General features: G+C 33.0%; 2 protein-coding genes and 1 long non-coding RNA gene across 3 annotated transcripts; 2 read left to right on the forward strand and 1 right to left on the reverse strand.

The window, feature by feature from the left end:
• Positions 1-1844: 1844 nt before the first annotated feature.
• Positions 1845-19819, forward strand: LOC129227031 (26S proteasome non-ATPase regulatory subunit 7-like). Its single transcript, XM_054861666.1, has 8 exons — positions 1845-1915; positions 3025-3213; positions 5856-5948; positions 6885-6982; positions 8886-8966; positions 11575-11666; positions 17594-17705; positions 19447-19819. Exons 2-8 carry the CDS (start codon positions 3039-3041, stop codon positions 19756-19758), a joined length of 963 nt encoding a protein of 320 aa, XP_054717641.1. The 5' UTR covers positions 1845-1915; positions 3025-3038; the 3' UTR covers positions 19759-19819.
• A 17756-nt stretch (positions 19820-37575) lies between these two features.
• Positions 37576-55476, reverse strand: LOC129227032 (uncharacterized). The gene is made up of 4 exons (XR_008580816.1): positions 55422-55476; positions 50747-50847; positions 41790-41998; positions 37576-37711 (listed from the first exon to the last, which is right to left on the reverse strand). It is a non-coding gene; the product is annotated as an uncharacterized LOC129227032 (long non-coding RNA).
• A 686-nt stretch (positions 55477-56162) lies between these two features.
• On the forward strand, positions 56163-58314 carry LOC129226727 (zinc finger protein 732-like). The gene has a single exon (XM_054861355.1). It carries the CDS (start codon positions 56217-56219, stop codon positions 58137-58139), a length of 1923 nt encoding a protein of 640 aa, XP_054717330.1. The 5' UTR covers positions 56163-56216; the 3' UTR covers positions 58140-58314.
• The last annotated feature ends 13775 nt before the right edge of the window (positions 58315-72089 follow it).

Below are 72089 nucleotides of genomic sequence, written 5' to 3' on the forward strand. Positions count from 1 at the left end.
TCTTCCGGTAAACTGTTCCAAGGTTCCACTACCCTGCTAAAATAATAATTTTTCCTAACATTCATGTTAGCCTGAGATTTAAATAGCTAAAAACAATGACCCCTTGTCCTGTTTTCAGTGCTAAACTTTAGCCCCGTAACATCTTTCATTTTAATAAATTTGAACAACTGAATCATGTCCCCTCGGTCTCTTCTTTGCTCAAGACTGTACATTTTTAGCCTTCTAAGCTAATATATTATAACGCTCTTGGCTCTTAGAATCATAGTCTAAGTGAGAAAGTCCATTTATTAGCCTTGTAGCTCGCCTTTGAACCCTTTCCAATACATTCATGTCTTTCTTAAGATAAGGAGACCAAAACTGAACAGCATACTCCAAATGAGGTCTGACCAAACTTCTATATAAGGGCAGAAGAACTTCTTTAGATTTGTTTGAAATAGATCTATTGATAAACCCAAGTATCTTATTGGCCTTGTTACTAGCAGTGCTGCACTGTTGGCTAAACTTTAAATCCTGACTTTAAGACCCCCAGATCAGAAACTTTGTATGCCTGACAAATGACTGAACCTTGCAAATAATAACTTGTACACTTATTTCCATGCCCTAAATGTAGCACTTGACACTTCCCAACATTAACAGCCATACCCCATTTATCAGCCCACTCCGTAATATGATCTAGATCCTCTTGCAGCTGTTTTGCTTGTTCTTCATTTTCTACAGTCCCCATAATTTTGACATCATCAGCAAAACAATTCATGTTCCCAGAAATATTTTTTGTGAATATTGTTCATAAAAACAACGAACAAAACAGACCCTAACACTGATCCTTGAGGAACCCCACTTAAAACCTCACTCCAATTAGAATAATTTCCCCTTACAACTACCCTTTGTTTCCTTCCGGTCAGCCAGTTTTTTACCCAAATGAAAGTTTTCCCTCCTATTCCAATATCAGCTAATTTGCTAAGTAGAGCAACATGCGGTCCCTTATTGAAAGCTTTTTGAAAATCAATGTAAACAACATCTACACAGGCATCTTATTGTCCAAAGCCATGGTAACTTTGTCATAGAAGTGTAATAAGTTACTTGCACAAGATTTACCTTTCCTGAAACCGTACTGAAAACTAGTGAATAGATTATTAGTCTCTAGAAAATTTACTATTTTAATTTTTATCAATGTTTCAAAAATCTTGCAAACCACCGAAGTTAGACTCACAGGTCTATAATTTCCCGCACTCCCTTTAGACCCTTTCTTGAAGAGCGGTGTAATGTTAGCCAGCTTCCAGTCCTCTGGCACTGTCCCCGAGTTATAAGAAGCATTGAAAATATTTACGATTACATCTGCTAATTCCTCCGCACATTCAACTAAAATTTTTGGATAAATATTATCAGGTCCCGGAGTCTTAGTCTCTTTAATTTTTTTCAAACGAAGTAAAATGTCATCCCTGGAAAATACAAAGTCCTCAAGCTGTACTATAGCTTGTGTCTTGTTGGACATAGAGCAGCTGAGGCCAGAACTCCCAACCTCACACCGTCCGACAGTCTCGCCCTCCAAGCAGCTGGATTACAGGAGCACGCCACAGCTCCCGGACTTACAACACTACCAAGTTGCAAAATTTTAACAGACGTCTTTTCTTTAAAAAGAAAAAAAAATAGTATTTAAACAGAAAAAAAAGAAAAAAAAACATTTGCTAGGACTCTGGAAAATTGAAATTTCTTCTGCTACAAGACCTGAGGATGTCAAATACCACTAGTGACGTCATGTGAGTAGAGACCATTAAACTGACTATCACTCACAGATTGCATTCCAGTCAAATATTTAGCTCCGAGTAAAACTTTCAACATATTTGCTAATTTTCGGTGGCAACAGTTGTAAGCTTTGTGAATTACAGAGCGATTTTGAACGCCAAACTGTCTAAAAGTAAGTACATATGTAATTATTTATTTCATTGTGTTTCTATGAAATAAAATTTAATACTGCATATTTTGTTCAAAATAAGTCACAGGTGTTGTAAATTAACTTTATAAAATGTATTTCTTATGTTAACTTATTTTGTTCGAAGAATTAAAACACAGTTTCTGTGAGCTAAAAATTCTATCTTGTTTTATTATTATAACGTGCTATAACGATTCGCTGCATTGAAGAGATTCTTATATTTTCTGTTCCTAAAGAAAAATAAAATTGGATTGAATCTATGCAAGTTTTTTCGGAGCTTGTCGGCTAGTAGCCGCGTTATTGTTTACATGAGCTCTGTTCTATTGCATAGATATCAATAACTTTATGCTCATCTTGGCATATTATTCTTCCCTTTTTTGTTTTTCTAAACTCTAAACGTGAATGTCAGATATTTTTTCTTGGAGATTCTGAATTTGCAATCAAATTGATCAGATCTGACACAATGCTGACAGGCTGACACTTTCTCCAATCCTTCCCCAAGTTTTTGACTCGGTTCTTCTTGAAAACGTTTTAATACAAAACACTCATTTCAGAATTTTCCAAGGGGGAGGCGAAGGGTTTATTGAATTCATTTTATAGGGAATAATAATATTTTAAGGGTAAAAAAAATCTTTGCCTTTACACAAATCTGCTGCCATAGGCTATATAACGCAAAACAACACTGACTAAAATTGTAGCAGAAGTTTTTTGCGTATTGCAGTCCAATGTACCCCAAGCACCGGGACATGTTGGTCCACTTTGCAAAGATGCGTTAAAAAATTAATATAAAAAAAGTTAATCAATTCAACATTTTCAAACAAACCTGGAGTAGTGAGAAATGTTTAATGAAACTTGTTATAGAAATCCAAACAGTTCATTAATTTTTTTGATAGGGTGAAAAAAGGAACAGTAAATAAATGGACCAACATGCCCCTACTCATTGTGAAATATCATGGGATACCAGTTAGTAATAATGAGTTGATAAGTTTTTGTTTATTTCAGAAATATATATGATGCTAGCTTTTTAAAAATACATTAAATTAAATTAAATCTTAATCAAAATTTTTAATTATTGGATGTTTTTTGGATTTCAGACTAAATTACAGCCATGCCTTCCCAAGATCCACCCATTTCTAAAGTGATTGTTCATCCTTTAGTTTTGTTGAGTGTGGTTGATCATTTCAATCGAATGGGTAAAATTGGGAATCAGAAAAGAGTCGTTGGAATTTTGTTAGGTTCATGGAAAGGAAAAGGGATTCTAGATGTTTCAAATAGTTTTGCCGGTAAGTACAGTAACTTATATTAGGCTCTGTTTTGTTTTCTTTTTTCGTATATGTAATGTCATTTCATGTATTTATTTATTGAACTCTTTTGTAAACTAATTCAAAAGTTTCATTCAAGCAGTTTTACTATATCATATTTTAATTTTTTTATGATTAAGTGGAATGTTGAAAATTGATTGAAACTAAAGTGCAGTTTGGGAGAATTGATTGCAGAAGTAAACAAAGAGAGTTGTTCGTTGGTGAGAACATTTGCTATATGAACAATGCTATTTTTCTTTGCATTGGCAATTCTTCTCTGGAACATTTGGCTTATCTTACTACACTGTTTTCGCATCCCATCGCCAATCAGACCAAGTATTGTCAAGTATCATGTTGCTTTATTTACTTCCATTATCAGTTTGACACAAGCCTGAACTAAGGAGGATAAATTTTGTGTCTGAAGTTGCAATAGTCCTTAATATCCCTCACTCAACGCTATATCTCAGAATATTTCTTTATCATCTTTGGAAGAGCAAGAAAATCGGGGCTGTTAAATTTTAACTGGTCAAAAAAAAAAAAAAAAAAAAAAAAAAAAATCAACCAGCTTGTTTTTATTTAAATCGCTTGAGAAGAGCCAGCATTAGAAAAACCAGCTTTTATCGAAAGTTTTTTATTTTAATCAAAATGAAAATTATATTTGTATCATTAATGTAATTAGAGTATTGTATTTGTAAATTCCACGAACAAGACTAACTAGTATGTTGTGGCCATCACGAAACTTTCTTCTATATTTTTCTTTTTTTTTTCTGATCCCTCCCCATGCTTGACAAGGAAGCAATATTCCCAACAAAAACAAAATTACACATGCAAAAACTTGACGACCATCCCAATGTCTGAATTATTGCAAAAGCAAAGCAAAGAGCGAAAATTGAAAGTTATTTCAAAAGCCTTGCTTGAATTAATTACAAATATTTTATTTGTTAACAAACATAAGATGGCAACAGTTAAAAATTTTAAATCATTGAGATCATATTTCCTATCATTTCCATACAATTAAAATCACGAGAAATACGCAGACGACAATCTATTACGATTTATCTTTCTTATTGTTGCATTAATAAAAATATTTTTATTCGCAAAAAAAAAAATCAACACCTCTTGGAGCGATCGGCGTCAAAATAGAACCAAAGCCTGTTTACATATGGATTCACATATATTCCAAATTTCAACCAGAACGTAGCATTACTTCTTGAGATAGGACACTCAAAATGGAAAAAAAGAACGGGTGATTGCGCTACCCCCCTTTTAGCTGTTGACACAAAAATAAAATCAGTTCTTATACCCACTAAGGGCTACTTGCCGATAAATTTTTCTTTCATTCCGTTCATTATTTCTTGAGATACAGCAGTCACAATTGACGACAAAAAACGTTCTACAGCTCAACCCCCGTTTGAGTTATTGACACCAAAATTGAATCAGCACCTGTTCCTGTTAATACCAACATATGGACCAAATTTTGTTTGATTCCGCCAGTAACTTCCTGAGGAATAGCAAGCACGCGTAACTCGAAAAACGTCCCATTGCTCCACCCCCCTTGGAGGAATTCGCGCCAAAAACTAATGGGCACAAGTTCACATAGGGGCACATATGTGTACTAAATTTCGTTCGATTTCATGCGGTAGTTTTTGTTGTAGAGCGGCCACAAAAAACTGGTCACACACAGACGTGACACACATACATACACACACACACACACATACATACACACACACAGACAGACAGACATTTTCCAAAAATGGTCGAAATGGACTCAGCACACCTCAAAACGTTCGAATCCGTCAAAATTCGAAATTCGAAAATTTGCACGAATCCAATACTTTCTTCTATATATTAGATATAGAAGAAAGTAAAAATTAGGTAGTTGTTACATAACATTGTACAGTACAAAAATTTAAAAAAAAAATGTTTCCCTATATTAGAAAATTAGTCTTTTTAAATGAAATTTAAATGATTATAAATGAGTTTTGTTGAAGTATTCAAAAAATCACATGCCATTGCCGTTGATATTACCAGTCATTTTATTCAGTCAGTAAATTAACAATGCACTTTTTTTTAGCGTTTTTTTTTTTGCCAAAACTTTTTCACTGTATAACAAGAAAAGTAAAAATCATTTATTGAAAAAGTAAACTTGGCTTTTATAAGAAAACCAACAAGTGCATATTGGTGAATGAATTTAAACTCTGCTGGAATGTTATACGCAGGGTATCCGCACACCTGGAAAATTGGGAAAAATCATGACTTATGACCAGAATTAAAAATGAACGTCTTGTAAATATTTTATCATTTTTGACAATCATGTACTACCGAAGATAAGGTTATTTTATTTTTTGTTTTAATAATTAATAAAGTAATTTAGTTCCAGGTAGCGTCTTAGCAGAGACTGTTTACAAGTTTGAATTTTTTCATTTAAATTTTCAACTTTTTCATACCTGGTCTTAAAAATTAACAAAGATCTTTCTGAAAGCAGGAAGTGTATTTAATCATATTTCATTTTAATGTTTCTTATATTTTTTTCCCTTACCAGATCATGTGCACATATAGAGGTACCACTATGGTTCTGATTGGTATTAATTATAATATTTTCTTTCTTTTCCTTTTTACAGTTCCTTTTGACGAAGATGAAAAAGATAAGAGTGTGTGGTTTCTAGATCATGATTATTTGGAACATATGTACGGCATGTTTAAAAAAGTTAATGGTAGGTTTGAAATTTTCTTCATTTTTTTTATCAAGGCTGATTGTGTTCTGGTTATGCTCTGAAATTCCATTTGTTTTGTTATGCTTTATTTGCTCACCTCTAAAGTTTTGTTTTCTCTTGCTCAATATTTTTGGGGATCATGTCAGTAATTTATTTTATTTACTGTTTTTACATCTGTTTGCATCTAATATGAGGATTGTACTTTTCTAATTTTTGATGATTTACTACATTTTGAATAAATAAAAATATCAAACTGAAAATTTGCAAACAAAATTTTGTGCTCTTTATAAGATTCAAATTTTAAAAATTTATGCTAAATCTGACTTAATTTTATATTTGCTTTAATCATGTTAAGGAGTTATGAATTTGTTTAGCGTAGAACTTTGAAGTGCAATTCTAAAATAATTTTGCTTAAATAAATTGTTTAATTTACCGATTTTATGCTATTGATAGCTTCATATTGAAAATTGCAATCATTTCGCGCCTGATAAGATTATTGGATTTTTTTCTTTTTTGGTGTTAATTACGTTTTGTTGAAACAAAAAAATTTTTTTTTTCATTTTTATTAAAATCATAAAATTGAAAAGAATATAATTAAATTCTGTGCTTTTTTAAGAGTCAAAGAGCAAAAAATTAATTCTGAATTCTTGACTTAATTTAATTTTTTAAAGCATATATAATATCTCTAGTTAATATTTTATTTCAGTATTGATGAATATGTTAAAGGGATTCTGATTATTTATTGTCAAAATGTATTTGATTATGATAATGAGTTTCTTCTAAGTATATGCTTTTAATATAATAAGAATAACTTTTATTCTTTTTTTTTATTTTTTTAAAGGATTAATATTTTCTTCATTTTGTTAATGAAAAGAGCTTTGATTGCACTGTCCAAATAATTTGTAATTACATTGAACATTTCATTTTGTATTTTAGCTCGTGAGCGCATTGTTGGATGGTATCACACTGGCCCAAAGCTTAATCAGAATGATATCGCAGTAAATGAACTAATCAGGAGATATTGTCCAAACTCGGTAAATAGTTTTAAAATCTTGTTTTGTTTTAAATTGATTGACTGAGAGCAGTGACACATGAGACATTATTTGCTGGAAACTTTTCCACACCCAGAGTAGAGAAGACTGAAGCTTCTGGTACTGACGCAAGTGACAATGAAGCCTACTAGCAAGATTGCGTTAAAAAACTAAATCCACAGTTTCTGCTTTTCACAGGAGTGTGGGAGTGCAAAAAAGCGGAGTATTGTTGGGAACTGGAGCTCACACACGAGATGATTTCTGCAGCTATTCTGGCAAGGTTTACTTCCTTTTACAAAGTAAAGGAAGTATTGTATTTGCAAAAAAAGTTTTGTCTCATAAATAGGCATTAATTTCTATTTTGTTTGCCCCCTAATGAATGTTGAGTTTTTTTTTCAACCTGACCACACGTGGATTGAAAAAAAAACCCTAAGAATGCATAAACACCCGAAATATCCATTTTTACGACCCCCGAATTACGAGTTCTCTCGTGACGTGTGTATGTGCGTATGTATCTCGCATAACTCAAGAATGGTATGTACTAGAAACTTGAAATTTGGTATGTAGACTCCTAGTGAGATCTAGTTGTACACCTCCCCTTTTTGGTTGCCTTCGGATGTTCCTAAGGGGGTCTTTTACACCTTTTTGGAGAAAAATCAGTGTTAATATCAATTATGCAAACTCAAGTGGTGTTATAATTTGGCAAACATTTGCCAACATATCAGCAAGCTTTTAGTCACCAAGTTTTTTTGCCAACTTGGCAAAAAATATGGCTTTTTTTTTTTTAAATTTTAAATGTGGTTTCATTTTGGCCACTATTGGCGATATTTAGAGAGCTAACCATTGAATCACAGTAAAATGTCCAATATTGAGAAAATTAATCTGTATAAAACGTTTTTTGCTTCAGTTCGCAACAACAAACTTGGGGCAAAATATTTAAAGTGTTTCTTTGCTTACTCCAAGGCACTAATATTATCATTAAATAGGCGTAAAAGGAAGTCATGTGATGCACACATCAGCTCGTTTTTTTTTATATTATGACATTCATATTTTATTTCTTTAGCAGCTGCATATTGCACTTTTACTAACTGTTGGTCACTATATGTGTTCAGAAATGTTGCTTTTATAGTCGATAGATTTTAACTGCTTAGCAGTTAATAGATTTTTTATCACTAAAATAAATATATTTTTTATTACTAAAAGTAATCTGATTTTTTAAAAACATATTTTTTAAAAACTTGAGGAACTTTCCTTTGACATCAAATTAAAACTGTTCATCTCAAACCTGTCCAGCTCAAACACCAACTTATATAAAGTATTTTCACTTTCCATTCAATTATAGTACATTCAACCTTTTTCCTCATGTTTATTTTAAGGAAATTTCACAAACACCTCCATATTTTGAATTCCAGATTTGGATTTTGAATTTGGTCCTCAGTGACCTTTATCAACAATTGACCTTGTAGACGAAAACTATTGCTTCTAATATCAGCAGTCATATACAGTGCAATCTAAGTAACTCAACACCCCAAGGGAACATGAAAATATGTCAACTTAAGCGGATATAGACTTACTATGGTTTCATAATTTCAATAACTAACGAGTTTCTGTACCACTTACTTTCACATCATGAAAATTAATGCTAGGAAGTAAGTGTTTTTTTTTTTTAAATTGCAAAGAGAATACGATACTACTAGTAAAGAATTCAACTGTTTTGGCAGTATAAATATTTTATTTTATAGCTAAAATACTTTTGATGATTTCTTTTTTACTTTGTCTTACGTACTTAAGTGAATTATGGTTAGTTTAGCCGGAGTCTACTGTATAATTTATTGCATTCACTCTCTTTCAAGAATAGTTTTATTCTTGACTTATATATTTTTCTTTTTTCCTGATGAATCCTTAGGTTTTGGTAATTATTGGTGCAAAGCCAAAAGACCTGGGACTTCCTACTGAGGCATATATTGCTGAAGAGGAAGTACATGATGTAAGTATATTTCCTCATGTTACTTGAAAAAAAAAAATAATAACACTAGTCAGCACCAAAAATGCATCCAGCTCCAAAACAACTATTTCCGAAGCATTTTTCTCCTCTAAACACAAAATTCACCATAAAAGTTGAGATTAGCTCTAGTTTTCAAGGTACAGAGCCAACTAGGATGGTGAAATCTTTATAATGCTCTTTTTTCCTGGCAGATAAAAACATCCCCCATGAGACTGACTTCTAAACTTCAACCCCAGGTTGAGATAGAAAATCTCACTTCATGAAAACTGCAATTCACTTCAGGAAATTTAAATTCTGGGAAGAGAAATGCCTAAAATGAGCCTCTAGTTGATCCATTCATTTCTGATTCCACCCATGCTCATTCTGCTGGGAAAAATGAAGAACTTTGTGAAAGCTGCATACAAGGACAATTTTCCAATACCTTAAGGTAAATTTCCAAGATATATTGAAGTTAAGGTTAATATGAGAAATTTCAACAGCACTTCAAATACACGCAGTTATAAAGATCAGTTTTTGAAAGAAAAAAAAAATTGCGAAGGTTGAAAAAATCTAAGCCTTTAAGGGTGTATTAAAAGTATTTCTAAGCAACAGAGAAGACAAGAACTACAAACAGTTGGTCAAACAATCCCTATGAAAGTTCTGTGACCACTCATGAATGATGTACCTCTGAAACTCTATTTCGTTCACTTCTTCCGGTATATTTTGTTTGAAAACTATTGCTGCGAGTAGTAAGCATGATAAAAGGTTTCACCAAGAAATCCTTACAATGGGACGCGATACGGACAAAAAGTTCCTTTTTTGTTGACTAGTGTAATTTGAGCTTTTAATACTCTGCTTGGTGAATTGTGTTATTAAACCACATGAGGGTCTATTCGTGTCAAATCATCCAAGCCACAGGGTTGATAAGGTTTTGTACACTGCTTGTTTTGCCATGTAAATACCATTGTTTTTACTGTCCTGTCCAAAACTACATTTTCAGAGACTGTATTTTGTGAGAAAATATCATGTAAATCTTTGTGTCTTCTTAACAGCCTAGCAGTGTATGTGTATGTAGAAGAACAATAAGACTGATCTACATTGATGTAAGATGTGATCTACATTGTGTTTACATGTAGCACAAATGAATTATGTTAAGATTTAAATTAATAGCTACTGACTAACTTAGAAAAATAAATGGAAGGTTCAATTTGAGTTTTTAATAGCTCAGAATTTGCCCTCTCTTCCTCCTTATTTTGATTTTTTTTTCATGCAACTCATGAGATAGCTGTCTTCTTATTACTTGCCCAATGGCCCAAAAGCTACTTGCCAACATGTAATATATGTTTATACAAAATTTATTTTTGTATATGTTTATACAAAATAATACATGAAAATCAACTATAATATAGAGTCATTTCATTTCAAATCAGGCAGGCAGGTACGAAAAGTGTCATATGACCATCACCGTTTTTTTTTTGAAAAAATTACTGTAGTTACAACTAAGGAACACATGAAATATCCCAAAAGGATTTTGCAAGAGAAAATTTTTTTTCTTCAGTTACAGCCTACTAAAATTCTGCACAAAATCCGCCATTTTGGAAAAAACCAGCAAAACCCTCCATTTGAAATGGACACTATTTCAAAAGTATTTAACCTATTTGAATAATTATTTTTTTCTAAAAATAAATAAGGACCTATATAAGGTCACTTTCAAAAAATCATAAAACATTTTATGGGAAAAAATACAGGATGCGGTGTATATCCACTTGTTAAGCATTAGATGGGGTTCAAATGAGACAATTTTTAGATTTAAAAAAAATGAGTTTTTTGATTCATCTTGCTTCAAAAATAGCTTATTTTTGAAAATTTTCAGAATTTCCAATTTTATTTCTAAGGCTGTATGCATCTAAGGATTATAATAAAATATCTTATTAAGCTATCATATAAAGGCTTTAGACTGCCATCTCTGTTTAGTAAACAAACCTTTTTTTTTCATGGAGAAAAAAAATCATAAAATCGGGAAAAAGGCAGTTTTTTTGCCACAAAAATAATTTTTTTCTTTATCAAAAAAAAAAAAAAAAACATTTCGAAAACGATGTCTAGAGGTGTATGGGTTCTTATTTATTTTTAGAAAAAAATAAATACTTTTGAAATAGTGTCCACTTCAAATGTAGTGTTTTGCTGGGTTTTTTTTTCCAAAATGGCCGATTTTATGCAGAATTTTAGTAGGCTGTAACGGAAGAAAAAAAAAATTCTTGCAAAATCCTTTTGGGATATTTCATATGTCCCTTAGTTGTAACTACTGTAATTTGTTTAAAAAAATCGGTGATAGTTATGTGGCAGGCCCTGCCTGATATGAAATGGAATGGCTTTATAGGATATATAGTGTTGAGGCTTATTAGTAAAAATAATAAATCATTGCCTGCCCTCAAATAAGCTGGGGCGTATAGTATTTTCTTGGTTTTTACCATGGATTGTACCAGTGAAAACCTAGTTTTTCCCCATGTCCTGGTCAAAACTAGTTTTTCCCAATAAAAACCCAATCCTGAATAAAATCATTTTTTTTTCTTGTTATTTGGGTGTATCAATAATATTTTTTTTTTATTAATAGGATGGAACACCTACTACAAAAACGTTTGAGCATGTGGCAAGTGAAATTGGGGCCGAGGAAGCTGAAGAAGTTGGTGTGGAACACTTGCTTAGGTATTTATTAGAACACTTTTACCTTTGGTGTAATATATTTCTCAAATTATTAGGAACAGATGAAATATGTGTGAAAAAAAGAAAAAAAAATTTTTTTGAATTCAGAATAACCTTGATTTTTCAAAATTTTTTATTGAAATAATTTTACAAAATTTTTCCTCTTGCTCCCAGAAAGTCTTAAAACATCTACCGGTATACTATTTTATTAGTCGGACCCCGATTTAACAGATTCATTGGGACCGAAAATTTTATATGTTAAATCAGGATTATTCGTAATATCAAGATGTGAAAAAAAATTTTAAAAAAAACTGCACTTACCTTATCTAAAAACTTTAAATGCATCTGCGCAAAAATATCCGTAATTAGAAAGTGTGCACTTTTTACTCAGCATTTCGCGACTCTACACACTAGTTAACTTGAAATTTTAATGTACAGAGTAATAGATGTTTGAAAATTTCCTTGATACTTGACTCGAAATATTCTCTTTTGACTTTATGGAGAAAAGAAAATACTCTGTCATTTACAGCTTGCTGCATGAGATATATTTTTAAACCAACTTCAAAAAGGAGGCAGTTATCAATTCATACCGTATGTATGTTTTTTTTTGTTTGTCCACTCATAGCGTCTTACCTAGTGAACCGATTTTGATGATTCTTTTTTTAGTAAATTTTATGCAATTTCCCTATTAAATGATTAAAATGATATTGTAGCGAAGTTCGCACTTTTCATCCGAGGATAACGGTGGCTCAGTGGTAGAATTCTCGCCTCCCACACAAGTAGGGATGGAAGTTTTAGTTCCTTTCGAGGAATTAGTTCGTTTAGTTCATCTCAACCTTGTGAACTAGTTCAATGAACTAGTTCAAATGAACTATTCAGAGCTTTTTGGCGGGAAAATATAGTCACATGGTGCCAGATAGGTAGTTCTCCCTTTTTAAAGGACGGGGGGGGGGGGGGATTTTGCAATTTGCCGGGCTGTGGAAATTTGGGCTGATTGAATTTTCGCGTATTTATGTATAATTTTTGGAGAATTTCCGCGTATTTATTTATATTTTTCGGTTTAATTATCAAAACTAATATTTTTTAACAATCAGGGGTTAAAACCTGGGGTGGGGGGAGGGGGTCATGGCACAGGCTGCGCCATTGAAATTTTTAGGGGGAGGGGTAGTAGGGGTATTTTTTCTTTTTTTCGGGGGAGGCTCCTGCTTTGGGGGGATTCGTGATTTTTAGAGGGTTGCGCCTTTGCTCAGGGGGGGGGGGACCCCTTGAGCAATACATTAGTGCATATATGCACCTTTACAATTATTTTCAACTCATTTTCTTTTACCATTAAGTATTTATGTTGATTTTTAATTTATTGCGTCACACTTCATGTTTTGTGTTAAAGTTTCGTCATTTTAGAGATTCGTTGGTCTTGTTACAAAAATTAATGTTTCTGAGTTATTCATTTTTGTTTTCATCCTCACATTTACTGTCAAGAGCATTTTTTAATTCTCAATCGATAGCGTACACAGACTTAGTGCGCCCCCCCCCCCCCCCGCTTATAGAATAGAAAGTGCAAAAGTTAAAATTAAATAATAATAATAAATTTTAACATAGTATTATTTTAGAACATGCGGCCTCCTACCTCTTGCCCTCCCCCCCTCGCGCCCAGGATTTTCATTAACTACTCAAGTTATTCTCCCCCCCCTTCATTTCGCCACTAATTCGCTAAGAATATTTTCTGGTTCTGCTCTGCAAACAATTCATGGCAAGAGAGCTGTATTAACTGAAATGTTTTAATGTATTGGTTTTGAATTCAATGTATTTTATGATATGATTGTGTTCCTTTTTCATTTTCTTTTGAATATTTTAAACTCTCAAATATTTTGCTGAAATATTTTGCCTTGAAAGCGACTGTAGGAATTCGGGAGAACAAACTGACGCCCTCTTGCCTCAGGCAGCAACTTTTTAAGGGCGCCCTCATTTGTGTTTTTCTCGTTGAAACTCCTTATAAAAACTCAAAAAAAAAAAAATTAGACAAGGCGCCAGTTTCAAAAGATATACAACGACTAGGAAAGATTGTAGAGCCAGCACTGAAAAGTGATAATTTACTTAACACAACCAAAACGATGTACTACGACATGTTAAAAAAAAAAAAACTTATGGAGATTAATTCAAAAACTATAAAAAAATAAAAAATACTTAAGGGGCCAACAAACTTGACTAGTTGCGAAATTTTCAAAACACATTGAGCAAATGATATTGTACTCATTTTATGAAATATTGTATTTTTATTGTATTTGAAAACAATGATTTTTACGGTGTTGCGGGCGTAACACGTACAAGTCAATATTTGTATACTACACAAATTGTTTTTAAAAAGTTGATGCTTCGTTTATGATACATATAAGGGTTCCTTTTATTGGAATATACCACAATAAAATGCCTAAAAATTCCAGGGGAAAACTGCAAATTTATGCGCAAAAATCTCACACCCGTGCAAATGGATTGAGAAAAATATGAGTTTTAGGAAAGGCAGAACATTTTTATTAGAAAGCACAAAAAAGTCATTCCTAATTTCATTTGCACTGTCGAAAGTGGAAAAAAAATTCTTTACAAAGCCTTTTTCTTTTCATTTTAAAGTCTATTTGTGCAATGGAAATAATTTGAAGTTTAAATTAAAAAACAAAATAATAATCTGTCAATTTAATTCTGAAATAAGTGCACCCAATGCATGTGACGAGGCGCACATACTCCGCCTATTTCACTAATCACTCCACATCCATCGTGCATCGCGATTGAATTGAAAGGAAAGTCAAGAATATTCCCGAACTTTCCCCCACCCGCCTCTGTTAAACAATAGCTCCATTGAATCTTGAATGACTGAATGAAAAGCAGATGCACTGCGAGAGACACACAGGAAAACTGGTCGAACTAGATGAAATCGAACTAGATGCAATACTGAACTAAACAGCTTTTAGTTCAGGGAACTAGATTTCTAGTTCAGTGAACTAGATGAGGAAAAGAACTACTGATGAACTAGATGCCAAATCGAACTAAAGAAATCGAACTAAGAACTAAACGAACGAACTAGTTGCCAAATCGAACGAGAAAAAGAGAACTAAACGAAATCGAACTAAGAACTAAATGAACGAAGAACTAAACGAACTAAGAACTAAACGAACTTGTGAACTAGATTGTTTTCTACTGAACTAAAAGCTGAACTAGTTCGATTGAAAGACCCGTTCACTGTGACCGGGTCCGAACTAAACGTTCCATCCCTACACACAAGCGACCCGGGTTCAAATCCCGACTAGGACAAAGTGAATTTTACTAAAATTTCGTTTCTACTGTTTCCCGTATTTTCTCGAATCTTCTATTAATTTCTGTATCTTTCCAAGTCTGGGAAGTTCCAGCACTTTCTCAAGTTGTATATAAGGAGATGTAACATTTATTCGTGGTTCTGAATAAAGATCTCGAGTATTCGCTTCATTTGGCTTTCACATTGTCTTCGCTATCTTCATCTACGCGACAAAATGAAATTCATTGTTATAAAAGTTTGGTGCCATATAACAGTAACATTAATAGTAATTGTAATGATAATTTTGAATGAAGGCTTCTCTGAAGCAAGCATCAAATTTCTTCAAGGGATACTTCGATAATGGGGAATCTGGCGCTGTCGTCTCATTTTTGGAGTAAATAATTTTATTTTAGTAACCCTGCTGATTTATAGTAACCCTATGTGAATTATCAAAATCTTCCTTTCTTCAGTGCTATTGCTCCATAGTAGGGGTAAACCTAACCTGGAAGCGAGGTGATGCAGTGATTAGGATCTGCTTAGCCTTCACAATGCTACCATTAGGTTTGACTCAACTACTCTGTAGTATTTTTATCGTTATCACCTATGCCGATAACAGATGATCGGGGCTAAGTAAGAAAATACAGGATTGCATCATGAGCAACTTAGATGCTGTGGAATGTAAATTAGTTAGGAAAAACATAATACTTAAATGGTTATAATTAAATTAACTACACATGATTTCCAGAGAGAAACAAAGATAAGTTTTTAGTGCCAATCGCTTAAAGTTTAACGTGTGTCAATAGTTTTTTTTTTAGTATGGAGCATTTTTAAGAAAAAAATGTGAAGTTTCGTGATGGTAACTTCTTATTATTTCTGAAATACCTACATTTACACTAAAAAGAATGAAATAAAAAAAATTTGAAAAAAAAAAAAATAGAACCGACTTCAAAATTGCTCTAAAAAGTGAAAAATAATTTTATTCTTCAAACACCATCGATAATACTTTTAAACATAATTTTTGAAGTTGGCGCAAAAATGATAAATAAAATCATTCACAGTCATAACTCAAATACAACTATAAATTTAACCAGGACCAGTTTCTTCACTATCACATACATTATGCATTGATGACAGCATATTTGAATAGCGATATAAATGTTTCGTTCGTAACTTTGGATGCTTTTCTGAAAAAAAATATGAACGAAGCATGGTTACACTGGATTTTAGGTTTTGTTTTTGCGCCAACTTCAAAAATTATGTTTAAAAGCATTATCGATGATTTTTAAAGAATAAAATTATTTTTCACTTTTTAGAGCAATTTTAAAGTCGGTTCTATTTTTTTTTTTTTCAAAATTTTTTTTAGTTTCCAACTCATGTAAAACATTAGAGAGAGAACTCAAAAGAGCAAGTTTTAATGGGAGTACTATCTCTGTCTGCATCAGAATTGCTATTTATTGGTTGCCCTATCAGCCGTCAAAAATTGCAGACTCAAAGAAAAGTCTTTTTCTGCTTCGTACAATATACATATATCATTTGGAAAACAATCCAATATTTCCTAACTCAAACTAACAAAAAATTTTTTCTTATGGCTGTTAAAATAATTCGTTAATTCGAGGTTTATTATACGGTAAATAGGGGTTTTTGCCTTCATTTTAGTTGAGGGAAAAAAAATTTGCTAAATCACAAAATTCATTAAATAAGGGTTCGTTAAATTGGGGTTCAACTGTATTATGGACCATTAGTTATTCCCATGCCCCCTTCCTTTTATCATCTTAATGTGCTGACTCCTCCAAATGCTGCTTCCGACAATTTGACTGAGTACCCCTCCCCCAAAAAAAGCCCCCACTAAAATCTTTTTAAAATACTTTCTTTAGAAATTTCTAAGGTTTTGTTTGCCTCATCACCTCTCCCTCCACGCACACGCTCCCACACCCCCCCCCCCCCCACAAAAAAAAAAAAAAAAAAAACTTGGTCTCCTACTTAAGAGGCTAAAGCCTTTTAAATAACTTCTCTAGATATTTGAAAGGTATAGTCTGCATCATAACCCCTCCCCCCATTGACACCCTTGTTAAGCTATTGTTAGAATAAATTGTTGGACTAATATATATATATATATATATATATATATATATTTTCCAGCCATATATATATATATATATATTTTGAAGTTGTTCAATGATTTTTTTATATTGCTTTTATATTGCAGAGTTGCAGATACTTTACTTATATAATATTCATTGCATTTATATCCTTTTGCAACCCCCCTCCCTCCAAAAAAAAAAAAAAAAATGAATAGGTAGGCCTAAATATATAGAAAATATTGATATTTGGAGAGCAAAGAAACAGTATTAAAATTCTGATATCGACTAGCCCTATTGTGTATATATAATTTAATTTAGATATTGCTGTGTACATTTTATTTTATTTATTTATTTATTTTTTTGCCTTATATTTCTTTTTAAAAAAATCCTATGTTTTCTGAATTGGTCGCTTTGATCCTAAGTAAAATGGTTACAAGAAAGCTCTGTTTGCTTTTTGTATTTAAATTCACTCCGTATTTGCCTCATGCATTTGAGTTAATTATCACCTGCTGAATAATATCAGCTAAAAGGTAATAATTACTTTTGTTTTAATTTTTGCCCCAAAGAGATATTAAAGATACCACCCTTGGAACACTATCACAGAGAATCACTAATCAGCTACGTGGTCTAAAAGGACTTCATTCACAGATAGCGGATATAAAAGATTATTTAGACCAAGTAAGTTTGAATTTAACTGTGTTTTAAGTATTTTGTTGTCAGCAGCTGTATGAAAACTTATTTTTTACTGTGCCTCCAGGAAATTTGGAGGTTCTTAAAGCTTTGTTATTTTAAGATTCTTGCTTTCTTAATAAATGTGTTTTCTTTTGCATCCACTTGTTGCTATTTTCCCTTCTCGTTAAAGAGCCATTCTTTTTTTTTTTTTTTGTTTTGTTTTAGGGTCATTCCATATAAAATCAACAAATTTTTAGATATTTTCGTGCCGCACAACATTTGATTTTGATGAAATTTAGTAGGTAATATGTATTAATATTCTGACCTTCGTAACCGTAATACTTTTTTCTTGCAAAAAGTTTTATTTCCAAGATAAAACATTTTTTGCTCTGCAGATGAGAAATTTGGCAGGTTTGATCCTTTCCCTAAAAGCTCTAATAAATTCATTTAAATTAATAGAAAGATCAAACACAGCTTATTGTAAAGCTAAACAAATAAACTTTTGGTTCCATAGTCAAAAAAAAAAAAAAAAAAAAAAAAAAAATATATATATATATATATATATATATATATAATCTTGTGATAGGTAAATATATAAAAAATTACATGTGTAATATTTTCAGTACATTTGCCCAATGGGCATACAGAAAACTTGAATAAATTTACTGTTTATAAAAACTGCTCATTATGATAGTCTGTTGGCAGTTATTAATCATTTTTCCCTGAAGTTCCTCATATGGCATTACATTTCTACAATTTCTCACGTCACTTCCATGACGAGATGTTCCTTCACTAAGAAATGAGGAAACTCATTTGCTATTGTCATGGAATGGCTCAAAACTTTCAATGTGAAAGTTTTTCGTGAAGTGTCATCAATGTTGCATTCTTGTTGGTTTTGTCCTCTTTTATAATTTTCGAAAGCTCTTCTTCAGTGAGCTCTGAATCGTGCAAGTTTTGCTTATAAGCACTCTAAAATGCAATTCATTGCATGTTGTCTGCAATCTCAGGAGTTTGAATTTTGAAAGTTGGGAAAAATTTTTCTTTGCTATTCTGTATTAAATTAAAACCTAAACAAAAAAAACGTGAAATGAAAGTCTACTGTATAGTGTAGGAAATATGCGGTATCGCATCACAGTTTGCAATTCGAAATATATGATACAGGATACAACATTGTAAGTCTGATCAAAAATTTTGCAGTGCAATTTTTTTTTTTTTTTTTCAAATGTGAATAACAAAACTACATGTTGATACAGCGTACTTAATTATTTTAGGTGACTATTTTTGTTAATAAATAGAGTGCAAATAATAAAAAAAATTTTAATGGTATAAATTTAATTTTTTAAAATTTTCATGTCCTAAATATTCGTGTATTTGTAGAAGCACTCATTTGTACCAGTTCTTCTATTTTATTAGTGATAAAAGTCTAACCAAAGTCATTATTCAAAACATTTTAAATGCACACATTAAAGATGGCATTTTTCAAAATTTGTTTGTTTTCTTGTTGAAAATGGTTTTTTGCAAATGTCATAAAGCTGCTCCTCAAATTTACAGAACTGCTTCTCAATATCAGAATTGGAGAAGCAGTATTGCTCCCCAAAATTAAATCGTTATTTCTCACACTGTTACTATATTCATATTAATGAAACCTCTTTGATTCTACCATTTATTATCTGCTATAAATTAATCAAAACTGCTGCACAAATGTTTTCGAATTCACTCATTTGTTTGCTTTACTTTATATTTTTAGGTTGTAACAGGGAATCTGCCTGTTAACCATACCATAATATACCAGCTTCAAGATATTTTTAATTTGCTGCCTGATGCAAGTGTTCGAGAGTTTGTCAAGTCCATGTATGTTAAAACTAATGACCAAATGCTTGTGGTGTATTTAGCTTCATTATCGAGATCAGTAATAGCTCTTCATAATTTAATTAACAACAAAATTACGAATAGAGATGCTGAAAGGAAAGAGACTAGCAAAAAAGAAGAAGTGAAAGAGAGAAAAGATAAAGAAGACACAAAGGCAGATGAAAAGAAAAAAGATGTGAAAAGTACTTAAAAGATTTTGTTATTTTTATTAATAATTTTATTGCTAAATAAAAAAAGTATAAAAACTTATACATTTTTGTTATTTTAGCTTTTTGGGAAGCATGGAAACAAAAAATTCAATATTTGTGTCAATTTGATTCCCAAGCATATGTCAACAAAAAAAATTTTTTTTTTTTTTTGGGGGGGGGGTAAAATTAAACTAGACAAGCCAATTATACTTTGCTTTCAGTGAAATTTCTCGACTTTATGTTAGGAAAACTACTTTTGATCCCAGCTGTTAATTATAGAAATACAAGTAATTTTTGAAGTAGGCTTCTTTATAAAAAAAATTCAACGTAATGCAGCTTGGCAAGGAAAGTGACACAACTCAAAATTTTGAAAAAATATACTAACTACTGATTTAAAATTGATTTTTTTTTCCTTTTTTGTCGTAAAACTTGCACAAAGCTAGCTCAAATAACTGGCACATGGTGGCATAAAAACAATATAATCAATAGTGACTCATTATTAAAATTTTATAATTTAGAAGAAAATTTTCTGAACTTCGTATGCATCAACAAAACCTAACTAGTAAACATCAGATCATAATTTTTGCACGTAATGTAATATTAGAGACTAAATCGCTCAACACTACCTATTGCTTAAAACCTTGGATTTCCTCCAATGCTGCTTTTTTTCTTCAGTTGTGCTGTCACTTTCTTTGCGAGGGTGGGATATTTCATCAGCTTTTTCTTTTTGAGAAGCTTTAAATTGTTGTTTCTTTGAAATTTCACCACTTATGTAGCTTTTACTTCATACCTTTTCAACTGTCCAAAATTTTTAATTTTTGAGATTTGATTCTCATTTCTGCATCATTATGACTTTAATTATTGTATTTTTTGCTTCATTTATTCTAACAGCTTCGTGCATCTTCATTAGTTTTGTATTGATGAAGATTAAAAGTGATTTCTCCAACCTTGTTCTAGCCTTAAGAGAGTACACCAATAGCACAAGGGCAATATTTCCAACATTTGTGTGGTCGTCTAATTTTTGCATAAGTAATTTTATTTTGGGAACCCTATGCAAGTAGATATTCTTTTGTTTATGCACGCAAAGGAAAAACATTCCTCGCTCAGGCATTGATGCCGAAAATTGAATACCAATAAATTATGATCGCCAATTTTCCAATAATTTCCAGCTCAAGGTGTAGTAGAGCCTGTTTTGCTTGTTTTCATACCCAGGCCACATCCATTTTTCTTGTCCCTTTGAATGGTTATATCTTGTGGGCAATATGATAATTGGTTATTAACAAATCACCCGATTTTAAAATTGTTCAGTGATTATTAATGACCCATTGTTTTTAATACTAACCAAATGAATCATTAACCTAACTGTTATTATGTACACCTACACTTTATACAGTGAAACCTGTGTAAGTGGCTTGAAAACAGAGGTCAACTTTACAGGTTTTACTGTACTTATATGTTAAACGGGAATTAGATGCCGACATTCAGAAGTATAAAATATAAACCTTTTTTGAGATTTGTGCTCAACAGAAGAATCCTAAACTACTGATGTCTACAATGCTGTCTTTTAGAACAACAATATTTTGCGAGCTATATAGCAATTGGCCTGAAATGAGATGCACTAGAAAAAAATATTCTTTAACAATTTCTTGTGCTTTTTTAAAAGGAAAAGCAATTAAATAAAAATCAATTAACATGCTATTATGAGAAAATTTCCTTAGAGAACTCCATGCCAAGGGCAAGGGGCCCAGATGCTTGTGTGATAATTAGGGCCTGAGGTGTGGAAACTACTCCCAATGTGTATAAAAAGGAATCCTCTCAACAAGGGCTATCTTCAAAAAAAAAAAAAATTGATTAACTGAGGAAAAAACCATTAGGTAAACTGTTCAGGAATGTTCAACTTGGAAGAATATCAGTAACGAAGTGGACTAGAATAAAAACTGGAGGTCAACTTATAGAGGTTCTTGTAAATGTTTGTCAAGTCAGCGAGTTTTTTTGTCCATTGAAATTAGGATTGGGCCAACCACTAGAAAAATAAATGTTGGCTTACAGGGGTAGACAAGTTATCCGCGTATTGTGCTACTGGAGTTTCGCTGTATAGGTATGTCTGAATAGAGCAACAGACTTTACTCTGGGTGGTTGATTTCATGAAGTTGGATGATGTCAGTGACTAGTGCAGTCAGTGTTCATAGAATGTTTGTATATACAATGGGTTAACTGGTAACTCTATTTGAACTTACCTGGTTAGGCGCTGGTGAGCCTAAGAGCAGAATTATTTTTAGCAGTCTGCTAGTTGGGGTTTTTATTCTGTGATGCAGAATAAAAACCCCAAAAATAGTCTGTAAGATGAACCATCAAATTAATTGTAAAATGCAGAGCCTTAAAAACAACTACCAGCAACCTGTGCATTATATCCCTGAACCCAGGAAATACAGCACAACACTTTGTTCTAGAGACGTACCGAGTACTCGGTAACTACTCGGTACTCGGCCAATTTGCCAAATTCTACTCGGTACTCGGCCAAATTCTGATCAGATACTCGGCCAATACCGAGTAGTTGCAAAAAATTGAATATTGTCGAAGACAGATACTAAAATTTATAGAAAAAAGAGCAAGCATTATATTCTGCAATCATTTACAATTAAAATTTATAAGTCAAATTTTAAATTTTGAGAATAATGAAGTTTGTAATGCTTCAATGGAATAAATCTTTATTTTAATATCCCCAAAGTTGATAAAACTTATTATGTAAAATTATGCAAAAAAAAGTATAGAAAATATGGAATTTTTATATTAAAAATGGATTTTTGTTTGCAAACAAAAATTAGTCATAAAAAATTATGAAAATACCTTTGCTTGAAAAATAAAAGGAAATAAAACAACGTTAAAAGCAGAGTGCAAGAACACTGCAGACACGTGTTTTGGCATTACCAGGAATTCCCTTTTCAATGCACAACATGGGAGCTCGTGGATTTAAAGGCATCCGACAAAAGTCGGATTTTTTTGTCGAATGTCTTTACATTCTTTAGCTCACATGTTATGCACTGAAAAAGACGTTCCTTGTAACGGGGGGGGGGGGGGGGGCAGAAACACATGGTCTGCAGTGTTCCTACACATTTGTTGTATTAAAATTATTTATTTTTGGCTAACTAAAACTATAATTGATTGGTATAAATTTGTTTTAATTTGAACTTGATTAAACATACCTTTTATTTATTTATTCTTAAAAATATTTTTTTTGTAAAATTTTTGACACAGACAAAATTGTTTATATAGTGCGTAAATTGAATTTCAGCAGGAATTTAGTTTTAAAAACTATTAGATGGACAAGGAGATCTATACTACTATTCCAATAAGTTCAAAATTCATGACATGTGTGTCGGTGGTTCTTCATAAAACATAATTGGTACTTGGTAACTCGGCCGAGTAGTGAAAGGCCGAGTACTTGGTAACTCGGTACTCGGCCGAGTAGTAAAAAACCGAGTACTCGGCCAAAGTGCTACTCGGTACGTCTCTACTTTGTTCACTGAAATTTTAAGATTTTTATTTTCCACACCAACTAAGAAATAGTGCAGCCTTTCTCAAGAATTTGTTACTGGGCTGGTAACTTGGGTTGACCGGCTTGCTCTTTCGAATATACCTTTTATATATACCCAAACCTGTTTTTATGCGGTCTTTTTTTTACGTGATTTTTTTTTGTGCAGTATATTAGTATTTCAATCAGATTGGGATTCATTTGGCAAAATTATTTTTTAAAACAAGTGCAAGATAGTATCTTCAAGTGACGACATACGCACCCCGATGAGAAGTTACTGTGATTTCTCAAAAATTTCCTTATTACGGAAATTTTGTCCGAGTACTCGGCATAAGTTATCACTTGATTCGTTTAAATATTACGATTTTGTAAGTTTTTGGGTTATTTTCTATGTGAGAGTACTTTTTTATGCGGTACCTATCCATCGCATAAATTTTTTTTTAAACTGTTGCGAAAACAATTTTTTAAAGCTACTCGTAAAGTTTCGGACAATTTTTTTTAATGCAATTTTTTTATGCGGTCCCTATTTACCGCATAAAAACTGGTTTGGGTGTACAGCGTGTCCCCATTCATAGGTGGTTGGTGCCCAAAAAAGTGAGAGCTAAACCAAGTGTAACTCTTCACATGCTGTTAGCTTTCTGTTCTGTTTTAATAATGCCTTTCTAACAGCTTATTGTGGATGTTTGATACGTCAATCCCTCTCCCTGCAGAAAAGAAATATGCATAAAATTTGAAATATGACAGTGATATTTATTTCTCTTATGTACAGGCATAAAAATATTGGGGTAAACAATCCTTGAAGTACGTACAGATTGTCACTATTTTTTACTATAGTTTTTTTTTATTTCATCAGCTAAAAAAAATGTTGAATACATTAAAAAATGAAATAAAATACATCAAAGTGTATGTACATACATGAGTTAAATTACATTGATTCAAACATAACATTTATTGCAAAACATTTATATTATCTTGGTCACTGACACCTAGTCAGCCATATACTGCCGTGGAGAAGGTAAACCCTAGTATCTCCCAAGTTTATGCATTTTTGTCATCTATTATGCATAAGCTTTACTGTACAAGCTTGCTTATTTGGCTTCTGCTGAAAATAAACCACGCATTCTAATTCCAACATTTCACTATGTTAATATGGAATCCAAAACACATTTCTTCAAATGTCTCAAACTCATTTATGCAGATACCGCGCTTTACCTTTCCACGGCATAATCATAAAGCATACAACCAGTTCAAAACTTTTGATGGCATTTCAATTGAAGATAGTCTTTGTAAAGAGTAATCGAGTTATTTATAATATTTTGTTTCAGGAAGTAAGTTTAAGGTGACTTGTTCTTCGTTTGGTTTATCTTGTTGGTTTTATTTAATTTATTCTATTTATGAATCTAAGATGATTGCAGCATTTTTTATGCTCTGTAGCTTGTTAATTCTTCATACTTGGACCTTGAATGACATTAAAATTCATAAATGTCCCGGCATTCATAAATTAAATAAAAAAGTGCAAACACTGAAAAGCAGCTTTTGTTTCAGCAGTTTCAATGATAGGAAGTAAATTATCTATTTTAAATATTTAAGATCAGATTCATATGGTTATAAAGTTAATGATAAAAAATATTCTTCAAATCTAAACAAAAAGTGGTTTAAATAACAAAAAAAAAAAAAAAAATTCATAAAGAGGTATCCTCTCCAAGAGCTTGCACTTAAAATAAATTCTCACTTTTTCGAAAATTTAATTTTAGGGGGGGGGGGCGATTCCTGGGAAAAGTAACTACCCCCTTCACCCCTCTCACCAAAGAAATAAGCATGCAGATACATTTCGGTGAATTCAGCTAAGCCTCGTACCTTTTTAAACAATACATAAAATTTAAAATATATTCAATAACAATTCAGGTTTAAATATACGCATACTATCAAAAATGACTAGGAAAAATGTATTACAGAATACAAAGCTACAAATTAAAAGCCCCAGAGCTAGGGCAAATTTGCAAGCAAATATCAAACAGCTCAGTAATAGTATCCAGAGACTGCAGTTTTGCCCTTGTTTTGATATCATGAATTTGGAATGGCCATAGCCAAGCTGCAGGCAGACAACCTCAAAAAGAACCTCTTCACATTGCTAGCTTCTATGTTCATTTTTCGAGGTGGAACTGTACTATGTTTGTGGACCTCTTGAAAATGTGCTAAAATATTTTTAGCTACCAGTCTGAATATATACTCAGCTCCTATATGAGGTTATTTACTTGCAGCTTGGTAAATTCCAGATTGATTATTGCAAAACACGGGCAAAATTGCAGCCTCTTGATATTGTTAATGAGCTGCTGGTATTTTCTTGCTGTTACAGGTTTGTTAACTCCAAACTCTCAATGTTCAAAACCACATTTTCAAACAAAAGACAAAAATTAAAAGCTCAGTGACTCAGTGACTCAAATTTTTATATGGGGGGAATAAGTGGTGCACCATCGTTTTTCATTTTTCTTCAATTTGAAGATGCTCACATTATGCTTAATGTTTCAAAACTTTGTTTCCATGAAAATAACCTAATTATAAATTTCCAAAACCAATAAAAATAATTGTCACAACAAAGTAACACCAGCTTAAGGAACCTAATTTTGTACCTCAGAATGAGCTCCAGTTAAAAAATAAGCAATATATGCTTGAACCTTATTGAAACAAGCTCAAAGGGACTTTAAAAAAAAATTTATCTTAACCATAGTTCATCTTATTAGAAAACCAACAAACAATAGGATAGGGAATGCAAATATAGTAGGTCTTAGCAGCAATTCATTTTCAGCGTGTTCAAATTAATGAAGTTCGGCTGTAATACATTTTTACTGAAGTAAAAAGATAGAAACTATAAGTGACATAAAACAATTGGTGTTATTTATAATCTGCTAAATACAGTCAATTCACAATAACTCGAATCTAAAGGAACTAACGAAAAACTTATCAGAAGTTCGACTTACAGCTAGTTTCGGCTTTCAACATTTTACTATTAAAAACCATCGAATATTTTAATTAATATGTACATATAACAGACAAAGTTACAGCTTAAAAGCTTTTAAAAACAATATGCACAGTTTCTCCATGAAGAGTTCTGAAGATGAAGTTGTGTCTGGTCTCGAACATCTCCAGCCATTCAGCACCGAATTGGAAATTTTCTCTGTTAGTAATATAGCAAAATTCTTTGCTTTCTTACACAGCAAAGACCCACTGATAGGAATGGCATGGTCTTGACTTCGATACTGCTGGAACCACTTGAATATAGCTGATTCTACATCAGGAAAGGTGCACATCTTCTTTCCTTTCCAATTCGGATTCATGGATTAATACCGTTTTTTGAAGTTTCTCTTTTTCTTTTAATATCGTTGACAGAGTAATTTGGAGGTATTCCATATTTCAGTGCAATATATTTTCTTTTTCATTATTGGATTCCTTTCAAAGTCATAAATAAAATTTACTTTACTTCCTAAATCCAAGATTTTTAGCATTTGCTTAGACATCTTTTATAGTAAAGAACACTCTCTCTCTCTCTCGGGAACTTATCAGCAAATCACCAAACTAAAAAATGAAGGGGAATGCATCTTAACATAGGTCAGCCTTTGAATAAAGGTAAACTCAGTTGACTTGACTACTTGACAGCTTAAAAGCAGATTTGTAGTCCAGCAACGTGTCTAAGTGTAAACAGTACAGTACAACAAAAGGAAACAAGCTATTTTCGTTTCGGCACGTGTAACTCCTTTATCGCACATTGGCTCAACATGTGTTTTCCTTGCTTTAAGAGATCTATTGTGCAGGAATTGCAAGTGAAGGTGAAGGAATTTTTCTCTTATAGAATTACTTTTTTCTTTTTTTTTCGTTTCTTCGAAACAAATTTTAAGTCATCTTTGAAAAAACTTTGAGTTAAAGGAAGTTAACTTTGAGATATTGAGAATAATTAGCATTGAATTAAAGACAAAATTATCAAGACCTGATAAAAACTTTGAGTTATTACGAATTGACTGTATATGAAAAATATCTTTAATGAGGATATTTAGTCAAATATTAGAAAAATTACGACATATTAATTTCTTTACTGAGTCCAGTAACACTTTGGCACCCAATATTTTATTTGTTAATAGAAAATATTTTTGCCAAAAACCCAATTTTTTAGCAAAAGGACCTTATAGTCTCAGAGTTGCCAACGGTTCATCTAGGTTCTTCTAAACTTCCATTTTGAAGTTTATTTCTTCTGATATTTTAAATTTGTTAAAATGAAGTCAGGGAATTAAAATAATATCCCATTTAGCTTAATGTGTTGATAGTTTGGTGAAAATATGACTAACAGTCTTATCCCTTCGCAGTCGTTGGTTGTGGGGTTTTACTATGTGATTTGATTAAATTTGAGTATTCTCCAAACCCCACCAATCACTGTACTATCAAAATTTATCTTGTAAGATTAGCCTTAAATTTTCACCATGAAACTGGAGCCGAATTTGGAAAATTCAAACTGAAAACTAATCACTTTTAAAATCATGCCCACTTAAAGTTTTCATTGTATTTGTTAATATTCTCTATTTTTGAACATTATACATAGCTATTATTATTATTTAAATAAAAAGTGCTGCCTTCTATCCTTTTACTTCAACATACTAAATTTGGAACACGCCTTATTTCTATTTTAAAAATTTCTGCATTGAGAAATTTTTCAACTTTTGCCCCTGCCTTCCAGTTTAAAAAGTATGAATCCAGCAAAAACCAATTTTCAATGAATTAAACTCTTTCGAAAAAAATTAGTTCTTTTACTAATATTTTTTGTTTGCAAAATTTTGATCTATTTTGAAGTTTAAAATAATTTTCAAGAGTTTTTGAAGATCTGAACCATTTGAATTGAATTTTCTTAAATTCTACCTCCTATGAATAAAAACTTATGTTTGGAAATTATACCAACATTGAATGCATACTTTGCTGAAAAATGCCTATCCTTTGTTTGAAATTTCAGTCCTTTTACATCATTTAAGTTTTTCCTTTTGAAAAATGGAAGTTTTTAAAACCTATGCTACTTTGCATTAGGTTACTTAATTTTTTATTTCAATAATTATTTTATTTTTAACTTGATTTTAACTATTACTAAATTTAAACTATTAGTATAGTCACTGATTTTGTGGAGAAGACTACATTTTAAACAAATAGTCTGAACTTTTAATTTCTTTGCAAAATAAAATATTTTTAGATAATTATTATTATTTTTTCATATTTTTAATTTGATTCTGATCCCTGCTAAAGTTCAAGAAGTATATATTACTGTATAGAAATAGAAGTATTAGAAGTATAAGTACTGTATATATTACTTAAGAAAAAAAAGGGGAGGGGGTAGGGCAGGAGGAAACGACAGAAGGGAAAATAAATATGCATATTAGAAAGATGCAAAAACTTATAGCTAAAAAATATTTAGAGGAAAGCAATCGGTGATTATAAAAACCATTGAAAATAGAAAGGCACGTGAAAATTGCTTCAGCCGCAGTCCCATTTAATACGTACAGGCCGTGACAATTGCTGAAACTCATAGCAACAAAGGAGGTGCTACAGGGAGGTGCCATTGATTGGTGGATGGATGAGCTGCATCGGTTAACACAGACAAGTCATAAATTATCAAGGCCCGTTAAGCATCAGTGCCATCTAGTGGGGCCATGCTTCATCAATCCATGAGCAGAACTAGAACATACATTTTTGAAAAGAGCAAAATCTGTTACTTCTTCATACAAGTGTGCAGCAATTATAGAACCCTTCAATTTTGAATGGTTATTTTTTCAAAAAGAAGTATTGTGTCTGACTATAGCTTGTTGTATTATTTTTCTGGTTGGGAAAATTATAATTAGTGATAATGTTATGAAGTGTATAAAGTTAGTTTTTAACTAATCCATGAAGTAGATAATTAGTTTTGTAGCATGTTTAGAGTGTCATCTGTTAGGCATAACTTGCATTAAAAGATAAATCGATAAGATGCCACATTCTTTTTAAAATGATGGAGTGCTTGATTTCAGTATTTAGTGCATTTAAAACCAGCAACACTCTTGCTTTGCACACAAAAAAGTTGAAAAATAGTAACTTTTGGTTGGGGGAAAGAAATCTACTTAGTCACTTTTGAGGTTGGCAACTCTATTCACGGCCAGATTTGGAAGTGTGGAGGCCCCGGGACAACGAAGGAGTGGAGGCCCCTAATCAGGGTTCGAAAAGATCATCATATTTTCGAAAATATCCAATACTTTGATATATATCCGAAGATTTTGATATATATATATATATATATATATATATATATATATATATATATATATATATATATGCATATATCCGATATTTTCGACCTGTAAAAGTTAGGATATTTTCTAAAAATTTTATTGTAGGGGTTCCTTTGTTGTGGAGGCCCCGGGGCAGCAGCAACGCCTGCCCTCCCTTAAATCCGGCCTTGACTCTATTCAGTAACGAATGAATGGTGTGAATCTGACTGGATAAATGGAATGGGATTTTATTCTATTTATATATATTCGTATATGTAATTTCAATGGTACACTTTCTACATTTGTTAAAAGTACGTGAAATATAACTTACTACAGTATGATCTAGTTATCTGAAATATATCAGAATTTAAAAACAGCACGTTGTTATTTAGTAATCTTTATATACGATAGCATCAAAACAAAATATCTTAAACAATGAAAGTGTTAAAATACTAAACAGTTCTGAAACACAAATTTAAAAAGCTTAAAACCAATCACATGCAATTCATAAAGACAAAACTTAAAACACAGAGAAAAAATGTTTATACTAAAAGCATCAAGCATATACATGCATCCCTTTTTGCAAACAAAGTTTCCCAAGTGGTCTTTATATTTTAAAATAATTGGTCACAAACTTGGAGTTTCTCGTCCTATTTTGTAACAGCTGGCATGTTTACTGGAATTAGGAAAAGACTAAACTTATAATGATGTTCCAAAAAAGTTATGGAGTCTTAATATGAGTACTATGAGAGTTTTTTTCACAACTGTTTTTCTTTTTTTTTCTTTTCAAATTGCTCCGTTTCCATTTATCAAGAACCACTCTAGAAAAGAAAACAAAAATCAAGTTTTTTATAAGTTTGAAAGCATGGTTCGAATACATTCAAACTGTTTTGAGAAAAAGTCAAAGAATAAATACAGTACGCTCACGAAGTCGAAGGTACGGTAAAAAAAATCGAGTTTGAGATAACAAGGTCATAATTATAATAAAATAATAATCTAAAAATTAGTCACGGCAGTTGAAAATAAGTGGAAACATGTTATGAAAGTTGAAAAAAAGTCTTAATACAATAAATTTTATTTTTTAAAACAAGAAAAAAGAATGCTCCAGTGAAGTAGCAAAATGTAGTGCTTTACAGGACTAAACTTATCAAAGATTTGGATTACCAAGTTGCAGAACAGTTTCAAACAAGTTTCGAGCGTCCCGGAACAAAAGAAGTTGGACAAAGGATTGCACCATTCCCTGTCTCTAAAAGGGTTTCTATTCATCTCCCCTTTTTACAGAGATGGAAATAGAGTCAAAAAGTCCAACGAAATGGCTCAAGAATGGAGCGAAAAGTTTTAGGTAGCTTCTCAGAATTTGCATATTCCGACATCCCCGGGCTCTAGAATGAAAGTGAAAGTAGATAAGCTTCTAAGAATGAACCCCTGAGAGAAACAGTGGCGTAGCTAGACCCGACTTTCGGGGGGGGGGGTTACTTCTTATATATATATATATATATATATATATATATATATGTATGTATAATCGCTTGGAATTTTTTCCTTTTCTTCCTTTTTTTTCTTTCTCTTCTCTCTTCTTTCTCTTTTTTTTTGAGACTGACTTTTCGGGGGGGGGGGGGTTTGTCCCCAAAACCCCCCCCTTAGCTACGCCCCTGGAGAGAAATAATGAAGGGTGTGAGAAATTTTTTGAAACATTCCTCGAGTTGCTTCAAGACAATAAACTGCATTTTTTCCCAAAAAATTATATTTGACTTTGAAAAATATCCGACATAACAAGGCTTTGATTAAAAACTCTTCAACATAAGAATGAAAAATAACATTAGATAAATACGCAAAAGGGGAAAAATAATTTTTCGTCATATCAAGGATTTTAAGATATCAAGAGTATACTGCAATAAATAAAGCTAAAAGTTGATTAAACAATGAGGAAAAAAACTACAGCCTAAAACATGCAATTAAAACAGGGTTCGTACGCTCCGGGAAAACGTGGAATTGTCAGGGAAAATGACATAGGTGAAAATGTCAGGGAAATTTCCAATTTTGCTCCCCAAAAATTTTTTTCCAATTTTTTCCCATGGAATTTTGTACCATGATATTTAATCTTCTTTTTAATCGATGTTTACTGAAAAAAATTGTAAAAGTTTTGAGGCAAAATGACGCTGGCAATAAAAAAAAAGGGCAACCCCCCAAAAAAACTTCCGCGGACGCCATTTTTGCCCCCAATAGTTTCAACGAGAAAAAATTCCTAGAGGGAATAGGAATATACTACGATACAGAGCGGGCTTTCAAAAATCACTTTATTGATTAAAAATTCTCTGCTCGAGTGTGTGTTTAATTTTCTCGGGGAACATAATCAATTCAAAGAAAAAATACCATTTTACGGAAGGGATGGCAGTGACAGTGGCACACATTTCGTTTTTTTTAACTGGTACAAAAGAAATATACAACCCTTCCAAAACAACGCCAAAAGATTGCTCATAAAAGCTTTTCTCTCCCCTTGTTTAATCATCAGTACCCTAAGACCCTGATCAGTACACGAAACAATCGAAAAGAAGAGAGCGGCATGGCCTAGGACCCAGAATAAGGCGGAGGATTCTGATGGGAATCAGACCGCACCCATTCTGTCTCGCTTTGCAATTGCAACATTCACATACTTTTCAGATTCCCAAAAGCTGCAAAAAAGGAATAATGTTTGCAAAATACTTTTGTACAAGTTTCTCCCCATGAGAAATGTGTTTTAGACATTCGAACCAAAATGCATTGCGGACAGGGGTCCGGTTTGTCCGGCGCTAGAGTTGCCCCTGCTTTTACTTCCCTAAATTTCAGGCATCTACAGAAGAGATATGTTTCTGCAACCTTTGCCTAAGCATGGCAATTTGTTATGACCCACAGAATTTAAAGCTCATTTTTTCATCCTAGTCTGAAAGAACACCATGGTGGGGGGGGGACCTATTTTGGTAGGACAATATATTATTTCAAATAATACTAACAAAAACAAATATTTTGACAACAGCGTCAAAAAGTAACAGCCTCTGAATTATTTTTGTTCAGAATTTAGGACAACTTAAAATTCAGGAAAAAAATTTCTGCACTGCCTTTTTTCACGAGTTTTACATACGTACTACACAAAATCTACTGATTAACCCACAAAAATACTAGAACGTATTAACAGACAGATGTATTTTAAGCTCCCATATCATCTCTACACCTCTATGAAATTCGTCGAATTCAGAGATGGTTGAGCTGGGACGATTTGAAAAATCAGGTCCGTTGACGTTGAATGACTCAGCACAAAGTTTATGCCTAAATGTTATTATGAGCTGCATTATTAATGTAATTTTGGTACTTAAGTATACCACAGCTACATTTTGGCAGTTTTCCTTTGTTGCCAAAATAGGACAACAAGAAATCCAAAAGATAACTGCAAATGACAAATGAGCCAAATGATTGCTCTTTATTGCCACATTAGTGCAATTTCTGCTTCGGTGGCGTAAAAACATAAGTACCATAAATTTTACAAAATAAAAATACATGTAAGGAGTAGAAGAGCTTCACCAAAATGTATACGCAACATGAAGGTAAACTTTAATTAAAAAAATAAGACAAGCCTTAAAAGAATTTAGAAAGAAAAAAAATTACCTTGCTTTTCTTTACATCTAGGTTGCGTGAAACGTACTTAATAAAGCTGCATCAACAGGTTCCATACAAGATGGACAAGTGAAAGAACGCATTAACCAGTCATCTATACAAGAGGAATGATAGATGTGCAAGCATGGCAAGTATCGTATTGAATCTCCAAAAGCAAAATCACCCATGCAGATGGCACATCTGTATGGAAGGAAAATCTTTTATTTTAAAATGCCAATTTTTAAATTTCATACAAAAAGAAAAATACACTTAATAAACAAACCAAAATGTAAATATATAATTTGGTTAAAAAAGTATTGTTAAATATACAAGTCTTCTACTAAGCAGTAAATGACCGTCCCTAACTCAGGGCTAAGGCCAGAACTACATGCAATATACCAGACAACCCGGTTATCACATCCAGATTCTGCAGTTTCTTTCTCATTGGAACTCATTAGTCTGGAATAGTGAATAACCAAGTTTAAGTGCAGTAACTTACTGCAGGGGTGCAAGTGGACTCAAGTGAAATTTTCGGAAACAATGAGGAAGCTCACCCTCACCTCCCTCCCGTCTGTAGAAACTCTTCAAAGATGCATACAAAAATCATTGAAAATAATCATTGAAAAAGTTTTTTCTTCTTTTAAAATAATTGTTCAGTTTTAAAATGTGTTGTCAGCCCAACATTTTCGGAAATGGCAACCCAAAATTTGCGGAAATTTTAGATCACAAACACCCCTGTCACTATTTAGTAAATTACCGCCCAATAGCCAGGGCTAAAGCAGAATTACATGAAATACACCGCCAGCTCAGTCATTTCCAGCCGAGGACTGCAGTTTCGTGCTTATTAGCACTCATCAGCCCGGCATAGGAAAGTGACTGAGCTGGAGATGGAAAACCTCTTAAGGAAGCCAAGAGTGCACAACAAACTGGTAGCTAATATAGAATTAGCGCAGACCAGACGAGTGACCGAAGCAATGGTTCGGTTCAACTCGAGGATTGAAGGCAAAGGCATGGTATATTCAGTAAATTACTGAATATAATTTACTGAATATACCATGCCTTTGCCTTCAATCCTCGAGTTGAACCGAACCATTGCTTCGGTCACTCGTCTGGTCTGCGCTAATTCTATATTAGCTACCAGTTTGTTGTGCACTCTTGGCTTCCTTAAGAGGTTTTCCATCTCCAGCTCAGTCACTTTCCTATGCCGGGCTGATGAGTGCTAATAAGCACGAAACTGCAGTCCTCGGCTGGAAATGACTGAGCTGGCGGTGTATTTCATGTACCCCTGTCACTGCTTAACACCCAAGCTTTGTCTTCAATTCACGAGTCGAACAGTACCATGCTGCGGACACTCGCTGGTGAGATTCATTTACTTTATCTACCAATTTGTTGGCTGCTCTTAGCTTCAATGAGATGACATTTGCCTCCAGCTCAGTTATTAACCATTCTAGACTAATGAGTAGGGTATGTTTTTTTTGAATATTGACTTGCGCAATAAGGATGCACTGTATTTGCCCCCTAGAAATTCATTTCTAATATTATTTTTGAAAAATATTAAGGTTTAGCTACCGAGAAACTAGCTACAAAGTTTAAAAAAATGGTAAAAAATGGTCAATTTTCAAAAATTTTTACGAAAATGAATCGTTAAAAAATTTTTGAAAAAAAAAAATAGAACCGACTTTAAAATTGCTCTAAAGAGTGAAAAATAATTTTATTCTTTAAACACCATCGATAATGCTTTTAAACATAATTTTTGAAGTTGGCGCAAAAACAAAACGTAAAATCCAGTGTAACCATGCTTCTTTCATTTTTTTTTCAGAAAAGCATCCAAAGTTACGAACGAAACATTTATATCGTTATTCAAATATGTTGTCATCAATGCATAATTTATGTGATAGTGAAGAAACTGGGCCTGGTTAAATTTATAGTTGTAGTTGAGTTATGGCTGTGAATGATTTTATTTATCATTTTTGCGCCAACTTCAAAAATTATGTTTAAAAGCATTATCGATGGTGTTTAAAGAATAAAATTATTTTTCACTTTTTAGAGCTATTTTAAAGTCGGTTCTATTTTTTTTTCAAAATTTTTTTATTTCATTCTTTTTAGTGTAAATGTAGGTATTTCAGAAATAGTACACGAAACTTCACCTTATTTTTTTCATAAAAATGCTCTATACTAAAAAAAAAAACTATAAACACACTTTAAACTTTAAGCGATTGGCACTAAAAACTTATCTTTGTTCCTCTTTAGAATTAATGTGTAGTTAATTTAATTATAACCATTTAAGTATTACGTTTTTCCTAACTAATTTACATTTCACAGCATTTAAGTTGCTCATGATGCAATTCTGTATTTTCTTACTTAGCTCCCATCATTTGTTATTGGCATAGATGATAACGAAAAAAATACTACTGTAGTTGAGGCAAACCTAATGGTAGCATTGTGAAGGCTAAGCAGATCCTAATCACTGCATCACCTCGCTTCCAGGTCAGGTTTACCCCCACTATGGAGCAATAGCACTGAAGAAGGGAAGATTTCGATAAGTCACATAGGGTTCTATAAATCAGCAAGGTTACCAAAATAAAATTATTTACGCCAAAAATGAGACGACAGCGCCAGAGTCCCGATTATTATCGAAATATCCCCCCTGAAGAAACTTGATGCTTGCTTCAGAGAAGTCTTCATTCAAAATTATCATTACAATTACTATTAATGTTACTATCGTATGGCACCAAACTTTCATAACAATGGGTTTTAAATTTAATCATTTAATAGGGAAATTGCATGAAATTTATTGTTTTTTGCCCATAACTTTTTTTCTAAAGGACAAATATGGTCAAAGTAATGGGACCTAAGTTGAGCCATCCCCTATCCATTAAAAAAAGAATCATCAAAATCGGTTCACTAGGTGAGACGTTGTGAGTGGACAAACAAAAAAAAAAAAACATACATACAGTATGAACTGATAACCGCCTCCTTTTTGAAGTCAGTTAAAAATTCTTGTACTGATACCATTCAAATGCTTCCTTTCAACACTCTTTACACATGTCTTTATGATTTTAAGTTTTTAATTCACGAATAAGCCATACATTTTTGTAAAATTGACCAAAATTCGATTTTTTCAGCTTTTCTAGTATTTTGCAGTATTTCGTCTGAAAAAGTCCCGCAATATTTTTTTTCCAATAAATGTGCACTATGCGCGTAGAGTATGCTCTGCAGTAATGGAAATTTTTTTTTTTTTGAGTACTGATTTGCACATTTGGGATCTAATGTACTTACACATGAGATATTCCTTTCTGATATTATTTTTGACAGTTAAAAATGCTCAATGATGCCCGTGTTAAGTAAATGCTTGTGGCCTTTCATTTAATGGCTACAGACATTTATCATCAATTAACTCATTTATTTAATGAGTAAAAAGTACGGTATATGTACGGTACGGCCATTAAAATAACATAAAATGTGTCTTAAATAAAGGTTTTTTTAAAAATTAATTAGTTTTTTAAGAACTAAAATTTTATCTGCAGAATTGCATTTGATCCTCATTGCTTTTAAGGTTTTGCTATGAACCAAAAAAAAAACTATTTCATTTACAATGCAGTTTCCTGCTGACTTCTCATTTATTTCTTTGAAACAATTTGAACTTAAATTTTCTAAAATGCATGTTATTGTAAACAAATAGGTATTATGTAATCTTCTTTCAGAATGTGCTAGGTTCTTTTTAGTTATTGTGACAGTGGTGGCCACTAAGTTTTTAAGGTCAAGTTTATGCAAAACCAAAAGGGATTTTGTCGCTAATATTTTGGATGGTTAATTTTGGTTTAGTGACCAAATATTTCTAAATTAAATATATATTTTGCTGCGTATCCTTGAAAGTCATGGGAAATCATGGACTTCAACTATGATTGAATATGATACTGAAAAGTCAAGGTTACATCAAAAAAATGCTAAAAAACGTATCATATCAGAGATTCTTCTCAGAAAAAAAACTTTGTATAAATTTAATTTTTTAATTGTTACATACATTTAAATTTCTACATGCTAAAACTTTTTTCCAGAAAAAAAAAAGAGAAATTCACAATTATTCCTTTTTTACAAAAATAAAGAAAATTCACAAAAATATTTCGCTTTTTAACAAAATAAGGACCCAAAAAATAAATCCTGGACCAACCCCTGATAACGTAAGAGGTTCAGAAACTAGTTTTTACAACATTGTTTCATGTCGTAAAATGCAAATTACTTTTTGAACACTTAAATAAAATGTTCTAACATTTTCAAAAAATAAGGGTTTAACATTTAGCAAGAAAAGCAACTTAAACATGTAAGTACACAATTAGAGCATAAAAATATTCATGAATACATAACATACTCTCTGTTTTTGCTACTTCCATCAAATATCCTAGTAGGCAGTTGTTGAATAAATCCTATTCGTTTTGCTATTTTAATTTGCTCATCTTCAGTAAGTTGTGAAATAGGACGGCCTATGTTAGGAGATACGAAAAATACAGGTTCTACAGGTCGATCCTGAAAAATAAATAAATAAAAAAATAAATAAAAAAATTAATTTCAATTTTGTCATCTTGAATTCAAATTATGTTTTTCGCAATCACGAGTGTGTGTGTATATGTAAGCGTGTGTGGAGGGTATATGTGAGTGTGTGTGTGTGTGTTTGTGTTTGTGTGTGTATGTGTTTGTGTATATATGTATATGTGTGTAGGTGCGTGTATGTATGCATGTAAGTGTAGGATATTGACGAAACCTGGAGACGGTTTTCGCTAGAGGTGCAGCATCGTGACGGTGATGCTGTGGAGGGTGGCAGTGGTAAAAATGATAGGACATCAAAAACAGTCAAATGAAAGCAATAAGCAATCGTGATTGCTCAATAAAAATAAAAAAATAAATAAGATATTTTAATTGAGTTACATTCAAGATATTTCTTGTCCATTAGGGGTAAGTTATCATTGGAATTTAAACTCAAATCTGGCTGATAAATGCAGAGGGTGAATTCATATTTTGGTTAACAACCAAATTACAATAATCATAACGTAATTACATGATTAAGCATAATACAATGATATTTTATGTTTAAGTTTAATTATCTTTTTATAACAGATGAAGATTCAAAAGCCTTTACAAATGCCAGATTAAAATTTTCACACACTTTGCATACTTTTTAATTTTTAAAAGCTTTTAGTAAGAAAAAAAAAAGAGGCTGAAAAATTCTCTTAAATGATATTTTAAAACATCTCTAGTCTTTTTATTTTTTCATAGTTCATACTCAAGTTTCAAAGGAAAAACAAAACACTTTCCAAAGAATTTTAAAACAAATTTTCAAAACATTTAAACACCCAAACATTAAAATTCACAAGCAGAAATTTAAATTCAACTTTTGTAGTCTTGTACAAAATACACTACTTTAATTTTTGTACATGCTATAAAAATTCAGCAAATTTAAACACCATAAGTTAAGTATAAGCATCATTAGAAGGCCTTAAAAAACAAAATTAGGTGCAACAATCATATAAATCCTGTTATTAACTATATTCTAAAGTATATCAATGCTGCAATACTGAAATAATTCTTGAATGTAAAATTTTATTTAAAAAACATTTAAAAGACCAAGATTGGATTTCGTAAAACATGGGTAACGGTACCAGTAATAGACAAGGGTCCAGTAACAGACAGTCCTAAGTTTGGATTTATAGATTGTCGTTAATCTAGTTTTCTGCGACACGGAAGCTTCTGTTCAGGGGTTATGTGTAGGGGAACACATTGGAGATAGTGACCACAACACTTATTAGGTTTGGGATTAAATTTGATATGCACAAAGTAGAGAATTTTAGGTTTGTGCCCAATTTCAGAAATACTGACTTTGTGGCACTTAGGCAGAGTTTGAAAGCAGTTTTTTCTTCTGGATTGGACAATAGCGATGTGAATCTTCAGTGAGCAGAGTTTAAGGAAAATCTAGCGAAAACGGTTGGGGATTATGTTTCCTTTAGGAGAAAGGGTGTCAACACTAAAATTTGGCCAATGTGGTTCTCCAGGGAAACTAAAGACACTCTAAATTACAAAAAAGCCGCTTTTCATAGGTTTAGAGAAACTGGTAACAGTGCAGATAGGCTCCAATATTGTAAGGCAAGGTGTAAATTTAAGTATTTGGTACGGATTCAGAAAAGAGAGTTGGAGCAAAGACTGGCAGATAACACAAACAGGAATCCCAAGAGGTTTTTTGCATACGCTAATTCGGGGAAAGTTCGAAATAGTCGTATTGGGCCATTGGTTGATGAGCACAGAATTTTAATTCAGGGTGATAGTGATATTGCTAATGTTTTTAGTAACTTTTTTTGAGTGTTTTTAACGATAACTGTATCTCAACAGTTGACACCAACAAGACACAAGCTATAGTACAGCTTGAGGACTTTGTATTTTCCAGGGATAACGTTTTACTTCATTTGAAAAAAATTAAAGAGACTATGGCTCCGGGACCAGATAATATTTATCCAAAAATTTTAGTTGAATGTGCGGAGGAATTAGCAGATGCAATCGTAAATATTTTCAATGCTTCTTATAACTCGGGGACAGTGCTAGAGGACTGGAAGCTATCTAACATTACACCGCTTTTCAAGAAAGGGTCTAAAGGGAGTGCGGGAAATTATAGACCTGTGAGTTTAACTTCGGTGGTTTGCAAAATTTTTGAAACATTGATGAAAATTAAGATAGTAAATTTTCTAGAGACTAATAATCAGTTGACTAGTTTTCAGTACGGTTTCAGGGAAGGTAAATCTTGTGCAACTAATTTATTACATTTCTATGACAAAGTTACCATGGCTTTGGACAACAAGAAATCTGTAGATGTTGTTTACATTGATTTTCAAAAAGCTTTCGATAAGGTACCACATGTTGCTCTACTTAGCAAATTAGCTGATATAGGAATAGGAGGGAAAACTTTCATTTGGGTTAAAAACTGGCTGACGGGAAGGAAACAAAGGGTAGTTGTAAGGGGAAATTATTCTAATTGGAGTGAGGTCTTAAGCGGGGTTCCTCAAGGATCAGTGTTAGGGCCTGTTTTGTTCATTGTCTTTATGAACGATATTCAAAAATATTTCTGGGAACATGAATTGTTTTGCTGATGATGTCAAAGTTATGGGGACTGTAGAAAATGAAGAACAAGCAAATCAGCTGCAAGAGGATTTAGATCATATTACGGAGTGGGCTGATAAATGGGGTATGGCTGTCAATGTTGGGAAATGTCAAGTGCTACATTTAGGGCATGGAAATAAGTGTACAGTACAAGTTATTATTTGCAAGGTTCAGTCATTAGTCAGGTGGACAAAGTTACTGATCTGGGGATCTTAATAAGTCAGGATTTAAAGTTTAGCCAACAGTGCAGCATTGCTAGTAACAAAGCCAATAAGATACTTGGGTTTATCAATAGATCTATTTCAAGCAAATCTAAAGAAGTTCTTCTGCCCTTATATAGAAGTTTGGTAAAACCCCATTTGGAGTATGCTGTTCAGTTTTGGTCTCCTTATTTTAAGAAAGACATTAATGTATTGGAAAGGGTTCAAAGGCGGGTTACAAGGCTAATAAATGGACTTTCTCACTTAGATTATGATTCTAGGCTTAGAAGGCTAAAAATATAGTCTTGAGCAAAGAAGAGACCGAGGAGACATGATTCAGTTGTTTAAATTTATTAAAATGAAAGATGTTACGGGGCTGAAGTTTAGCACTGAAAACAGGACAAGGGGTCATTGTTTTAAGCTATTTAAATCTCAGGCTAACATGGATATTAGGAAAAATTATTATTTTAGCAGGGTAGTGGAACCTTGGAACAGCTTACTGGAAGAGGTGGTAATGAGCAAGGGAGTAGATAGTTTTAAGAGGGCCATTGATCTTCACTGGGGATTGTAAATTGACTTGGACCAGTCTAACTGGGCCCAGAGCCTGTTGCTGGTTGTCACTTGTGTATTTAAATTATAAGAATTTTAGGCAGGTAAAACTGATGCTGCTGCAACCCATGAATACGGTGCAACAATCTAGTATTATCAGAGTGAATTTTATGAGCCAGTTGGGTTTCACTAGGCAGTAGTGGAAGGTTATGAGCAGCCATCATGAGGTTTGCCGGTGTTTCACTGTCATTTGAGTTTAATATGGTTTTAGATCTATAAAGAACTTTGGCATATTTTGAAGAGAAAAAGGGAACTCTCTCCATTACTCACCCTTTCATCATCCTATCTGTTGCTGGATATCATCAAAATTTTCGGTTTCTGTTACTGGGGATCAGACTTTTATTTGAAATTGAGCAAATGAAAATAGAATTAATTCATTCAGAGGATCCAGAAGCAGCCAAACGTTTTGTGAGACGTAGTTGCATGAGAGAAAAAGTTTAACAATTATAAATACATTGAAAGGCTCGGAAAATTGAGTTAACCTAAGAGCGATGTCTTAAGCATGTTTGTTACTGGTGCCGTTACCCTTTGAGCTTTGTGAATGAAATTTTAAAATCAAAATTTTAAAGTCAAAGATTTATTGAATGGAAATTTATTTTTTTGCTTGATTTTTGGATCTTACGTAACTAAAACGCAAAGAAAAGACAAATGACCTCTATAGGAGTTGGAGGCGATGAAGATGAATCTTGGTCCTGCTCTGGGAGAAGGGTATCATCCTCAGGAGATGAAACACACAACCTAAAACAGTTTCCCATAGCAAGAGATTGAAGAATGTAGCAATGCTGGCTCAAATTTGAGAATTTGTTTTTCTTTAATTTCATCTCAAGATACTCCAAACGTAATATTCATAACAGAAATAATTCTATAAAAAAAAAGAAAAATAGGTAAATTTCATTTAAAATATTTAGCACTCAAGTATACACAGATATTATCTATACTAATAATATAAAGCAGTAGAGTTTGTTTGAACGAGCTAATCTCAGGAACTATTGGTTCGAATCGAAAAATTCTTTTTGTGTTGAATATTCCATTTATTGAGGAAGGCTATAAGGCTATACAACGTCGCGCTTTGACAAATAGGAATGAAGCAGCAATAAGAATGTAATGAAAACGGGAAATTTTATATCATTATATAAAGTGCTTGGAACGCCGAAAGTACATATATTTTTGAGATAGACCGTGCAACGCCAGGCAATGCAGCTAGTTCTAAATAAAATAAGTTCCAAAATTTCAGTTGAACACAGAAGAACAATTGAAGCAGTGAGAAGTAAAGGGATGCAAGTTACAAAGTTCAAAATTTGGAGATAACCAGTATAAATGATGAGCCTCTCATCTTTCATGGGACAAGAAATAGTACTCGGGTATAGAGATATTGAGATACCGTACGGATTCAACTTAAACAGCTGTTAAAAATTTATATGACTTTTGTTGTACTTCAAGCTAATATTAGTTTTTGAAGAAAGAATTTTTATATCAGTTCAGTCACTGAAAAAGTTCATTACAAAAGCTAAAAAAATAGTATCGTCCAAAGTAGTTTATAATAAACCAGTGAGTGCTGATCAACTTAGTTTTACTTTTACTCCAAAAAAAAAAAAAAGACACAACATAAAACCTGACACAGAAGGAGTTGGATAAAATTACTTGAAACTAATTGTTTTAGTTATTAAAAAATTTGAACAAAACTACTTTGAAAACTGGATTTGACAGTTTTAATATTTGAAACTATTTTTGCAGCATACAGGGCCGATCCTAGTAGGTGTGCAGAGTGTGCGCCGCATAAGGGCAACCAAAGCAAGGGGCGGCCGCAGGTCGCATCATATAATTCTTATAATCAAGCAAAATTCCCGAAGAATTTCTCACAAGATAATTTATAATAAGTAGAATAAATATGCTGATTTTTAAATGTTCAATTGTCAAAGTATGTGTCGATTTCCCCGACAGCATAGCATAGTTTAAGAAAAATAGAATGTTAGGGAACATTGTGTTGGTTCATTGTCCATTAATATCTACTCTTAACACACATGCTTCATTTGATTGCAAAGTTTGTGACAGAACCGGTAATTAGGCAAGGATACAGGAGAGGGGAAAGGCCCCCTTCTGAAGCATGAAATGGTGCCGTCTAAAAGGAGCACCGAGGGCGGCCACTAATTTTTCCCCCCCAAGCTTTTATAGACCTAAACAATTAAGACATATTTTATTTATTTAAAAAAAAGCTATACTGATTAGATACTCTCGCAAGCATTTCAAACAACAAACTATGTAACAAACGCTGTGTTTAACAATGGTAGATGCGTGGAGAGAAAGTGGAAAATTGCGACTCACTTGAGAGTAACATATATGAATGACGAACTAAAATGTTGTACTTTTCCCCCTTTACGACAATTTTTCTGAATAAAATCTTGAATGAACTGTCCGGTTTCAGATCGGGTAGGAGGACAGGGTCCTTGCCCAGGGAAGCAAATTTAAATTCAGCTCCAAAACAAAGATCCAAAAGAATGCCATGACCTCCTTGACGAAACTAAAGAAGGCTTAAAATTGCGTTTCTAGGACTTTACTTTCGGAAAATTTCGCTGGTTGAACCATCGATCTTAAGGACCCAATTAAATCTCTGATTCATCTCTTCCACTTTAGCTTAATCAAACATAGCCTAACAATGTTGGCTCTAAAATCAAAAACGCGTTTTCAGACGACAGCCCTTCTTATCATCAAAAGTTATATAAAATTGCTTCGCCATTTTTCAAAATTTTTGCAGTGGAGCACCCCGAAATCCATTCGCAAACTTTACTTCCAAAGACAGTCTCAATTAGCGTCTTCAGAGAAGCCCCTAATTCCCCCCCCCCCCACTTAACCTATTGAAAAACAAACTAAAATTGCAGGAACCTTATTCCACCAGCGTCTTGAGAACCCCTCCCAATCAGGAACAGCAGCGCAGCAGCAGTTTGCTTAAATACCAGAGCCCCCGAAGCCAGGAATCAGTCTCACCAAACTCAAACCACTGATGATGGCTGCAGCAAAGCAAGCCGAAACGTCTGGAATTTCTACTCCAATTAGATCACGGCCAATAAGCCCGGAAATGTTATCTCCTCATATTGATGCCGGCCGTGAAAGCCTCAAACAGTATTTAACTCGTCTCTACGGGGAGGAAGCTCACCTACAAGTCCGCCGCTTTGAGTCGCTCCGGAAACGAAAATGCGTGCTGCTCTCTACGTTAACCTTTCTATTATGGTGCAGAGATGAAAAAGTGATCCCCAACTTTCTTCGGCAAAGACGTCTGATAAGGAGTCCTGCTTCACATCGAATCTTCGACCGCACCGAACAAGCTCTCCTGCGTGAATGTGTTCATCGGACTCGCCGAAACCTAGCTATATGCAACCGAGACCTTCTCACAATCCATCTTCGGATTGCTAACAGTTTATCTGCCTGGGATTGAGACCAAATTGAACATCTCACCTACAACACCATGATTTTTGAAAAGGAAATAACTTCAAGAAGACAGATCCGGAAGTTTGAAAAGCTACCCTAACACCAACATCCTATTCCAACACTTAATGATGACCGCACTGTGGTCAATTTATCTAACCACAAGCTCTCAGCCGACGAGATATCCGTGTTAAAAAGAGGGCAACTTTGCTGTAGTTCCCAAGTATATTCCGGTGGAAGACATCGTAGCCAACATTGAAGCCGGTCTCCACAAGCTTCCAAAGGACGTGACAGAAGACATCCGCCGAGAGGCATCAAGGATTTTACAGCGAGCCAATACACCAAAGAGCAATATCCCAGCACAAGAAAGACGTGCCTTGAAACAGCTGAAGTCCAATCAAGATATTGTCATCTTAGTCGCTGACAAAGGAAATGCCACTGCCGTCCTTAACACCAAGGACTACCAGGACAAGATCCAAGAATTGTTAGACCCCGATATCTACAGGTCCCTAACTAAAGATCCAACTGCGAAAATTCTACGAGAGACAAACAGACTCATCAAGGAATCATCAATCCCACCCGAGATACAACGCAACATAAAGAAATCAGAAACTCTCCCTCCTAGACTCTATGGACTACCGAAACTCCACAAGTCTGGAGTTCCCCTTCGACCCATTTTATGCGCCATTGGTTCACCAACATATGAAGTCTCCAAGTACATCATGGGTCTTCTGAAACCATTTATTGGATTATCATCATCTTTCATTAAAGATTCCAGTGACTTCGTTCAAAAAATCCAGTCAATTTTTCTCCAGCTATCCGATTTACTCATAAGCTTCGACGTTATCTCACTCTTCACAAAAGTCCCAGTTGAAGATGCACTACAGCTGATTACTCCACTTTTCCCACCCCACATCGCAGCCCTTTTCAAGCACGTCCTGACGACCACTTATTTCCAGTGGAACACAAAATTCTACGAACAACGGGATGGAGTTGCCATGGGCAACACCTTAAGCCCTGTCATCGATAATTTCTACATGGAGTTCTTCGAACAGAAAGCCCTTGCCTCCGCCACAAAGAAGCCCAAGGTTTGGTTTCGATACGTCGATGACACTTTTGCGGTGTGGAGCCATGGAGAAGAAGACCTGCAGTTGTTTCTTCAACATCTAAATAGCATTCATCCCAGCATTCAGTTCACCATGGAGAAGGAGAGCAATAATCAGCTGCCTTTCCTCTACGTTCTTGTGACGAAAAAGGAAGATGGGAATCTCAGCCGCCAAGTGTACCGCAAGCCCACACACACAGACCGTTACCTTCATAAGAACTCAAACCACCACCCGAGACAAAAAATGGCTGTCATCAATACCCTCATGCACCGAGCAGAAAGAATCTGCGAAAAGACACATTTGAAGGAGGAACTGAAACACCTTGAGCTAGCATTTCAAGCCAATGGATTCACTAGAGGAGAAATTAGAAGAGCCCTTCATCCCAGGAAGTCCCAAAATAACGAACAGAAGCCTACCCCATCTGAACCATTAGGGAAAGTGTTCTTACCCTACCTACACAGTTACTGACCAAATTGGAAAACTCCTTGAAAAACCCAACATCAAGACCATTTTCAAGCCCACCACTCAACTTAGGAATTGTTATCGCCCGGTGAAAGACCCCCGTGACCTTTTCTCCACATCTGGAGTTTACGAAATTCCGTGCTCCTGTGGATCAGTTTATGTCGGAACTACGAAGCGCAGCATCAAGACACGCCTTTCTGAGCATGTTCGTCATTGCCATTTAGGAAACTATGATAAGTCAGCCGTAGCCGAACACAGCCAACAAGAAGGAGTCCACAACATCAAATTTAAAGACATAGAAATCTTGGCTACATCTCATTACTTTGCGCGTCTTCAACGCGAAGCTATAGAAATTTTCAAACACCCCTTTAATTTCAACAGAAAAGAGGAGAATTTCAATTTACCAAAAACATGGCACCCTGCCCTTAGATCCGCTGGCCACAACAGTCTAATACATACTGTGGTCCCATCCAATAAGAAACCAGTAGCCACCACGACTTGTGAATCCCATCCAATCAGGTACAAGGATCACCCATATGAATCTCATCTAATCAGGAACCTTATTCCACCAGTGGCTTCAGAACGCCTCCCAATCAGGACCAGCAGCGCAGCAGCAGTTTGCTTAAATACCGGAGCCACCGAAGCCAGGAATCAGTCTCGCCAAACTCAAACCACTGATGATGACTGCAGCAAAGCAAGCCGAAACGTCTGGAATTTCTACTCCAATTAGACCACGGCCAATAAGCCCAGAAAGAGATCATGATGTTCTTAGAGACTAATAGTCTGTTGACTAGTTTGCAGTATGGTTTCAGGAAAGGTAAATCCTGTACTACTAATTTATTGCATTTCTACGACAAGGTTACCTCAGCTTTAGATAACAAAAAATGTGTGGATGTTGTTTATATTGATTTTCAAAAAGCTTTTGACAAGGTACCGCATGTTGCTCTTCTCAGCAAGTTAGCTGACATTGGAATAGGAGGAAAAACTTTACTTTGGGTTAGAAATTGGCTTACTGGTAGGAAGCAAAGAGTAGTTGTGAGAGGAAATCATTCTAATTGGAGTGATGTTTTAAGTGGAGTTCCTCAGGGATCAGTTTTAGGGCCTCTTTTGTTTATTATATTTATGAATGACATCAATGAAAATATTTCTGGAAGCATGAATTGTTTTGCTGACGATGTAAAAGTTATGGGGATTGTCGAAAATGAAGAACAAGTAAAACAGCTGCAAGAGGATTTAGATCATATTACTAAGTGGGCAGATAAATGGGGTATGGCAGTTAATGTAGGGAAATGTCAAGTGCTACACTTAGGTCATGGAAATAAGCGTATGAGATATCGTTTACAGGGTTCAGTCATAAATCAGGCAGAAAATGTTATGGATCTGGGTGTCTTTATAAATCAGGACTTCAAGTTTAGTCAACAGTGCAGTATTGCTAGTAACAAAGCCAACAAAATGCTTGGGTTCATCAATAGATCTATTTCAAACAAATCTAAGAAAGTTCTTCTGCCTTTATATAGGAGTTTAGTAAGACCCCATTTGGAGTATGCTGTTCAGTTTTGGTCGCCTTATCTGAAGAAAGATATTTTTTTATTGGAAAGGGTTCAAAGAAGGGTAACTAAATTAGTAAGGGGACTCTCAGATTTAGATTATGATACCAGACTCAATAGGCTTAACATGTATAGCCTGGAGCAAAGGAGAGTCAGAGAGGACATGATTCAGTTATTTAAATTTATCAAAATGAAAGATGTAAATGGATTAAATTTTTGCGGGGAAAGCAGGACAAGGGGTCATTGTTTTAAGCTATTTAAATCTCAGGCTAACTTGGAAATCAGGAAACACTACTACTTTAGCAGGGTCGTGGGCACTTGGAATAGCTTACCGGAAGAGGCGGTAGTGAGCAAGGGAGTGGATAGCTTTAAGAGGGCCATTGATCTTCATTGGGGACTAATTAATTGACTAGGACCAGCCTAGCTGGGCCCAGAGCCTGTTGCTGGTCGTCACATTTGTATTTGTATTTGTATAAATGTTATCTCCTCAAACTAAAATTGCGTTTTTCAAACATCAGTTTCAAGAACTTTTGGGGAAAGACCCCGGATCCTCCTTTAATGCAATCACTATGCCAGAAAATTTCGTTTTTAGACGGTTCCGTGGAGCCACAGCTTCCTGCCTAAACTAGCCTGAAATTAACTTCAGTTTCAAAAACACTGTTCGTGACGGCACACTGAACCTCTGCCCGCTCTTAGTCCCATCGTTATCAAAAAATGCTTAAAATACGATTTTGGGATTTATATTTCTAAAGAATTCCGGAGGAGAACTGACAGGCTTATGTAACTTTACACGGCGCTAGGGCATATCCATCAATCGTAGAGGTGAGGTGTACAAAAGTCTATAGTTATATTTTTCAGATATTAATGTTGAAAAATATCTGAAAGATCGGTAGAAGCTTCCCAGTTTTGTTAACGTCACCAAAGATAATATAAAATTGCGATTTTAGAAATATCCGCTTAAGAGCTCCAAAATCCTTCCTTCCCAAAAATAGCCTATAATTGATTTCAATATAAAAAATCGAAATATTTTGAAATTTGATTTGAAAAATATTTTGGTTGGGAATATTTTCACGTTTCCCCTATTGTTTTCAAATCTAGCCAAAAACGGGTTTTTGAAAAAATAGTGCCGAGAAATTACCGGAGGATAGCAGCCAGATCCCCTACCGTCACTAAAGACGGCCTAAATTTGGGTTTTAAACTTATACTTTGAAATCTTTCAATGGGAGACGATTGAATCTCCCTCCCTCTTGCAACGTCAACAAAGGTAACCCAAAACTGCAGGTTTAAAATTTCAGTTTCGGAGATTTTTTGGGAAGAACGCCGATCCTTCCTAAGCTACGGTCTTAAAAAATAGCTTCAAATTGATTTCCATTTTGAAAGAATTTTAGGAAAGAACTGCAACATTACTTTCGCCTAAAGTCTCAAAAAAGTTCCTAAAATTGAGATATTTGACGTCAATTTCGAAAATTTCTCCATGCACCTTGAATATTCTTGACTCTTTTGTCCTTGCAACCAAACACAACTAAAGATTAACTAAAAATATTTTTCATACGCCAATTTCGATAATTTTCTTGGAGCAATCCTCCTCCCCTGAACCTCTGACACCTCCCCCCACGCTTCCTCTTCCTCCATCCCTTCTCAGATGTCACCGAAAAAAGACTATAAAATGCGTTTTTACGACTAGTAAATTTTGGTATCTATTACTTTCTTCAAAGATATAAATTGTACCTAAGGAGTTTCTTACTATAAAAAATTTCTTCTTTTTTATAAGATCATTCTTCTGTCCCCCTCCCCTCTTTTTTTAAATTCGAACTTGGCATAGAAATTTAAAGAAAGATTTTTATAGACGTTAAAGATTAGTCAAAATATGCAAATTACTCTTGAGAGGCGGCACATTAGGTCTTTGCACACGGGTGGCCGACACCCTGGGATCGGCTATGGCAGCATAACAAATTCATTTAAAGGACATTTATTTTCATGAAATTAATTTAATTTTTAATTAATTTTATCAATTTGATGTGTAAATTGAATTTAATTTCTCAGCATTAGGAAACCTTATGTATTCATTAAAATTATCAATAATCACTTTGATAGTTTCTGACAAGCTTCTGACGTTTTGGACAGGTTTTTGAGTTTTCGACCAGTTTTTGACATGCCAAGTCAGAAACAGGTTTTTGACACTAAAAACCCAACCCTGCCCACAACCCTGCTAAATTAGTAATTTTCCTAATTTCTAGGGTTAGCCTGAGATTTGAATAGCTAAAAACAATGACTCCCTCTTCCTGCTTTCCGTGCAAAAATTTAACCCACTAAAATTTCCACCCATTTCGATAAATTGAAACAACTGAATCATGTACCCTCCGACTCCTTCACCCCAGGCTATACATATTAAGTTTTTTAATTCGGGTATCATAATCTAAATGAAAAAGTCCTCTTACTGGCCTAGTTCCCTTCTCTTTGAACCCTTAGGAATAAAGAAATATCTTTCTTGAGATAAGGAGAGCAAAACTGAATGCATACTTCAAATGAGGTCTTGCCAAACTTCTAATAGGGACTTATAATACTACATGGAATATGCTTGGATCTTAGGATAAAAGATGTGCATATTTTAGTGAAATAAAAGGACTTTTTTAAACTTTACTTCCATTTACTCAAGGGACTTCCTTTAAATTTTTAGCATTGGCATCTCTGTGCAAGTAGTTAGTAATTTATAAAACAATACCTATATAAAATTAGTGAAAAAATACTAATTTTTTTTGCAAAAGGTCTCATTTTCACACAATTGTACAACATATTTATGAAAAATAACTAATGTGAGAGTCTCTTTTATGTAAGTACTTAAGCCCCTCCCAAAATGGAATCCTGGCAAAGTCACAGCTCAAAATGATAGCTTAATATATTGATAAACAGGTTTTCTGCTCCCTTAAAACAATTTCCTGAAACATTACTTCAATTTGTGCTTTAATAATTTTGACTTTTTATTTTATTATTTCTCTGTTTTGATAATAATTAAATAAATTTTATGTTTTGAATTTCAAATTACTTAAAAGAAATATTGCATAATAATTATCTTACCTTGACATTTTTCATAAGAATGGATTTTCACAGATGATCCAACACAGAAATTGGGAAGGGACAAAAATTGGCTAAACCAGTTTTCACTTTCAACTGTAACTCTATAAACATGTTAAAAAAAAAATAAAAAAAATTATATGAGAATAAAAAAGATTGTTTTTAATATTGATAAAAGGGAAATAAAAAGTTGACAATACATTGTACAGATATTGCTATATTTTTGAAATACGTCTCAGCTTATTGTGTGCTAGAAGGCCTGGAGAGAGGGAAAAGGTAAAGCTACCATTACCAAAAATTTTAATTTAAGTTGTTTGTTTAACATTTTTAATTAGATTTTCAAATCTTAAAGCAAAAACTAATGACGGATAAAATAAGAAAGAAATACTTTTCAGCTTAAACGTAAATCCAAAACCAACAATAGTCTAAATGCAAAATTGGGCCTTCATAACATTGCTATTAATTTTACATTCATAAATAAAACATTTGTGAGAAAAGTTCTTTATCAAGCAATGCTAAAATAATACAAATATCAATAAAATATAAAAAATGTTTTTTAATTTTAAAGACTATTTCAAAAAGATTGGATCGCACCAAAAAGTATGAAAGAAACTAAGCCATATGATTTCTTAGTCGCAACACCCAAAAATTGAAGTTGATCTTAATATAATGAATGTTTATGTTAATTCTAAAACAACCAATAAAAAATTTGAGAGAAGAACTAGGTGGTATACAGCTCTGTAAGATAGTATTTATTATGCCGCCTATATTTCTTCTCTGAAACTTTTAATTTTAATTTCACTGGCTGCTTTAGAAATAACATACATATATTAAAATCAACTTCAATTTTTGGCAATTGCAAACAAGAAATCATATGCTTAGTTTATTTCATACTTTTTAATGCAATTCAAGCATTTAGAATTAAAAAACATTTTTTACATTTTATTTTATAATTTTTTAGTTTTAAAATTCATTTGAGGTGTACATTTTTGAAAGTTATTTTCTTGTTACCTTTCCTTATAAGTAAAAAAAAAAAAACAGTATGGATTTTCATTTTAATATACATGTATTGTGCATAAGGAAATAACTTCTTTTTCATTAATCTTTTTCTCAGTATTGCTGGCCTGTATGCTTGAATTTAAAAGCAGTTTTGTTCAAGTATAAGGAAAAAAAGACAGCTTTCAAGAGAGCCCACATATACTCTTACATGATTGCTTTAGTTCAGCGCCTTGAAACTGATTTGTTAAATTTATTCACAATTCATTTTTTCATTGTTTCTATCAACAATTCAAAACTGGAAGCAAAATGCAGGATTATGACAGATAATGCAATTTAAGAAATAGTCTTTAAAAATATTCAATAGACATGTTTAGGGCTACAAGGATGCCTTTCTTTCCACAAGCTCACATCCTTTTGCATTGGAAACAGGGGTGCCCCTATGGGAGATAACTATGACCTCCCAAAAAATTCTTGTTCGGCAAAGTCTGTTGATGATTTGGCTAATTCGGAGACATAATTCCAACATTACAGTTCTTAAATGCTGGAATATCAGTTATTAAAAGTATGCATGTGTGTATACAGTCTTTTTTCATTTGGCAGTACTTAGATCCATTCAGTAATTGAGAATTCTCCTCCATCCAAAAGTTTAAGTTTGGGGCTCCCCAAATTGGATTTTAATTTCAAGATGGCATTAAATGGCTCTTTCTACCCGAAATAGTTATTCGAAAGCCCGCGAAAAATACCCATAAAGTTCAATCACTTCTTTTGAATTAAAAAAAAAAGGCTGTAAAATCACTGGGAAAAACTAAGAAGCACTTTTAAGCCTAATGGAACTCTATTTTTATATCGGAAAACTATCATTTGCACAATCTCATTTTAAATTAGTGTTCAGAAAGTTGCCACTTTTTTTTCTCGGCTGTGATTAAATAAACTTTTGTTTTTGTTTTGAGGTGAAAATTTCCTTTTTTGATTATTATTTGGCAATTTATCTTCTTTCTTTTTTTTAAAGGATTTAAGTTGTATTTGGTTGCGTTTAATTCATTCTGGAATTTTCTTTCTTTAAGAATGATTATTTTTATCCGAAATTTTAGTACTTTTTTTTTTCTGATTGAAGACTGATTGTTGAACATCCGCCACTTGACATAACTTTTATTTTCGGGGTTGACCGTGCAAAGCTGAGCAACGCAGATAGTTTGCGTATAAAAACGGCTGATTTTACTTTCTTCTACAAAGGATCTAAATAATTTCTTAGGCCTAAAATTATTTTTTTTCTTTCAAAAGACAAAAAAAAAAAAAAAAAAACCTTTGCATCAATATCTTCTAAATTAGTCAAATTTGAAATTAACATTCAAGCTCTTCACATCTATTTTTCTCTTTCCTTGAGGAAGCATCCATGGCAACGAGCAAGCTGACTAGTTGGTTAAAGAGGCTTCAACATTAAATCCACCTTATCTCCTGATTCCTCTTCAAAATGCCAAGCGACATGTTGGGAGAAATATCAGGCTCAAAATTATTTCCTCTCTATGGTGACATTGCCAGCGGAAAATCTTGGGTCTGTCTTCTTGAAGACCAAACAAGACTGCAACTTTCCCTCCTCCCTCGAGTTGAAGGGGTTACATCTTTTCGTGTCATTACTGGTCATGACTACTTACAAGCCCATCTTTTTAAAATGGGACTAGCCAATTTTCTACTGTGTCCACTATGTGCAGGGACTATGCAAATGACAGGGGAGCATCATTTTGATTGCCCTGTTCTTCTCGACGGCTCAAGGATGTCCTCTTCAAAGAGCTTTCCCGCTCTACTACTACATCGTTGTATTGGACTGCAAGGCGCCTTAAGTCCAAGAGGACGTTGGCAGGTGTGATAAAAAAAATGATTTCTTGCATTTTGACTTTCACAAGCAGAAAAAGAAATTTATTATTTCACAAATAGAGTTGCCTGGATCAAAATGAATCTTTTAGGCAAGCCTACACATTAAAAAAAAAAAGTTAATTACTGGTTCTCTCGAAGAATTAATGGACGAATCACAATATTACGTTCCCTTGAATTCGAAACCAGTGAGTTGAATGTATTCTTTCAGTCTAGCCTCCGACTCAGGGCCGTGTTCAAGGGGAGGGTTTTAGGGGTTAAACCCCTCCCATTGGGGCTAAAATAATAAACCAAATGAAGAAAATGTATATTTGACTTTAATTAATTTCAATTTAAAATTTTAGTGTTCTTAAAAAAATGAAGAAAAAAAAACCTTTTTCTCTGAAGTTTTTTCTTCAATTTACGACTTTTAGAGCTTTACCAACTGGAATAATATTGTTGAAGAATATTTCAACAATATTATTCCAGTTGGAATTCTGGAAAAACTATTGTTGAAGAATATTTCAGTGTAATTAGCGTCTGCAATAAGCTCTTTATTGCTTCGTTTATAAAGCATTATTTTAGAACATAAAACCTGATATACATGCTGCATTATGAAATAATCTGTGTATAGTTTTTCACACAAATCGCAATATGCCGCATAGTAAACAAAATTAATTTAAAAAAACATAGTTTTTTTTTTTTTTTTTTCAAGAAACGAACAAGGCATTTTAAGTAAAAAACCTGAAGTCTGTGAGGGATTGAAATCCCCCCCCCCCTCACTTTGCTCTAGTAAAGATTTAGAAGCTTTAAAACCCCTCCCTTTTTGAAAATCTGGACACGGGCCTGCTCCGACTCCAGTATTGCTTGTTTAGCAAACAAAATTGCTTTTATCCAAAATATGCTGTGTGTGCTTTGTGTTCTGTTTAAATAACCACTTTTTGTGCCCAGCCTGCCCCCCCCCCCCCAAAAAAAAATCCACTGCTGGTCTAGCATGTTGGTTAATGTTGCTGATAGTTAGATTAATCAGGCCTTTGAACGAAACTGACATGTTTCCTTTCTTAGGGTGCAGGGGATTTTGCCCCTGCTGCCCAACCTTACTCGATGCAACCCGGTGTTTGTGTCATGTGACGAATTAAGTCCCCCCCCCCTAGAGATTTGCTTCTTCCTTTCTCTCATTAGATCAGGGGTTTTCCCCCTTGTGGCCAATGTGTTCTAAGCATTGTTTTTCTTTTCTTATGCTTTCATTTGTCTCCACCCTCTTGTATATTTATTTTAAAAAATAGTAATTCTACTGTTTTACTTTATTCATTTTGAATGAAGCTATGCAGTTGTACTATCTTAGCGAACTTGAAAGTAGTGATTGTTTAGTTCCCAATTCATCAATAGCTGCAAAAATACAACTAATTCTTCAAAAAGTAACCTGGGATAAATCTTTAGATTTATAAAAATTAAATTTCGATATTGAAATACATTTTGCAACAATGCTACTGTATTCCATTTCAAAACAGAATATTCAATATTCAAAAGACGTATACAAAGAGTTTTGAATAACTTCCAGTAGAAAACAAACTTTAAAACTTCCATTAAACAGTTTACAAGTGTACTAATAGGAAGCATTAATATCACTAAATTATTTGCTGAAATCGTATTAAACAACCACATATAGCCTTGAATCTTACTATTGCACTTTAAAAATTGTGTAATGAATTTTGGAGCAACTAACTAAACCATTCTTTTCAGAAACAAATACAGATCAGCAGAGGTGATTCCCATTCTCTTTAGAAATAAAAAACCCTTTAAATCACCGCTGAATAAAAGCAAAACTCACAAAAGCTATTTGAAACTAAGGCATCTTCTCTCTACGAAACAGCAGTCAAACATTGCGACAGATATGTCACATGTTATGATGCCGTTTTGGTAAAGAAAAATATTTACCTTCTGCAATCAAGTCATTTATTCAATTAAAAACCAATATTTTGATTCTATTTTAAGCAAAATAGAATTGTGAAACTTTTAAATGATGTTAGAATTCAGAATCATAGTATATTTTAGCTTTCTTGATAGTTGTTCAAAGGATATTCCAAAAATTATTTTTAATGATGAAATTTATGCTCTAATGACAGATATTTTTTGGATTAAAATTTAAATTCATAAAACTGTCAAGCGAAAACCATTGCTTGAAAAATATTTGTCTTTCATTATTTATTTATTTTTTAATATATATATTTATTGGTGTGCTGATAGTTTAGGGATAATATTTTGAGCCTTCACGAATGTTTTTTAATAATTCGTCACTTATAGTAAAAATACTACCTCAATTATGCTTTAAATCATTTTTATTGAATTCAAAAGTAGAAGTAACTTTAGAAGAAGAACAATGTTTGAATCTTTCTTGTCTAATTACAGTTGGCAACATAAACTAAGAATTAGTCTGCTTGTCTGCTGTCTTGAATGGAGCGCTTTCGTTGTTCGTTTTCTGGTATATGCTTTGTTAGGTAATTGAAATTTTATATTGCCTTTTATTGATTGTCATAGTATATTTTAGCTTATTCTTGTGTCATTTTGCCTTTATTGATATACCAGTAGAATGTAGCCATGATACTATTATTAATCTTTTTAAAAAATGATTACTGAACTTTTCCCCGCGCAAAGCATGTCCTATAAAATTGCCTCAAGTGCGTCACCATCATTTATAGAAAACATGTTACCTCTTGATGTTTTGGCTGCTGTAGCTTCCCAAACACTCCGGAATGAAATAACACCATCTCCAGGTAGAGAAAAGATTTCTACTGAAAATAAAAAATGGTTCAAAAAATCTCTTTCTTCAGACCACTTTACTTTAGATGAAGTAAGAGCATTGCCCACCAAATCATTAGTTTTAAAATTTTCAGAAATGAAATCTGATGAACTAACTAAAAAGTACTCTTATAAGTGTATGTTAATTCCCGAAAAATGCACCGTTGTGTATAAAAGCTTCGGTAATGAAAAAAAAGCATTCGATAAAATTAAGGATCATTTACTTCATCATGTTGCACATTTGATGACTGAATCTGAGTCCAAAGGTAGTAAAAACAAATTCTTTACTTCTGTGCCATTATTTCCTACAAAATGTACCGAAAAATCTCCCAAGCGAAGTAGTTTGAAAGTCCCAAAGAAGCAACAGGCATTGCTCACTAAGGTTTTACCTAACACTGAATCTCGAACTGTTTTTAAAACAACGAAACGAAAATCAACATATGTTGTAAATAAGTTAAAAAAGAAATTTTCCAAAGATTTCCCATCTCTGAATCATTTTGATACAAGAAAAATGGAAAAAACTGTTGTAAAGAAAGGAACCAATCACAAGTTTTCATTTGAAGCAGCCGAAAAGAAAAGCAGAAAATCTCCCCAGCAGAAATCAGTGTACAGGAAGCTGAATGACTCGGTTGACTTGTCACCTTCAACAACTAATGGTTCATATAACAAATTTACTCCTGTGCAGAACGAAGAGGAGTGTGAAAGTAATGTTCAAATTGATCCAAACTTTGATGCTTTATATGAAGCTTGTGTGTCTGTGTATGATGATATCATGACCAAGGAAAAAGCAGAACAAGAAATAAAAAAGGAACCCGGCACTTCCCTTTTGGAATCTGACGATCATTCCATCGTGACACATGACCATACCTATGCAGCTATCGATGAGGCAAAGAAGAATGAGAAGTTATCACATGAAGTGAAAAGATGTGCTTCAGAAACTCAGAAGTTCGTTCCTGGCGTTAAACGTTTTACTGTGCCTTCTCAGCTCATCATTAAAACGCCTCCTTTCCCGTTTGTGCATACTCCTCTTTTGCCCGATCTTGCTGAAATTAAAGAAATTGGTATGAATGAAGTGGATTGTTCGGAAAATATGCTTCAAAGTGAGGGTGATTCTTCATTTATTAGAACCAAAGTGAAATCGGAAAAGTTCTCGGATGAGGATTCTCGTATCGATTCCGCTTCGGTGTTAGAGTGTGTCGAAAACAGAGTGAATGTTAAGCAGACAAATAGCATCTCGTCTAAAAACTCATTTACCGCCGCGGAAAATGACGAAAATCTAGAAAATATGCAGAAATGTGAGAAGGAGCTTGCTTTGAAGTATATAGCAAAGCTGTATGCAAAAAAGAAAAAGCAAAGCAATGGCTCACTTATATGCCAGATTTGTAAAGATAAATACTTCACTGCTCAAGCAACTTTGATTCATCATTATCGCAGCCATGCCGGCATTAAGCCTTACACATGTAACATTTGCAGCTCAACGTTCACGCGACAGCATAGTCTGAACTATCACATGCTTATTCATCAAAATTTGAGTCGGTTCACGTGTGCTCATTGTGGTCGCACGTTCAGGCATCCCAGTCACTATAAAGAACACTTGAGGCGCCATACTGGGGAAGCTCCATTTCACTGTAGAGATTGTGACTTACATTTTAAAACTAGAAACACTTTCAAGAGACATTTAAGAACGCGTCACCAGAAACTTCTCACTTCCCATGGTTTGAAAGACATGTCCTCTGATTCATCACCTTGAATTGATGTGTTTGTTGTTATAATAAATAGCTTATTGCCTCTCCCTGGTAAGTTGAGTTATGATGCTAACAATGTTGACCGTTCTTTGGAACGTTCAGTGAAAAGATGACCTGTCATTGGCACGGATTTCAGTTAGAATACGAGGTGGGAGTCTTGGCGTATACTGCAGCATTGATATTTTTAGGAGGGGTAATTTGACAGGGTTTTTATCTTTTTTTTGGGGGGGGGGTAACAATGTTTGGGGGTGTTCAATGAAAAGATGACTTGTTATTGGCACAGATTTCAATTAATATCCGGGGGGGGGGGCATGGCAAATGCTGCAGCATTGATATTTTTAGGAGGAATAATTTGACAGGTTTTTGATCTTATTTGGGGGCGGGGGTGCAACATTGCCCTGTAGAATGCCTTTTAAAACTACTACACAAGTAGTTCAACTGGATTCTGAGCTAGTTACCGTTCCTCATTACTTACAAAAGAAGCAAACATTGTCAAGGTCACAGCTCAACTTATCAGAGGCACACTATATATTATGTTGGTTATTTAAAATCCTATATTTTTTAACGCCCTTATTTATCTGTTATGCAAGTTGGCATAATTTTATATTCCCAGTCTATGGACTCTTATTTCATGAAAATGAAAACCATTTTTAATGAACTTATGTAACTTATTTAAAAATATTTATAAATTAGCTGTCTTCTGTATGTATTTTTAGTAGAATTGAGTTTCTCATTCCAACCAGTAGTTGGGTGTTTAATTTGTCGCCTTTGTGTACAAAATATAGTAGTTAAATGTTTTCAAATATCTTTAGTGTTATACTTTTTATGTTAATATGTAACGTGTTTATTGAATTACAAATAAAAATTGTAAATTTCATTTTCTGTTAGCATAAATGAAAATATATATTACATTGCATACATTTTTACCTTTAGAACATTTTATATGTGTAATAAAAATTCAAAATCTGCATAAAAGTGCAAAAAAAGGAGTTTTTGTCTTCCTTCCCCTATGATCAAACTCAAAAATTTCTTTTCAGTCATAATGTTGGATATTTAAAAGCAACGTGGAGTCATACATGCACACACACGCATGTACTATTAATGTATGACTAGATTTTCAATGAGCAATATTTTACTAAAACCTCATCGTATCATGATAAAAAGAAATCTGCATTAATTTTTTATTCATATTAGAAGTTTTCAAAAATATTTTTAAATATATTATTTAGTGAAAAGGTAAGATCAAGAACATTTGATTGATATTTTCAAAGAAATATTTAATACACATAAATATTTTCAGCTATTTAATTTTTTCTGCTATGGTTAAATTTTATCCGTGCTTTTGTTGAGTTCAATTATTTGCATTAGATTTTCTGCTTATTGTTTTGTAAGAAAAAGCTAAACAGTGAAACCTGTTTATAACAATATTTTCCTTGGTCCCAAGCAGAATGGCAGCAATAAATAAACTGTCTATAACGATAACCTGTCTATAACAATATCATTTTTAGGTCCCAACAGTATCGTTGTAGACAGGTTTTACTGTATTGATGTTCATTTCATTAACTTGTTGTAGCAAATGTTATTATTGTGCTGTAAATATTTAATCAGACCACAATCATCATAATTTCGTAGCGATCCAGCAATTGTTCTGCTTTAGGATTTTTTTACATATATATTTTTAAATGAATCTTCACAAAATTGTTTAGTCTTCTTTTAAAGATTTAAACTTACATACGCTTAAGAAGGAACTCATTAAATGTAACTTCATTTGCATTCATTTCTACATGTTTCACTTCTTAATGAATTGTATTTTACGTTAAGTTACATACACAAATTAAACATTTAAAGATTGTGCAAAAAGTTATCCCACAAAGAAAAAATACCAAAAGTGATCTCGCCTGTTCAAAAAAATCAGGTGCGTCATAAATTTAAACACCATTTTTGAAAATATAAACTAAAAGTAAATAAATAATGAGAGTAGAAAAAAAAAATCATGTGCTAATAAGTTATTTCTAAAATTTTAAAACTCACAAAACAGACTATGTTGTATGGATCATTCTCCAGAAAGTGTAAATTTTGAATGAAATTATTTTTCTATTTCAAAACTTTTTTTTTTCATTCTTACATGAAAGTGTTACCTACTAGAAGTTTCTATAAACAATCGCCCGGCTAAAATCCAATTCTTTTACTCAAAAATAAAAATAATTAAAAAATGCTTTGTTCACATAAATTTGAAAAAAAAGAAAAAAATTTTAGTGTTTGAAAAGTGGGCCAATTTAATTTCAAAGTAGTAGTTTAGTTAATTGTGTAAATTATGAGCTATTTTAATGATTAGTGTGAATCAATATAAAGCTCTCTTAATTAAAGAACAGTTTACTTTTTAGTTCAAAAGTGTTAAAAAATAATACTATAATATATTTACGAACAGGGCCGATCCTAGGGTGTCGGCCGCCCGTGTGCAAAGACCTTATGTGCCGCCCCTTAAGAGCAATTCGCATATTTTGACTAATCTTTAACGTCTATATAAATCTTTCTTTAAATTTCTATGCCAAGTTCGAATTTAAAAAAAAGGGGGGGGCAGAAGAATGATCTTATAAAAAGGAAGAATTTTTTATAGTAAGAAACTCCTTAGGTACAATTTGTATATTTGAAGAAAATAATAGATGCCAAAATTTACTAGTCTTGAAAACGCATTTTATAGTAAGATAAATAAATACCTTTGTGCTGTTGTAAAGAAACGAAAAGTAACAACGTATAAAAAGCACAAATTCGCAGATTATCATCCGCGAATTTGTGCTTTTTATGCGTTGTTACTTTTCGCATTTTATAGTCTTTCTTCGGTGACATCAGAAAAGGGACGGAGGAAGGGGAAGCGTGGGGGAGGTGTCAGGGGTTCAGGGGAGGAGGATTGCTCCAAGAAAATTATCGAAATCGGCGTATGAAAAATATTTTTAGTTAATCTTTAGTTGTGTTTGGTTGCAAGGACAAAAGAGTCAAGTATATTCAAGGTGCATGGAGAAATTTTCGAAATTGACGTCAAATGTAGCAATTTTAGGAACTTTTTCGAGACTTTAGGTGAAAGCAATGTTGCAGTTCTTTCCTAAGATTCTTTCGAAATTGAAATCAATTTGAAGCTATTTTTTTAAGACCGTAGCTTAGGAAGGATCGGCGTTCTTCCCGAAAAATCTCCGCAACTGAAATTTTTAAACCCGCAATTTTGGGTTACCTTTGTTGACGTTGCAAGAGGGAGGGAGATTCAATCGTCTCCCATCGAAAGATTCCGAAATATAAGTTTTAAACGCAAATATAAGTCGTCTTTGATGACGGTAGGGGATCTGGCGGCTATCCTCCGGTAATTTCACGGCACTATTTTTTCAAAAACCCGTTTTTGGCTAAATTTGAAAACAATAGGGGAAACGTGAAAATATTCCGAACCAAAATATTTTTCGAAACTGAAATCCATTATAGGCTATTTTTGGGAAGAAATTGTTTGGAGCTCTTAAGCGGACATTTCTAAAATCGCAATTTTATATTATCTTTGGTAACGTTAACAAAATTGGGAAGCTTCTACGGATCTTTCGGATGTTTTTCAACATTAATATCTGAAAAATATAACTATAGACTTTTGTCCACCTCACCTCGACGTTTGATGGATATGCCCTAGCGCCGTAAAAAGTTACATAAGCCTGGCAGTTCTCCTCCGGAATTCTTTAGAAATATAAGTCCCAAAATCGTATTTTAAGCATTGTTTGATAACGATGGGACTAAGAGCAGGCGGGGGTTTAGTGTGCCCATACGAACTGTGTTTTTGAAACTGAAGTCAATTTCAGGCTAGTTTAGGCAGGAAGCTGTGGCTCCACGGAACCATCTAAAAACGAAGTTTTCTGGTATAGTGATTGCGTTAGAGAAAAGAAGGATCCGGGACCATTCCCCAAAAGTTCCTGAATCTGATGTTTGAAAAACGCAATTTTAGTTTGTTTTTCAACACGTTAAGTGAGAGGGGGTGGAATTAGGGGCTTCTCTAAAGACGCTAATTGAGACTGTCTTTGGTAGTAATGTTTGCGTATGGATTTCGGGTCCTCCACCGCAGAGATTTTGAAAAATGTCAAAGCAATTTTATATGACGTTAGATGATAGGAAGGGCTGTCGTCTGGAAACACGTTTTGGATTTTGGAGCCAATCTTTTTAGGCTACGTTTGATTAAGTTATTGTGGAAGAGGTGAATCAGAGACTTAATTGGGTTTTTAAGATCGATGGTTCAACCAGCGAAGTTTTCCGAAAGTAAAGTCCTAGAAACGCAATTTTAAGCCTTCTTTAGTTTCGTCAAGGAGGTCATGGCATCCGTTTGGATCTTTGTTTTTTAGCTACATTTAAATTTGCTTCCCGGGGCAAGGGTCCTGTCCTCCTACCTGATCTGAAACCGGGCAGTTTATTTAAGATTTTAATCAGAAAAACTGTCGTAAAGGGGGAAAAATACATTTTAGTTTGTCATTCATATATGTTACTCTCAAGGGAGTCTCAATTTTCCACTTTCTCTCCACGCATCCACGATTGTTAAACAGAGTTGATTACATAGTTTGTTGTTTGAAATGCTTGCGAGGGTATCTAATCAGTACAGTTTTTTTTTTAATAAATAAAATATGTCTTCATTGTTTAGGCCTATAAAAGCTTGGGGGGGGGGGTAAACATTAGTGGCCGCCCTCGGTGCTCCTTTTAGACGGCACCCTTTCATGCTTCAGAAGGGGGCCTTTCCCCTCCCCTGTATCCGTGCCTGATTATTAGTTCTGTCACAAACTTTGCAACCAAATGAAGCATGTGTGTTAAGAGTAGATATTAATGGACAATGAACTAATACAATGTTCCCTAACATTCTATTTTTCTTAAACTATGCTATGCTGACGGGAAATCGACATATATTTTGACAATTGAACATTTAAAAATCAGCATATTTATTCTATTTATTATAAGTTATCTTGTGAGAATTTCTTGAGGAATTTTGCTTCATTATAAGAACTATATGATGCGGCCTGCGGCCGCCCCTTGCTTTGGCCGCCCTTGTGCGGCGCACACTCTGCACACCTGCTAGGATCGGCCCTGTTTACGAATAAGTAAATTTTAGAATATATGTACTGACAATTTTTAATTTTGGTAGAATGCTTAAAATTGCTGTATTTCCCCTCCATTATTTATTTTTACCTCGGAAATAATGACATTGATAAGGTCTGTCACGGAGGTGAGGCATTTTCCATTAATATATGCATAATGCAGGGGCAACAAATAGGGGGGTCAAGAGGGGGCGGTTGCACCCCCAAATATTTTGAGTAGAATGATAGAAAATGGGTGAACTCAATTTATGTAAGTCCGAAATCAATGTTCATCAGTAAAATTTGATGAAATTCGACACATTCCCAGACAAGAAAAAGTGTTTTTCGTTCTTTGGATGATGACTTAGAAAATCATGAAGTATTTTCCGGCCTTTTCAGATCATAGAAAACTGATAGAGAACCATGGTTGATTTTAACTCGTTAACATTTCCTCATATAGGCTAAATATTTTATACTTGTGTGCCCAATGTAACAATGGTATGTCCAATATGAGATGCCCGTGCAAGGTGGTGTGGCTGCATGGTTTTCACAAGGAAATTCCTTGATATTTTACATTCACTGTTACGCTCATTTTTTAAGTGTATATTTATTTGATGAGTGTTCATTGCTTTCTTCTGTTAGAAACACATTTCAGTTGCTCAATGCGTTATATGCTTTCATAGAAATTTCTTAAAAATGCATGTGATTATTGAATAAAAAAAACCTGTCAACAAATACCTTTTATGGAGCTCTATAATTATGTAATCTCGGAGTGACACAAGATGGTCTTCAAGAGTTAAAACCAAAAAAACATTTCTCTATAACTTCAAAGCAGTGATTTGACAACTGGAAGAATTATTGCTAAATGATTCTTTCAATGGTGAAAAAGCTCATTCCCTTTAGCATGTATGACTTCGTTTGAATTTTTATTCAAATTGTTTGTATGGAGGAAAGTTTTTGAAAAATGCTTTACTCTATCAAAACATCATCAATCCGCTACCCTTAATTTTCGGACTATTCAAGCCACAGTTCGATATACAATTGCAACTGAAAATAGATTTGATATACATGTATATTTCAATCAAACGTGAAACTTTTCAAAAAATTTCTTCCTCCGAGCCAAAAGAAAAAAAAAGTGACAAAAATCCACATGATGATGTGAAGTCAAACATTGTTTTTTATATATTTTGTGACGTAATAGGTTCAGTTTTGAATGAAATTAACACAAGATTTTTTGATAATTATTTTTCTGTATGGTTGGCTCTATATTATCTCTATTGGATTTTGAAAACAAAAAATAAAATGTTTCAATTATGAGCAAAATTTTTAACATGAGGTAAGAAAAGTTTCATGCAATATACCGACAGACCAGCTATCACTTCCAGAGACTGCAGTTTCGCCCATAAGACGTTTTCTATTTAGTTGTACTGACAAAACAGCATAACACTAGGAACCGATAGATTAGTAACACGATTCCCTGCTCTTCCGAATTCCAAAAATTAAGCATTAAAACTTTTCTAAAAGGTATAAAAACTTTAGTATCGAGATGTTTTGTATGATAACTTATTAGAAAATGAATAAAAATTTTAATTGTTTCTAAACACTAATTTTAATTCATATTAAACCAATTTTATGACCACTACCTGTTAGCTAATGTGTGTTTGGTACCGCATTGTGGTAATGCATATTTAAGAAACTCGACCCCCCAAATGAAATGCTGAGATGCCGCCCCTGGCGTAATGGATACATTTTTCAGGGGAATTTTTTTCTTTGTTGCTACAATCTGCACATGTTAAGCATATGAAACCGTGTTTTATTTATTTATTTATTTTTACATTTAATTTACATCCCTGAAATTCAAGTTCACAGATATGAGAAATAACCACTTTGTTTTTAAACCAAAATCTATCTTTTTGTTTTTCAACAAAAATCTGACAATTTCTTTATGCCTGAAAATAAACAAAGGGGCTCCCTTGTATAATAGAAAATAAAATGTGTTGTCATTACTGCCACCTGTTAATGAGAAATGGCATTTTGTGTTTAGGTAACGGAGGTGAGAATTTATTGTGTGACGCAGTTCCTTCTCCTACCAAAGCGAATTAAGGCACAATATTAAAAAAAATAAATATACTTGAACAGTTAATATTTGAGGCACTTGTGAAAGGAAAATAAATATATAAGTATATATTTTTTTTTTAATTAAACAAGTTGTTAGGCAGGGGTGCCCATTTGGGACGGAAGGGGGGGGGGTCATTGAAAATTTTAGGAGGGTTGTTTTGGAGAGGTATTTTTCTCATAGTTGAGGATCTCTCCACAATATTGAAAAGGGTGTACCCCTTTAAGGGGGGGGGGGTTGGCACCCGTGTATTCAGCAACATAAACAGTCACACCAGGTGTGCGACATGCCACCGAGGCGAGAGTTCACATGGTGTGAACCGAAAATTATCATTAAAAAATGGTTGGCAGGTTTAAATAGATATTTTTTAGATGAAATTAAAAAGCATTGAAAAGTGAATTGTATCTTGAGGTTTTTACTGTAATAGGCGTGTGACAGAAAAGTTACACTTTTTAAAGAATGAACCCCTAGAGTTTATTGTAAATTTTCTGGGTCTGATCTGTTGGTAAAATTAAAAGGATGACTATAGGGCAAACTTAATTAGTAGTGACTGTTATCCTTATATTTTCTCAGGTTCATATTATGTTATATATCATATATGCAGTAGGGTGGTTCAAAAATACATGTTAAAAAAAAAGAAAAGTTTCTCCACAATATTGAAAGGACACCTTTCAATATTGTGGTAGGGTAGACTTGCGGATATTAATATATTGGAAGAATTTCTTATTTCAATTGAAAGAGGGTGCTCAACCCCTTCCCCCAAACTTCAAAAGTATGGGGCGGGGGGGGGGGGGTTAAATAATTTGTTGAACTGAAAAAACAATACTGCATATTATACAATACCCTATTAATATGCATATACATTGCAATAAAATAATTATTCACAAAAAAAAAAAGCTGGGGAAATTAAATGTTTCTAAGTTGGACATTTTCTATGCTACGCCTATTGTTAAATTGAGGGTTCATTGAGCACCCGCTTAAAATTTGAGAAAGAAGCTAAAACTTTTACAGCAAAATACTATTACTAAGTCTAAAAAAATAGGGGGTGTCCTGGTCTCTAGCTGAAAAACTATTTTTTTCAATCACCCTAATATGCAGGTTGTAAGAATCATAGATTTTTTAATGAATAAAAATAAATTTTTATTTCAATTATTAATTAATTTTTTGAAGAGACTTGATTAATTCAAGCAATTAATTTACATTTTTAAATAAATGTAACTGAACTTGAAATTCAGTTTCTCAAAAATATCAAACGGTGTATTTAAATTATTGCTGCACCAGAACTCATTAAAATGTGATGTAAAAATTATGTAAAATGTAAATCTTCATAAATAATAAATGTAACAAGTTTATACATCAATTAAAACTACGAAAATGCATACACTCGAATGAATTACTAGAAGGTGAAATTGTATGGCATTAATTATTTGTTTGAGTGTTGTCTTTTTTTAGAGAAAAATATACTATCCTCCATATGGAGCATAAAGTTTTTTTTTTTTTTAACTGTTACAAATAAAATCAGATTAATAAAAAAAAGCAACTTTTTTCTCTATTTTTCAGAACTGGAAAAAACCAATTGATAGAAAAAAGGAAATAGTGTTAAAAATTATAAAAATGAATCATTTTTGTTAGATCGAGTTTAAAATATTGGTTAATAAAAGTTTTGGTTTGGCATGTAAAATAGTAATGCGTTTTGTTCACAGGATAACTTCTGGAGCATTAAAGAGTTTGCAAAACATTTTATAATTTACTTTACACATTTGACAACAAAGATTTTAGAAATACAGCTTTGCAAAAATGCTAATCATATGCAATATTTATTACATTATAAATTTAAAATTTTGAACATAGCTACGGATTTGGCAGTTTTTCTCATTCGTAATAATTGATTTTTTAATTAGTTGTGTACAAAACCAAAGGTTGAAAACATTTTTTCAACCCCTGCACACACACACATGTGGGAAAGTGAGGATAAACCTGAAAGTCAACGTCAAATATTAAGAAAAGAAGGTTGTGTTGACTAAGAAAAAAACAGAATAAGCAAGGTTTAGATTTTTCAAAAAGATTTCTAAGGTTTAAGATGTTTAGAGAAATGAATGTTTAGTTAATGATTTGAATAATCAACACTTTGCATATGAGTAAGTGAGAAGAAAAAGTATAAAAATTACTTAGTTATGTAAAAATGTTAATCAGTTTCAGGAATGGATTTAAAACATTTTTTATTTGTGTTGAGAATACATTGTGCTCAGTTTTAGTTCCTTGAAGTTGATGCTGGACGACTCAGGTCAAGGCAGTAAAACTTGAGTGGGTGGTAGAAAATATGTCAACGAATAAAGAAAATATCAAACAATGTTTGGTTTCTTCTAGGACAATGGAAGGAATTTCAGAAAAGCAACGTAAAACAAGATAGGTGAAATTTTTTGATTTTTTTAAATAAGCATAAATTCTTAAAATAATTACATTTACTGTAAAGATGAATGACATCATTTTCATTAATTATGTCAGTTTTAGAGAAAATAAATTAATTATAAGCTTTACGTTTCACAATCACAAGTAGTGACAGGAAATGTATTTAGTTTCTCCTAAAAAAATACCGGAGAATATTTTCAATATTTTATATGCTTCTGTTTTAATAATTCATTCACTTTTCAGGTAGGAATGTTTTTAGGATTTATTGTACTCTCATTCATAAAAAAAATTGGGATATATATATATATATATAAAAGTTTGGTGTGTGTAAGGGGAATATATATATTAGTGAACTCTCCCCTCCACAACAAAAAAGCTGACTTTTTTGACCCAGTAAAAAACCTTTTCTGACATAGTTTGCTAAATATATTGCTCAAACCCAAATTACCTAAGAAAAGTTGTCTGAGGATAAAATATAGCTGAGTTATTAAACTTACAATCTGAAACAGAAACCACACAGTGACCTGACTGTCAAGTCTGGTTTGAGCCTCCTAATATGATGCAATAATAACATATATAATAATTACGACAACTCTATCTGTTAATACTTGAAAATAAAACTAATGAATGAAATGTATTTTACTTGAAGTTATTGATTTAATTCTTATATAAATATTTACTTTTGTTGTAATTTATAAATAACTGCTGATGTTTATGTACCTGACTACCTGTAAACAATGTATTGACAAACAAATATTTTAAAATATAATAATTTGTCATCTCCTTAATTGGTCATTGATTCATGATCATTTTAGCTTGAATAATTCCGAAAGATTTTCTTAAATATAGCATGAATTTAATCAAGATAATACTATATGCAATTATGCATACACCAAACCCAGTTAGTACTGTATGACAAAAAGTAATATTTTTGATTTTGTTATCAAAACTATTCATACTTTCAAAAAAGTTGCCTGCTGTTTATTATTATTTTAATCACATTAAATGTAATGTAACTTCTTTTTGTATATTTGTGTTTATTTTAGAGTAAAATAGTACTATTAACAAGTGATAAGATTGCAGAAGAGGATATACTCTACCACCTTCATTTCCTATAAACAGTGCCGGATCTTCGATTTCTCTTTGCCGGGGCAAATCTTGATACTATTGCTTTTGTCCATCTTCCATCAAGTTTTGACAAAAAAAAAAAAAAAACACATACAGCAACACGAAGAATTTGCCACCCCCTGAAGTTGTTGCCCAGGACAAGGGACCCCCCCCCTTTGTTCTCCTTTAGATCCGTCACTGTCTATGAAATATTTAATCATGTTTTGCATATTTTTATTCTCATTTGCATGACAATAATGGATTCTTTAAAATCCATGCATAAAACTCAAGATGTTACTTGAGTAAGTTAATTTGATAACTGATTAAAAGTAATTAGTTTTGCAGCCTCTTGTGGATAACATTGAAATTAGTAAAATTTTACATTTCAATTTTTACACTTTCTAAAAATCTTGAAAATTGCATAACATGATAAATAAACTGTTAGTCTTCTAAATTCATCTAGACATCTGTATAAAAAATTCAAAATGGTCTGAAAGTGATTTTAGTTTGCAATTATCTGTTTCAAGAAAAACTAATTAAGGCACAAACTACCATGCGAATGATGTTTGCTTTGTTAATTGCTTCTCTTTATGGTTTTTAATCTGTTAGTAAAATGAAGGGTTATGTAAAAAGGAAGTTGTATGAAAAACAACACCACTTTTTAAGAATTGTATGCTTTAGTCTTGGCACTTAAATATGTTTCATTACTATTAAAAGAATGCTTCAAATATATTTGTCAGGAGATAAAAAGCCATGTGTTCAATTATCAACATGTGACCTTTATTAGAAGAAAACTTTCGATGGACAACTAGTGATGGATTTTTTTTTACAAAGATTTTTCCTGACTCTGTCAAAAAAAAAGGAAAAAAAAAAATGCCAATTTATTTTATATTTCAAAATTGGAAAACATGAAGTTTATCTTTCTTTATTTATGTTTCTACATATTAACATTGCTGTTTTAAGATTTATTTAGTTTTAAAAAAATTAATGAAAAACTTGGATAAAATATTCTCTTCTTCCTTAAAAACATCATTTTTACTCATATTGGATAATTGAAAAATCAGAATATATTTATAATTAGGAAAGAATTCATTTTATTGGAATTGAATATCTTTCCATTTCTTTTGCGTTATTGTTTTTATAGAAACTTATATAGTTTAAAGTATTGCTAAATCCAACTGTTGATTAGTTATAAAATAGTAGTCATTTGTGTATTTATTTATTTGGGCTCACATTTAATATTTATTCATTTCTCATGTTGTACTTCATGATCATTATTTTCTAGTTACACAGTTTTGTAAATACCTCTGTGTAGCTAAACATGTGTGTAAATTACTTAGCCTACATTTTTATTGTTGAAAATTGAATTGTACTTGTGATATATTTTTGTCATATAATAAAATATTAATAAATGTAATTTGATTTTTTTTTCTTTCATTTTTTATGCTGTACTGTTTTACACAGTAGTAACAATATGGATGACATGATTATTGGTCATCATTTTTAGCCTACTTTCCCAGTAAAAATCAGAGAAAGATGGATAATGCATCTTTAAATATCGCGAAAAACAAAAACAAAAAAAAAAAAAAGTAAAAATAAATAAAACAATTAGGAAAAATTAAAAATATTATGACTTTTATTTAAAACTAGCAGTACCCGCACGGCGATGCCCATGCTAAGAAGTTAAAGGAAGTCCGTTGAACAAAAAAAAAAAAAAAAGTCCACGCCCCCGCCCCTTCTGATGTGAAATAGTCAACTAAATGCGTATGTATTTCTTCAACTAAAATGCGTATGCGCCTTTTCAAAAGACCTATTAACGCCTCTTTGGAATTTAAAACTATTCGCCAAAACACATAAAAATATTAATAGTAGCTTTAAAACTCAAAATAATCCTTCAACTACATAGCTCATCGCTTAACGCACCAAGCAACCACGCTACTGTAACCCTGCCCTTTAGCGAGTGAAGCGTTTCCCCCCCTGCAATTTAAAGTGTTTCACCAAATAAACAATGCTTTAATAAAAACGTTTTAAAGAACAATCACAATTGAATAATGCGACAAATCAATTTACTTGGACAAGTAATTATCTTCAACTATAAGAACAAAAACAAACGTTGAAGAAATAAGGTAAACAATACCCTATAGAAAAATCCTACAAATCAAATTATGTACCTGAACATCGAAAAAAAAAAAAAAAATTCAAAAATCTGTTCGCTGATCACAACTGCGTAGCATGGACATGGTTCCTCGCTGCTATCGACACGGTCGGCAAGCGCCCTCTCAAAGAGTTAACTTACCCCGCCATCTATTAAGAAATCATAAGAACTAAACAATTAATTAAACATTTAATCTGAAAATTACAAAAATTTCGGTCAATCTGATTTAAAAAAAAATAGCCTATAGCCTTCCTCAATAAATGGAATATTCAACACAAAAAGAATTTTTCAACTCGAATCAGTAGTTCTTGAGATTAGCGCGTTTAAACAAACAAACCCTTCAGCTTTATAATATTAGTATAGATATAAATTTTCACGTTTTGATGACATTTTTTATTGCTGCTGCACTCTAATTAGTCATAGTGTGATGTTATATACCTATAGCCTTCCTCAATGAATGGACTATTCAACACAAAAAGAATTTTTCAATTCGAACCAGTAGTTCCTGAGATTAGTGCTTTCAAACAAAAAAACTCTACTGCTTTATATTAATAGTATAGGTATGCTGTGTGTGTTTTGTGTTCTTTCTAAACAACAGTAAAAAAAAACATTGGAGAAGTCGATTAATAATAATAAATGAAATGGTTAAATTAATTTATCCCCTGAAGGGGGCTGGCCCCCCTCTAAAATCCGCTACTGGATACTCTCCCAAGACTTTAGATCATGCCTACAAATAAAATACTTTTTTTGTATTTGCTCATTGCTTTGGAACCTCACATGATCACTTGTGTTCCTTTCGGAACAGCTCAAGCAAAAAATGAATTTTGCACCAAAATATTTGAATAGATTGAAAATTTTAAAACTTTCTACTAAACATATATATATATATATATATATATATATATATATATATATATATATATATATATATATATATATATATATATATATATATATATATGTAATATATATATATATATATATATATATATATATATATATATATATATATATATATATATATATATATATATATATATATATACATATATATATATTACATAATGAGGGTGGAATTTTAACG

This window comes from Uloborus diversus, chromosome 7 (genome assembly GCF_026930045.1).
Source record: "Uloborus diversus isolate 005 chromosome 7, Udiv.v.3.1, whole genome shotgun sequence".
Taxonomy (NCBI): domain Eukaryota; kingdom Metazoa; phylum Arthropoda; class Arachnida; order Araneae; family Uloboridae; genus Uloborus; species Uloborus diversus.

Bases quoted from the DNA above. Each gene is read 5' to 3' on its own strand.
- LOC129226727 (XM_054861355.1), top strand. From the start codon at position 56,217: ATGATTACTGAACTTTTCCCCGCGCAAAGCATGTCCTATAAAATTGCC.
- LOC129227031 (XM_054861666.1), top strand. From the start codon at position 3,039: ATGCCTTCCCAAGATCCACCCATTTCTAAAGTGATTGTTCATCCTTTA. The intron at 8,967-11,574 runs GTAAGTATATTT...TTTTATTAATAG, and splicing joins CTGAAGAGGAAGTACATGAT to GATGGAACACCTACTACAAA. The intron at 11,667-17,593 runs GTATTTATTAGA...TTTGCCCCAAAG, and splicing joins GGTGTGGAACACTTGCTTAG to AGATATTAAAGATACCACCC.